At 37.1% G+C, this 72,089-nt stretch overlaps 1 protein-coding gene, 2 long non-coding RNA genes and 1 other non-coding gene across 12 annotated transcripts; 2 read left to right on the top strand and 2 right to left on the bottom strand.

The window, feature by feature from the left end:
• The first annotated feature begins 15,941 nt into the window (after positions 1–15,941).
• On the top strand, positions 15,942–21,442 carry LOC107613443 (pentatricopeptide repeat-containing protein At2g13600). 4 transcript variants are annotated; one of them, XM_016315441.3, is made up of 3 exons: positions 15,963–16,392; positions 17,358–17,695; positions 19,574–21,442. In XM_016315441.3, exon 3 carries the CDS (start codon positions 19,675–19,677, stop codon positions 21,376–21,378), a length of 1,704 nt encoding a protein of 567 aa, XP_016170927.1. In that variant the 5' UTR covers positions 15,963–16,392; positions 17,358–17,695; positions 19,574–19,674; the 3' UTR covers positions 21,379–21,442. The 4 variants fall into 4 exon arrangements, with proteins under 4 accessions (XP_016170926.1, XP_016170927.1, XP_016170928.1 ...); XM_088496906.1 differs by lacking the exon at positions 15,963–16,392 and having other exon boundaries at positions 17,559–17,695; positions 19,574–19,781; positions 19,875–21,442; XM_016315440.3 differs by lacking the exon at positions 17,358–17,695 and having other exon boundaries at positions 15,942–16,392; positions 19,514–21,442.
• Positions 21,443–22,466: 1,024 nt separating this feature from the next.
• LOC148548946 (uncharacterized) lies at positions 22,467–45,991 on the top strand. 6 transcript variants are annotated; one of them, XR_015896993.1, is made up of 5 exons: positions 22,467–22,715; positions 22,807–23,285; positions 23,561–23,656; positions 26,050–26,293; positions 36,146–36,735. It is a non-coding gene; the product is annotated as an uncharacterized LOC148548946 (long non-coding RNA). The 6 variants fall into 6 exon arrangements; XR_015896992.1 differs by having other exon boundaries at positions 23,561–25,513; XR_015896990.1 differs by lacking the exons at positions 22,807–23,285; positions 36,146–36,735 and adding an exon at positions 45,605–45,991.
• On the bottom strand, positions 32,886–35,532 carry LOC110265957 (uncharacterized). The gene is made up of 2 exons (XR_002352662.2): positions 34,787–35,532; positions 32,886–33,269 (listed from the first exon to the last, which is right to left on the bottom strand). It is a non-coding gene; the product is annotated as an uncharacterized LOC110265957 (long non-coding RNA).
• A 3,490-nt stretch (positions 45,992–49,481) lies between the features above and the next one.
• Positions 49,482–49,589, bottom strand: LOC148548945 (small nucleolar RNA R71). The gene has a single exon (XR_015897713.1). It is a non-coding gene; the product is annotated as a small nucleolar RNA R71 (small nucleolar RNA).
• Between the last annotated feature and the right edge of the window lie 22,500 nt (positions 49,590–72,089).

The raw sequence follows: 72,089 nt of genomic DNA, 5'->3' as shown, positions 1-72,089 counted from the left end.
GAATGGAGGGCTTTATATAGGGAAGGGAGGGGGGGTTAAGGTTCGGCCATATGGGTGGGTTTGGGTGGGAAATTGGTTTTGAATTTTGAAGGTAAGTGGAGTTTATGAGGTAGGTTTATGGGGAAGAGTGGGTGGATGTGAGTAGTGAAGGTGTAATGGGGAAGAGGGATGGAGGTGATAGGTGAAGGGTTTTGGGGAAGAGTGTTTATGGGATTGTGTGAAAGAGGGGTGAAAAGAAGTGAGTGGAGGTAGGTGGGGATCCTGTGGGGTCCACAGATCCTGAGATGATCCTGTGGGGTCCACAGATCCTGAGATGATCCTGTGGGGTCTACAGATCCTGAGGTATTCAAGGATTTACAACCTTGCCCCCAAATTAGGCATGTAAAATGCCCTTGCACACAACTCTGGGCGTTCAACGCCCATTTGTTGCCATTTCTGGCGTTGAACGCCAGAACCATGCTTGTTCTGGGCGTTCAGCGCCAGGATGCTGCCCATTTTGGGCGTTCAGCGCCAGACCATGCTCTGTTCTGGCGTTGAATGCCAGGCAGGTGCTTCCTCCAGTGTGTGATTTTTCTTCTGCTGTTTTTGATTCCGTTTTCAATTTTTATATTTATTTTGTGACTCCACATGATCATGAACCTATAAAGACATATAACTAAGAAAAATATTGTTAGATAAATAAAAATTGGGTTGCCTCCCAACAAGCGCTTCTTTAATGTCAATAGCTTGACAGTGGGCTCTCATGGAGCCTCACAGATGTGCAGAGCTTTGTTGAGACTCTCCAACACCAAACTTAGAGTTTGGATATGGGAGTTCAACACTAAACTTAGAGTTTGGTTGTGGCCTCCCAACACCAAACTTAGAGTTTGACTGTGGGGGCTTTGTTTAACTCTGATTTGAGAGAAGCTTTTTATGCTTCCTCTCCATGGGTGCAGAGAGAGATCCTTGAGTTGTAAACACAAGTTTGTCCTCATTCAATTGAAGGATTAATTCTCCTCTGTCCACATCAATCACAGCTCTTGCTGTGGCCAGGAAAGGTCTTCCTAGGATGATGGATTCATCCTCTTCCTTTCCAGTGTCCAGGACTATGAAATCAGCAGGGATGTAAAGGCCTTCAACCTTTACTAACACGTCCTCTACTTGTCCATAAGCCTATTTTCTTGAATTATCTGCCATCTCTAATGAGATTTTAGCAGCTTGCACCCCATAGATTCCCAGTTTCTCTATTACAGAGAGGGGCATGAGGTTTATTCCTGAACCAAGGTCACACAGAGCCTTAAAGATCATGGTGCCTATGGTACAGGGTATTATGAACTTTCCAGGATCCTGTCTCTTTTGAGGCAATGTCAGTTGATCCAGATCACTTAGTTCATTGATGAACAAGGGAGGTTCAACTTTCCAAGTATCAATGCCAAATAATTTGGCATTCAGCTTCATGATTGCACCAAGAAACTTGGCAGTTTTCTCTTCAGTAACATCCTCATTTTCTTCAGAAGAGGAGTACTCATCAGAGCTCATGAAGGGCATAAGGAGGTTCAATGGAATCTCTATGGTCTCTAGATGAGCCTCAGATTCCTTTGGTTCCTCAGAGGGAAGCTCCTTATTGACCACTGGACGTCCCAGGAGGTTTTCCTCCTTGGGATTCACGTCCTCTCCTTCCCTTACAGGTTTGGCCATGGTGCTTATGTCAATGGCCTTGCACTCTCCTTTTGGATTATCTTCTGTATTGCTTGGGAGAGTACTAGGAGGGATTTCAGTGATCCTTTTACTCAGCTGGCCCACTTGTGCTTCCAGATTTCTAATGGAAGACCTTATTTCATTCATGAAACTTACAGTGGCCTTGGATAGATCAGAGACTAAGTTTGCTAAATTAGAAGTATTTTGTTCAGAGTTCTCTGTCTGTTGCTGAGTGGATGATGGAAAAGGTTTATTATTGTTAAACCTGTTTCTTCCACCATTATTAAAGCCTTGTTGAGGCTTTTGATCCTTCCATGAGAAATTTAGATGATTTCTCCATGATGAGTTATAGGTGTTTCCATAAGGTTCACCTAAGTAATTCACCTCTGCTATTGCAGGGTTCTCAGGATCATAAGCTTCTTCTTCATAAGAAGCCTCTTGAGTACTGTTGGATGCATCTTGCATTCCATTCAGACTCTGAGAGATCATATTGACTTGCTGAGTCAATATTTTATTCTGAGCCAATATGGCATTCAGAGTATCAACTTCAAGAAATTCCTTCTTCATAGGCGTCCCATTGTTCACAGGATTCCTTTCAGAAGTGTACATGAACTGGTTATTTGCAACCATGTCAATGAGTTCTTGAGCTTCTACAGGCATTTTCTTTAGGTGAATGGATCCACCTGCAGAAGTGTCCAATGACATCTTTGATAGCTCAGATAAACCATCATAAAAGATATCCAGGATGGTCCATTCTGAAAGCATGTCAGAAGGACACTTTTTGGTCAGCTGCTTGTATCTTTTCCAAGCTTCATAGAGGGATTCACCTTCTTTCTGTCTGAAGGTTTGAACATCCACTCTAAGCTTGCTCAGCTTTTGAGGAGGAAAGAACTTGGCTAAGAAAGCCGTGACCAGCTTAACCCAAGAGTTCAGGCTATCTTTGGGTTGAGAGTCCAACCATATTCTAGCTCTGTCTCTTACAGCAAAAGGGAAAAGCATGAGCCTATAGACTTCAGGATCTACTCCATTAGTCTTAACAGTATCACAGATCTGCAAGAATTCAGTTAAGAACTGAAAAGGATCTTCAGATGGAAGTCCATGAAACTTGCAGTTTTGCTGCATCAGAGAAACTAATTGAGGTTTCAGCTCAAAATTGTTTGCTCTAATGGCAGGAATGGAGATGCTTCTTCCATGTAAATTGGAATTTGGTGCAGTAAAGTCACCAAACATCCTCCTTGCATTATTATTATTTTCGGCTGCCATCTCCTCTTCCTGTTCAAAAATTTCTGAAAGGTTCTCTCTGGATTGTTGTAATTTAGCTTCTCTTAATTTTCTCTTCAGAGTCCTTTCAGGTTCCGGATCTGCTTCAACAAGAATATTCTTGTCCTTGCTCCTGCTCATATGACAAAGAAGAGGGCACAGAGAAAAAAAAATAATAATAGAGATCCTTTATACCACAGTATAGGGATCCCTTTGTGAGTGGAAGAAAAGAGGGAGATAAAGAATGTAATGTAATGGAAGAAATACAACTGTGAGGAGGGTAGAGATGTGAGATGAGATGTTAGTAGATGAATAAATAAATAGAATAAGATGGGAGAGGGAGAATTTTCAAAAATAATTTTTGAAAAAGAGTTAGTGATTTTCGAAAATAGTTTTTGAAAAAGGTTAGTATTTTTTCGAAAAAATTTAAAATCAAAAATAAAAATAATTAGTTAATAAAAAAGAAATTTTTGAAAAAGAGGGAAGATATTTTCGAAAATTAGAGAGAGAGAGTTAGTTAGGTAGTTTTGAAAAAGTTAAGAAACAAACAAAAAGTTAGTTAGTTAGTTGAAACAAATTTTGAAAAGATAGGAAGTTAGGAAGTTGGAAAAGATATTTTGAAATTAGATTTTTGAAAAAGATAAGATGAGAAGATATTTTTGAAAAGATATGATAGAAATTAGTTTTTGAAAAAGATTTGATTTTTAAAATCACAATTAATGACTTGATTCATAAGAAATCACAAGATATGATTCTAGAACTCAAAGTTTGAATCTTTCTTAACAAGTAAGTAACAAACTTGAAATTTTTGAATCAAAACATTAATTGATGATGTTATTTTCGAAAATTATGAGACAAAATTAAGAAAAAATTTTTGAAAAATATTTTTGTAATTTTCAAAAAATAACTAAGAAAAATAAAAAAGATTTGATTTTTGAAAAAGATTTTGAAAAAGATAAGATTTTTAAAATGAAAATTTGATTTGACTCATAAAAATAACATGATTTTAAAAATTTTTTGAAAAAAGTCAAATCTAATTTTCGAATTTATGAGAGAGAAAGAGGGAAAGATTTATTTTTTTATTTTTGAATTTTTTATGAGGAGAGAGAAAAACAAGAAAAATGATGCAATGCATGAAATTTTTAGATCAAAACAATGAATGCATGCAAGAATGCTATGAATGTCAAGATGAATACCAAGAACACTATGAATGTCAAGATGAACATCAAGAACACATTTTTGAAAAATTTTTAATGCAAAGAAAACATGCAAGACACCAAACTTAGGATTCTTTAATGTTTAGACACTAAGAATTCAAGAATGCATATGAAAAACAAGAAAAGACACAAAACATGCAAATGCAAAGATCAAACAAGAAGACTTACCAAGAACAACTTGAAGATCATGAAGAACACTATGAATACATGAAAATTTTCGAAAAATGCAAGATGCATATGCAAGTGACACCAAACTTATGATATGACTCAAGACTCAAACAAGAAACACAAAAAATTTTTTTGATTTTTATGATTTTCTAATTTTTTTTGTATTTTTTTTTTCGAAAATTATTCTGCAAAAGAAAAATAAGGATTCCAAAATTTTTAATATGAATTCCAGGAATCTTGCATGCTTAGTCTAAAGCTTCAGTCCAGGAATTAGACATGGCTCACTAGCCAGCCAAGCTTTCAATGAAAGCTCCAGTCCAAAACACTGGACATGGCCAATGGCCAGCCAAGCTTCAGCAAACATAGATACCTCTCATGTATACAACAGCTGATATTTCATCCAACTTCATATACTTATAAGTGGAAGCCTCAGTCCAAAAGAATTAGACATGGCTTTACAGCCAGCCAGGCTTCATGAAACACTAGAATTCATTCTTAAAAATTCTGAAGAAAAAAATATTTTTGAAAACACATTTTTTTTCGAAAACAAAGGAGAAATTTTTTTGAAAGATTTTTGAAAAAAATTTTTTGAAAAGAAAACAAAAAGAAAATTACCTAATCTGAGCAACAGGATGAACCGTCAGTTGTCCAAACTCGAACAATCCCCGGCAACGGCGCCAAAAACTTGGTGTTGTTGCCGGATCAAACTTGGCACTGATGTTACCGGACCAAAAGCTTGCCGAAAACTCGAACAATCCCCGGCAACGGCGCCAAAAACATGGTGCGCAGAAATTGTGATTACACTTTAATTATGTAAAATTCATCGCTCTTTCTTTCCCTGGTAATGGCGCCAAAAACATGATGCCAATACCATGGTTCACAACTTCGTACAACTAACCAGCAAGTGCACTGGGTCGTCCAAGTAATACCTTACGTGAGTAAGGGTCGAATCCCACGGAGATTGTTGGTATGAAGCAAGCTATGGTCACCTTGCAAATCTCAGTCAGGTAGGGTTAAATGTGATTGGATTAGATAATTAAAAGATAAATAATAAAGGATAGAAATACTTATGTAATTCATTAGTGAGAATTTCAGATAAGCGAATAGAGATGCTTTCGTTCCTCTGAACCTCTGCTTTCCTGCTATCTTCATCCAATCAGTCTTACTCCTTTCCATTGCTGGCTTTATGTGATACATCACCATTGTCAATGGCTACTTTCGGTCTTCTCTCGGGAAAATGATCCAAATGCCCTGTCACGGCACGGCTAATCGTCTGGAGGCATCATCCTTGTCAATGGTTTCATCTTATCCTCTCAGTGAAAATGGTCAACGCACCCTGTCACGGCACGGCTATTCATCTGTCGGTTCTCGATCCTGCTGGAATAGGATTTACTATCCTTTTGCGTCTGTCACTACGCCCGGCAATCGCGAGTTTGGAGCTCGTCACAATCATTCAATCATTGAATCCTACTCGGAATACCACAGACAAGGTTTAGACCTTCCGGATTCTCTTGAATGCCGCCATCATTCTAGCTTACACCACGAAGATTCCGATTAAGAGATCTAAGAGATACTCATTCAGTCTAATGTAGAACGGAGGTGGTTGTCAGGCACGTGTTCATAGGGAATGATGATGATTGTCACGTTCATCACATTCAGGTTGAAGTGCGAATGAATATCTTAGAAGCAAAACAAGATGGATTGAATAGAAAACAGTAGTACTTTGCATTAATCTTTGAGGAACAGCAGAGCTCCACACCTTAATCTATGGAGTGTAGAAACTCTACCGTTGAAAATACATAAGTGAAGGTTCAGGCATGGCCGAGAGGCCAGCCCTCAAAACGTGATCACAGGATCAAAATACAATCCAAAGATCCAGGATGTCTAATACAATAGTAGAATGTCCTATTTATAATAAACTAGCTACTAGGGTTTACAGAAGTAAGTAATTGATGCATAAATCCACTTCCGGGGCCCACTTGGTGTGTGCTTGGGCTGAGCTTGAGTGTTGCACGTGTAGAGGTCCTTCTTGGAGTTGAACGCCAGCTTTTGTGCCAGTTTGGGCGTTCAACTCTGGTTTTGGATCCTTTTCTGGCGCTGGACGCCAGATTTGGGCAGAGAGCTGGCGTTGAACGCCAGCTTGCATCATCTAAACTTGGCTAAAGTATGGACTATTATACATTTCTGGAAAGCTCTGGATGTCTACTTTCCAACGCAATTGGAATCGCGCCAGTTTGAGTTCTGTAGCTCCAGAAAATCCACTTTGAGTGCAGGGAGGTCAGAATCCAACAGCATCAGCAGTCCTTCTTCAACCTCTGAATCTGATTTTTGCTCAAGTCCCTCAATTTCAGCCAGAAAATACCTGAAATCACAGAAAAATACACAAACTCATAGTAAAGTCTAGAAATGTGAATTTAACATAAAAACTAATGAAAACATCCCTAAAAGTAACTAGATTCTACTAAAAATAATGCCAAAAAGCGTATAAATTATCCGCTTATCACTTCACCATATTACCTGCACATGAATCAACTGAGTCAGTAGAAGAGGAGCTTGTTTCTTCCTCAAATGGCGCTTCAGATTCGCCCTCAGATGAGACTGGTGAATTGATAGTAATCACTTCACCACCCTCAGAGGCTGACCGACGCCGAGCTCGCCAAATACGTAAAATATTTCTTTCAATTTCAGGATCAAACGCGGCTAAGCTCGGATCAGGCAGTGAACGCGTCATTCAACGAAAGAAACATACAGCTCATGGTAATAAAAATAAAATAAAATATGCAAATAAATAAATTTAAAAATATTTACACCAACCAATAATTTAGCACACTATTGCAACTCTCCGACAACAGCGCCAAAAATTGACGTGGCAGAAAATTGCCGATTAAGAATTTATAGAGAAAACAGCATTGCAAGTATAGTTCTTAACCGACGAAAATTCTGCTTATCAATTTAGAAAGGGTTGTCACAAAATTAGAATAAAAATTCTGGGAGTAGAAATCCCAGGTCGTCTCCTAACGAGTTGACAAAAGAGTGCTATTTTATTGATCAGAAGTTTTCCGAGAAATTTTAAGAGTTTGGAGAACAGAAAAATAAATTATTGTAAATTAAAGCAATGAAAATTAGCAAGAGAATTTATATAATTAAAATAAAAGCCTTTATCGGGAGAAGATTAATTGGAATTTCTATCTGATAAACCCCAGTTGGAGGGTTTATCTTGTGTTGAATTTAGAGGATTTTATCGCCTTCTCCCACATTTATCCAATGAAATAGCATGATTTTTGTTATTCTCCTTTAATTGTGCTTAAGAGTGAAAACATGCTTTTTAGGTCTTAGAATAAATAAATTTAATTCACCTTGATTCCATTAGGTGCCTTGATATATTTTTTAAGTGATTTCAGATTTAGGAGGCAAAGATTGGATCAAGAGAATGAAGGAAAAGCATGTAGAAATGGAGAACTCATGAAGAAATGAAGGAATCGCAAAGCTGTCAAGCCTGACCTCTTCGCACTTAATCGACCATAACTTGAGCTACAGAGGTCCAAATGATATGGTTCTAGTTGCGTTGGAAAGCTAACATCCGGGGCTTCGAAATGATATAAGGTTTTCTATAGTTTCATCGGGTTTAAGGGCACGCACGCGTATAGTACGTGTACGTGCCGATGGTTGCACATGATTCACTTAATGCCACTTGTGGCCAGCGATTTTGAGGAGCATTTTGGGCCCAATCCAACTCATTTCTGATGCTATTTAACCCACGGATTGAAGAGGGATGACATACTTTTTACACTTTAGACACTGGTGTAGTTTTAGATTATTTTTGGAGGAAAAGTTAGTTTCTAGAGAGAGAAGCTCTCTATTCTCTCTAGAATTAAGAGTAGGTTAGATCTAGATTAGGAATTCTTAGATCTATGTTAATTTCATTCTTAGATTTGCTTTTCCTTTGCAATTTCTTCTTCTTCTACCTTTTCTCTTTCTAGTTTAGCATTTAGTTCTTGTAATTCTCTACTTTTATGTTGATGCACTTTTGTTTCTTCTATTTCTCTTTAATGCAATTTCTGATTTATGTTCATTTATTGTTCATTTGATTTGTTGTTGTTTAATTCCTTACAATTGAGTAGTGTAGATTTACATTCCTTGCAATTTTACTATGCTTTCCTTTTGTGCCTTCCAAGTGTTTGATAAAATGCATGGTTGGATTTTAGAGTAGAATTTCATGCTCTTGGCTTGGGAAGGTAACTTAAGAACTCTTGAGTTACTAATGTCCAAGTGATTGACGATTGGGAGCCATTAACTCTAGATCTCACTAATTTATTTGGTGGAGAACTAGGACTTATGTACTTGGATTGATATAGCTCACTTGACTTTCCTCTACTAATAGTTAGGGGATGACTTAGTGGGATTGATCCTTGCCAATTCTCATATTGTGGTTAGTGATAGGGATAGAGATCCTTGACCACCAACCTTTGCCAAGACCTTTTTAGTTGTTAGTTTATTTTCATTGCAATTTATATTTCACGTCTCTTATCCCAAAAATCCCAAAATACAACTCATAAGCAATTTAGGGAGAACGACCCGAGGTTCCAATACTTCGGTTTATAAATTTAGGGGTTTGTTTTAGTGACAAACAATCTTTTGTATGAAAGGATTATTTGTTGGTTTAGAAACTATACTTGCAACGAGAATTTTTTGTGAATTCTAAACCGTCAAAAATCCAATCATCACTATCCTTGTTGGATTTTCCCAAGTGTAATAGTAAAAGGTTGTTGTTCTACTTAGTCATCCCTTACTAAATAAAGAAAAGTCAAGTAAATAACTAACCAACTCTATCCTCAAGTCCTAATTCTCTCCTAAGGAAGGATTAGAGTTAGAGACTAGAGAGCCAGCCAACAACTTCCAATTAAAATTAACACTTGAGTATTTCAACTCAAGGGTCTCCTTTTTAATCAACTCCCAAGTCAAGTTAGAAGTCTACTCTATTGATATGAATACAACGTTCACAGGCATATAAAGGGAATGAAGAGAAGACATAATAAATTAAATAATTGTTGAAGATCAATTAAAGGTAAAAGTAGTTCTTTGCATTAATAAATCCCAAAATCATAAACATACGTATCTAAATAGGGTTAATGAGTAATTAAAAAGAGTAAAGGAATAAGAAAACAAACTAGAATAATCGAACTTCAACGGAGGTAGTAACTCTTCTCAATAGTCAAATCAAAAGCATAAACTCTAAAACTATGAATGTGAAGAAAACCTAGATGAAGTAATAATTTCTCCCTAAGATTCCAAACTAAAACTAAAACTATGTGAATGAGAATGTGTGTTGAGTCTCTGCTTGTCCCCTGGCTCTAGTCTGTGTTTCTGGGCCGAAAACTGGGTCCAAACTCAGCCCAAAATCGCCCCCAGCATTTTCTGTAATTTCTGCACGTGGCGCATGTCACGTGTACGCATCGATGGTCATCTTCGCGTGTCACGCGTACGCGTCAAGTACACGCACGCGTCGCTGTGTAAACTCGCTTTTTGCGCGCACGCATCGTTCCTCGCTGGTCAGCTCCTTAGTTTCTTGTGTTCCTTCCATTTTTGTAAGCTTCTTTTCCATCCTCTAAGTCATTCCTGCCCTGTAAAGCCTGAAAACACTGAACACACAGATCACGGCATTGAATGGTATATAGAGGGATAAAAATTACACAATTTAAAGGCTTAGGAAGCAGGTTTTTAATCATAGAACAAAATTAGGAAGGAATTGTAAAATCATACAAATTGTATGAATAAGTGTGCAAAGACTTGATAAAAATTACTCAATTGAGCACAAGATAAACCATAAAATAGTGGTCTATCAATATTATTCAAGCAGTTTTAATATTAATATAGTAATAATATTATACTATTATTTTTCATATCTCATGTATCTAGTCCGATTCGTCAAATTGAGACTAACTACGGAAACCAGAATGTAAAACTCCTAACCGATATGGCTCAAAAGCTATGTTCTTCGCGACTTTATCGTCAGGCTTAACTCATAAGAGGTCCTTACTTAATGATGACATAAGGAGGATGTAGGTTGAGGTGCTTGATGATATAGCATAGGTACTTCCTTTATTGAACTTCTAAAAAACTCCGTGTCTTCAGAAAAGGTCTCGTGTATCCGAAAACTAGGTTGTTACAGTCCCCAGGGCCCAATCAACAACCATCAATCTCTGAAAGCACTCTCTCAACTTACAGATTTTGTTTTTCTCAATACTCTGAGGCTAAGCCCACCTTTATTCAGTCTCATATTTCTTCTCTTTCCTAATAAATATTTTCCTTAATGTTCTTGATCTCTTTTTATTGCCTTAATGAATTATAATCTTGATCACTTTTAGTTTTGAACTGATTTTGTTTGTGTGTCGTTATCATTAAGAAATTTCAGTGCATTTTGGATTTGAACTGTTATACATATAAGAAGAAGACGACGATGATGACAATAACGATAACAATAACGATGATAGTAATGATGATAGAGGAGGAGAAAAAAGAAGGAGGAGATAGAATGCAACATCAGTGGGAGGAAGAGGAAAAATGCAAAGAAGAAGGAGGAGGAACGTGAAAGAGAAGAAGAAAGAGAATGAGAAGAAGCACGTGATGTGAAAAATGGTTATAACTTATTTGGACTTGGTTAAATATTTTTCTTGGTTGTAGATCTTTATTCTTAAAAACAAAGCTTTAATTGCAATTTTATAATATTGGTTCTTGATACTTAATTTTTTATTTCAACTCCTTTTTCTTTTTTCTTGCTATATTTTTATTTCTAAATATTAGTGTCATAATCTTGTCATAAAAATGAACTGCATATAAAAACTTTAAAAAATATAATAACAAAATTTTAGAATAAACAAAAAAATCAGCTTTGATTATAGATAAACTAAACAAAAAATACAAAGTAAAATAGAATTAAGATTGTAAACTAATATTTAAAATAAAACTTAAAAATGGTTAATTTATTTGTTATCAAACAGTAGAATCAAGAATTATATAAAACTAAATATGACCTAATAAAATGAAAGATGTCATGAATAAAGAATTAGTTCATTAATAATTAGTAATAAATGTTAACCAATTGATAGCGTATAAGATAAATTTAATTTATGGGTTAATAGTCAAAATCGTCCCTAAAAGATCATCCGTTCTCCCTGAATGATTTTTTTTAAATCACATTCATCCTTCTGTTAAGCTCTTCACGTTGCCGTTAACAATTTGCTAAGCTGGAAAGTGAAGTGGCAATACGAATTACACTAGGCATGCCGTGTGTGTTGCTGACGAGATATGTTTAGCAAAATGTATCAATTTAGTCCCTGAACCTCAATTAAATAAACCCTAATTCTCATCTTTCAATAAACATGAATGCATTGCTTGAGTGTTGTTACAGATCCAGCAGCTGTTGAGGGAGGAGAAAATCGATTTTGGCACCATGATGGGGAGTGAAAATGGAGGTCCCGGTGGTGGGTTGCCATCGTATTCAGCTATGTTTTGAGCTCGTCCATGCAAATTAAAAAAGAAGGAAAAATGATGAGGAAACTTGTTTCTACAGTTTAAAAACTTTGATTAAGAAATTCAGGATATCGCAAAATTCAGATAGGTTGTTTCATACTTGTCCAAGATACCGGGTGAGTTTAATTTTGTATGAATGATAGCATCATCTTGGCTTTCACTCTTTATGTGGGATTCACTTTTTTATTCAATATTTTCAAAAGGGGAGCCACTGCAATTTTTTTAAATGGGTTGAGGAAAATGAACATGTAGTTATTGCAGAAGGTCCAAAGGGAGTCCCGAAAACTTGTGTAGAACTAGAGATTGATTATGAAGATTGGAAGGTTAAATTAGCATGGAGAATAGGTAGTTTAGAAGCAGAAGTCAGAGTACTCAGAATGTTAATGTGTTTCATGTTCACTGGTCTGATAATACTCATCTTAGTAGGGACTTTACTTTGTATGTCATATATATACAAGTAGGAGAAAGTGAATGTGGTATGGTGGTGTGATTTAGGTTATTGGCTTTACTTTGCTAGATTTTTTGTTTCCAGTTATCATGGTTAAACTATTGTAAACTGAAAGTAGAGTTTATAAATGCTAACTTGGATTATGAGTACACCTGTTAATGAAATATATTTATGTATCACTTACACTATTATATACAAAGAAGTCTTAATATAAATAATAAAGGTAAATCAGAGACAAAAAGTAATAAAATTTCTAACATTGTGTTTGTCACCACAAAAGGTAATAAAGTTCCTAAAATTTCTTCTTCAGAGATATTGCATACTAAGTAAAGGGCTATATCCAAAATAAAGGCCTTACAAAACAGTGAATAGGATAGTGTTTATCACCATGATATCCTTCCTAATCTATAGCCTTATATATAAAAAAAAAAGGTTCCGATGATGGTCTTCAAATAGCATTATCTTTTTTTCTTGGACGTTTGGACCCTGGAGTCGGCACAAAGGTCATGAAACTTGCAAGCTTCTTGGTTGTCGTAGCACTAGATCCTTTGATTGTTCTAGCAAAAATTGGAATTGTTGCAGTTGTTGCAGTAGATTGGGGAGAGACAGCCCTTTTTTCCTTTTCCCTTGGAGACTTGAAGCTTGGGTGGTCTTCCTCTCACTTTAGCCTACATTACACATGGAGCAAATCTATTAATAGATAACCACAGATTCATGCATCTGAATTTGAAAATAAACTAATTAATCAAACCGCTACAGCTTTAGGAGTTGGTGAAGGTTGTGTCTCTTGGGTGGCTGGGATTCTTTCCGGTTGGTTCAGCACTATATGTGTTGCTGCATTCGGTTGTAATGGTGGTGGGAAAACGGACACTAGAACAAGGTTAACTAGGACAACATGAGCAACATCATTTGGGAGTTCATTTGGTGCATCTTTGTTAGGTTCAACAACTACAAGCTGCAGTTGCATTAACCTTGCTTCTTCTTCAGTATCAGCTTATTTCTTTAGTTTGCATGTTTAGGGTTTCATTCTTAGTAAACAAGATATTTCTATCCTATTGTATTGTGTAATCCCTAGTTGCATTCATAAAATAGTGCTTCGACTTAAAAATCATGCTTACCTCAAGCTTAAGGTTTCCAAACTTTGCCTTTTCATTGTATGGTAGATACACAATAGCTTCCTCTTCATCAGAGTCCAACACCTTATCCATATCTTCCAAGTGTCAGGAGTCACAATCAAATTCACCTTTAATTTTGGTATCTTCTTCTAAGTTTGCCAATACAAGTACAATAAAGTTCAGTATTCCAATCTACATTTGAAATATAACATCAGTAATATATGTTACATTAATCATGACTTACCAGAATCAGATGACTCATCCTCTTTAATATCTTCATAATTAGAGTCATAAGTGTTAATAACCTTTTCAGCCCCTCTAAATGAAGCTGGTCTGTGCTTCTCTCTAAAATTAGTTATTGTTGGCCCTCTACTATTGAAGTCATCACTGTTATTGTCATTGTCACCGATATCTCCCAAGACCTTAGTGAGTTTGTGCAGACTATGTTTAGCACTCTCATATGAGTAATGAGAGTCACTATTATCCTGTATTGGGGTTGGCTTAATAGCTCGACCAGACCTTGTGAATTGCAGAGGTTCTTTGTTCTTATTTTGAGCATGTGACTTCTTTGAAGGTTGATGGCCACTTCTTGGTTGAATAGCAGCTTTCAAGCGATCAGTACAAAGTTTTGTAGGTTGGGAGAAACTTCTTGGTTGGAATTTGGGCTGGGAGTTAGGCTTTTGTGTGGGCTGAGAACTGAACTTTTTTGTGGCCTGAGAATTGGGCTTATCAATGGACTTTTGTGTGGGTTAGGAGGACCTTGTATTGGGCTGCATATAGTGTTTTTTTTTTGGGATGAGGATTGAGTCCAGAAGAAGTGAGAGTGGTTTTGGCATTATTTTTTAAAGTGGAGTTAAGAGGGTTAGTCTTGGATGGCTATGAGTAGCTCTTTCTGGGCTGGGATGCAATTTTGGTAGCTTGCATTGCAGCTTGTATGGTGGGCTGCTTTAAGAAGGAGGCATTGTTTGGCAGAATCATTTCATCATCCTCACTCAACCACGTGTGATTCTGAAATTCCATTTCATCACATTGTGATTCCTTCTATAAGTCTTGCACATTTTTAGTAGATCTTTATCAGTCTCTAACTTTCTCAACCCAACCTCAAGCAAAAGCCAAGGAACTTTCTACCAACATATGTCCCCCCAGCATATCCCAGTTCTTTATAGTATCCTTTAACAAAAAACACATCAAAAGTATCCCATAAACTCCTATCAAAACTTATGTATTATTTGGCTGGTATGTTCTACTTCCTTTCTCATTATTTTTAAAATTTTTACCATAATAAAATATGAATGTCATCAGAAGACCCTGCATTTACATAATAGTAAACAACAATATTAAGAAAAAAGTTAATGTAGTAAGCCATCTAAGCCTATCAATGCCTCCAAACTTTATCAAAAATTAACACAGAACATGCATCACACTAACTCATCACCAACACAACAACTAAACCGATAACTATTACTTCATTCACTTAAAAAATAGGTATTGTTTTTTGAAACCACAAAAACAGAGTCTTAGCATTCTTACCCATATAACCGATCATAAACCAAACGCTGGGATGAAACCGTAAATCCTATTAAATTCACTAACAAATTCTTCACCACAACTCAATCATATAATGGAAAAACTAAGGGTTTACATAGTGTTATTAATTTTTTTACAACAAAAAAAGTTTACCTCTCACGTCAAACGCACAAACAACACTGTGTCGTTGTCTACAAGATTTCCACCAAATTCTAGAACTGACACACGAACAATGCTCTATGACTACTCTAATGGTTGCAGACGACAGCGCGGTCTTCTTCGTCTTCGTGATGGTAGGTTTTGGGTCAGAGAAACAGAGAGTCACAATGAGAGTGAAGAAGAACAGGACTTGTTCAGAAGATAAAGAATAATACTAAACTATATAAACTAAAATTAACTTTTTTTTTCCTAATCCTCATCCTTTCTAATTCGCACAAATGATAAAATTATTTATTTTTTAAAAAATAAAACACTAAACATATTTTTTTTTTAAAAAATCACTTTATTCTTTCTTATCTATATAAACCATATAATTGCAAAAAAATACATATTCTATCCTCTTCTCTTGATCTTCTTTGACTGAAACTTAATTCGCATAAATAAATATCTTTTCTATTAACTGACATCACTTACAAATTATTAAAACGTCATAACTATTTTTCTCATAATTTCTATGAAAATAAAATTTTTTTATAATAATTTGTAATTCCTTTAATATATCAATCATAAGTCGTTTCATTTCCTGTATTTTTTTGAGATAAAAAATAAATAAAAATGTTGTATGTAAATCTAAATTTTGGCATACAGGACAACAAAAACAAAAAATTATTAAAAAAGTGGACCAAAATTTACAACAACCAAATTAAAAACTGATTTTTTTTTTTTTTTATAAAAAAAACCAATTTGATTCAGTTCTCGATTTATTCATAAAAATCAAATTTAACTAAACCAAACCGAACCGAACCGAATATTACCATATAGCGACAGGACCTTTTAACCTAGAAACAAAACTCTGGCCCTAACCTTAAGTAAGTCCCGCAGCGCCTACCTCCGTCATTTTTTTGTTCTAAATTCCCATCCTCCTCCTCGATGTATGCTCTGAGAGAGTGAGCACTGAGCAGTCCATCCTCTATTCGACCATTCCTTCTCCTCCATCCTTCTCACGCAGGAGCAGGGGAGCCTTCGTCTTCGCTCTTATCGTGCCGTCGCAAGTCCCAACCGCAGCGCTCTTCTCCGCGCAGTCGTAGCAGAGAGCGCCAGCCGTCGCGGTAAACCGAGCAGCCCTCTCTGTCGCCAAGAAGCCCTCGCTGTCACAAAGCAACCGCATCTTTTTGGGCTGTCGCAGCAGTTCGCGTCGTCGCAGTAGGCCGTCACCGAGCAGTCCTCTCCTCGCTGGGCAATAGCAGAAGTTCAAGCCCTCTCCTGCAACTCAACAATGTTTTATTCGGAGGTCAGTATATTCACCAATTTTTAGAGTAAAAATTTGTTGTTGTCTCTGGCCCTAATTTGATGTTGCTGGTCCTAATTTTTTATTTGATAATAATTCCTAATTTTTTGTTTTTTGTTGTTGAAAATTTTTTAGTATAATTTGTTGTTGTTTGTTGATTTGTTGTTGCTGCTCCTAATATGTTGTTGATGGTCCTAATTTTTTGTTTTGAGTAAAATTTGTTGGCGTTACTGGCCCTAATTTATTGTTATTGTGATTTCCCATCTTGTTATTTTATGCGCCAATAAGGACAAAATGTAGTCCATTGTTTTCTTTGAGTCTCTGTTGCGCTCATGTTGTTTTGTTCGAATTCAGTTCTGTTATATGAAGAAAAAGCTTCTAGAATTATTGGGGTATCAATATCATCCAAGTGCTATTGTGTTTTGAGCCTTCTTTGATCTATCAATGAAAGCTACTTGGATAAGTTTTTGTCTAGCGATGTTTTAAAACCGAACAAAATGGAACAACTGAAAAAACAAATCAATAACTTAACAAATCGAAAACCGAACAAACCAAAAAAAGAATGAAATTTTGCAGTTTTTTGTTTGGTTTGGTTCAGGTCTTACCGAACCAGTGAATGAAAACATGTATATCAGTTTTACAAGGCAACTACTCTGATGAAGATGTCAAAAACATCTTCTCATGATGATCTTGGTTTAAAAAGTGACTTATTTGTTTTGCCACACTTTAAATAAAGGTAATATTTTTATAGCATATGAAAATCAAGCCCTAGAATCTATTATCCAATGGTCAAAATAAAATTTCTTTATATGATGACAATTATGAAATCTTCATTGGAGTATCCACCTTACAAAAATACCCCAACTTTAATCTAACTCTAACACACTTAGTGACTCACTCCCTCCCTCTCTCTCACTCATTCATCCCGCAGCCCTAACTCACACTGCACTCACCGATCTTTTTGACAGAATCACCACCTCTACTCTCTGGTCTCTGCCGTTGCCGTCCAGCCCAGCAGCCGCCATCGTTCTCACTCTCTTTCCCAGCATTGTTCTTAGTCTCTCTGCATCATTCGTTCTCAGAGGACCGTCGTTCTCTTTGTCATCACCGTGGTGCACCCGCATCATTGTCACTGCTCAGCACCGCCCTTCTCATTACACAGCAGCATCGTCCTCAGCAGGCAGCAGCAGCGGCATGGTTCTCAGCGAGTCAGTGTCGTCGTCATTGTCAGCGACATGCCACCGTGGTGCTCCGTCTCTCCCCTTCATTGCTGCACTTCCAGAGTTCCATGAAGCCTCGCCCTCAGGTATTGATTTCATTCAAATTTTTTTTGTTCTGTTTATGTTTTTGCTTGGTTTTTTTGGTATAAATTTGCTTCATTGATTTCATCAATTGTTTTTGTTCTGCTGATGTGTTCTTCGGTTTTTTTGGTGGTGTTTTTGAATTCAAACTTCAAATGCTAATACTGTAATAGTATAGTTAAATTAATAAGGTCATCTTCAATCCTATTATTTATTTATTTATTTGAGAAAAGTTAAGTTTTGATGTTTGTAGTAGGGATGTCAACGGGGCAGGGCGGGGGCGGGGGATGCCTCCCTGCTCCCCATCCCCGCCCTCAGATTTGCTCCCCATCCCCGCCCATTCCCCGCCGTGGGGGAATATTGCTCCCCATCCCCATTCCCCACGGAGTCCCATTCCCTGCGGGGACCCCATTTCCCATCTACATAATAGTTCTAACTAATTATTAATTTTCATATGAATAGAGCTACAAGTATCTATCTTATACAAAAACTGCAAGATTTTATACAAAAAGTCTAAATGACACGATGGTGACTTCTTTCAAAATAACGCAATGGGGGGACGCAACGACGAGCCAAAGGAAAAAGCAGTGGACGAGGTGGGAGACGCGGCAACAGAAAGGAGAATGGACACGACGGCAGAGTTACGAAAAGGAACGCCGCAAATAGAAATTACGATGCGGTAAGGGTGATGGCACGATGAGGTGTGACAATGCGGTGAGAAGGGTGACGAGGGGGTGGCTGCAGAGAGGTTGGATGGAGTATGGACAGCCTTAGGGATCTCTGAATTGAAGAGGGGTTATGCAAATAAAGTTTAGAAGTTTTGGGTTTCTATATATATGTGTGTGAGAAATGACTAAAAAACATATATGAGAAATAAACTATTAAGGATAATTCAAGGAATTCATAAATTTCGGGGAATAGCAGGGACGGAGCGGGGAAAATTCCCCACAATCGGATCCCCATTCGGGGCAGTCCCCGCAGGGATCCCCGCGTCTCGGGGAATTTTGCCATCCCTAGTTTGTAGTACCTTATTCGTTTATTTGTTGAGTTTAATTAATGCAATTACTATTTAAAACTCAACCAATTAAAATTAAGACTTAATAATTTGTATATCTATAAAAGTAGTGAAAAAGGAACATAGTGATTAGTGATTATTTAATATTTATCAGTTTAATTTTTTTTTCTCTTTGTAAGTTTCAAATTCTGTATTTTTTCTGTTTTTCAAATTTCTGCTTTTGTTCTGTGATTCTGTTTGCAAATTCAGTGGTCAGTGGCACTACTAATCTGTTGGTTAGTTTTGATTATTTGATTATAAATTCTAATTAACTGGTGCTAATTTTTCTTAAAGATGTTTATTTGCTTAAAGATGTTTTGCTATTTTGCTGGAGAACATCAAAAGGTGGCTGGCTGCCAGCCTTTTGTTGGAAAAATTAAGGGAAACTAGTTTTTATCTTTTGTTGTGTTGATCGTTGAACCTTTCATGACTTTAATTGTTGTATTGTAATTTCTTTTGTCGTCGAACTTCTTGTATCAAGACTTTTGTTAGTTATTGTGTTGAATAATTTTATGTTATGACGTTGTGAAATTAAACATGTTATTTTTGTTGCATATTTTTTTGTTGAAAATATCATAGGACAAGTTATTAGGATACCAGATATAAGTAGGACAAGTTACTTTTTCGAATTAATTGAAAAACCGAAAAACTGAACCAAACCAATTGAAGAATTCATATAAAGTTGGATCGGATGACTTTTCTCTTAAAAAACGGAACCAAACCACACCATGAACACCCTTAGTCTCTGAATCATTCTTGGGCTCAGCAGGTTCACCATCCTCTGTAACAGCACTCTCTAAATCAACTCTTTCCACTGTTTCTTCTGCAGGTTTGTGAGACTGCTCCTCCTGATGCGCATTTGCATTTGCACTAGCTGTTAAAAAAACACAAACATGTTCTTCGCCACTTCAGTTTTGGGCATGTTTTGTAATGAGAAACTGCCACACCATGGAGACAGGGGAGAACACCTACTCGAATCTGTTGCGTGGATATGCGAAAGATTGGAACTTGCACGGTGGAAGAGCAATTCACGCCAGGTTCATCAAAGGATGTCTTCCTATAACACTTTTTCTTCAAAACCATTTGCTTAACATGTATGTTAAAATTGGAGACCTTCCTTCTGGACGCAGAGTGTTCGACGAAATGCCTCACAGGAATGTGGTTTCCTGGTCTGCTGTTATGGCAGGTTTAGTCCGAGACAGCTATGCTTCGGAAGCTCTTTCTTTGTTTAGCCGTATGCACCATGAGGGACTCACAAAGCCAAATGAGTTCACGTTTGTTAGCACCCTGCAGGCATGCTCGTTAACCGAGAATATAACCTGTGCTTACCAGATTCACTCGTTGATCGTTCGGTCAGGACTTGAGTCTAATGTCTTCTTGTTGAATGCCTTTTTGGCAGCCTTGGTGAGGCATGGCAAATTGGCAGAAGCATTGCAAGCTTTTGATGCAAGGACAGACAAGGATATCGTGTCATGGAATACATTGATGGCAGGTTACTTGCAATATTCTTGGGAGGAGATTCCTAGATTTTGGTGTCGTATGAACCATAACAATATAAAGCCTGATAACTTCACATTTTCTTGCATCCTTGCCGGATTGGCTTCTCTAGCTCATCTTGAAATGGGAGTGCAAGTTCATGGCCTACTTGTGAAAAGTGGTTATGGTGATGACATTTGTGTTGGGAACTCTTTAGCTGATATGTATATAAAATGTGAAAAGTTGGTGGAAGGTTTTAGACTTCTGGATGAGATGCCGAAGAAAGATGTTTGCTCTTGGTCCCAGATTGCGATCGGATGTTTACAGTGTGGCGAACCAAGAAAGGCACTTTCAGTTATTACACAGATGATGAGAGTGGGTGTAATGCCAAATGAATTCACCTTGGCAACTGCCCTCAATGCTTGTGCAAGTTTGGCTTCACTGAAGGGAGGGAAACAAATCCATGGCTTGAGGATTAAACTTGGAATCGACATTGATGTCTGCGTGGATAATGCACTTCTTGATATGTATGCAAAAAGCGGATGCATGGATAGTTCATGGGATACTTTCCAGTTGATGAATTCTCGTTCTGTGATCTCATGGACAACAATGATAATGGCATGTGCACAGAATGGCCAAGCTAGAGAAGCACTTCAAGTTTTTGAGGAAATGAAGAAGACACAGAATATAGAGCCAAACTATATCACCTTCATTTGTGTTCTCTATGCTTGTTGTCAAGGTGGGTTTGTTGATGAAGGGTGGAAGTACTTGTTCTCAATGACCAAAGACCATGGAATCCTCCCTGGAGAAGACCATTATGCTTGTATGGTGAATATCTTAGGAAGAGCTGGACTCACTAAAGAAGCTAAAGAGTTGATCCAAAGAATGCCATTTGAACCAGGTGTGCTAGTTTGGCAAACACTCCTTAGTGCATGTCAAATTCATGGGGATTTAGAAACTGGAAAACTTGCAGCAGAGCATGCCATGTTGAAAGAATACAAGTATCCATCAACCTATTTATTGTTGTCTAACATGTTTGCAGAGTTAAGAAATTGGGATGGTGTAATGACTTTGAGACAACTAATGGAGCAAAAAGGTGTAAAGAAAGTACCTGGATCTAGTTGGATTGAACTTGACAAAATTAAGGACATTTGTTGAGATCTTTTTAAATTTCTAATTTCGTTTTCTTGTTTTCAATTTTACACAAATTTTGGTTATTTAAGTAGTTTTGACCGATCATTTTGTACTCTTACGAATTTATTATATCCAGTTCTACTATGGTAACATCGCTTCAACTTTGATCCCTCACCTCCAAATAACCTCGTTAGAAATACTGCTTTTTCGGCGAATAAATGAAATGTTACACCTGAAACTCGGAACAGATTGCTAATATCAAAAATCAAAGGGTTTTTTTTTTATATTTTTGGATTTTGTTTTTTAGTTGAAGTTTGCCCAACAGCCCAAGTCTTAGGGAAATTTCAACAAATTTAATGAATTTCCCCCAAATTTTAGGCGAATAGCGTGAAATTAGTTATAGTGTTCGTATTAGCTTTAGGCAAACTTTATGCAATCCACCACATTCACACAAAAAAATTGGTTATAAGCTTCAAAGTCTAATATAATCATACAATAATAGGCATAATAACCTAGTCATTCAAATAACCATATATAATAATAAACCAACTGGGCTTAAGAACTTGTTTGGATAAACTTCTAAGAAAAGATTTTTTTTTAGTTATCTTTTTTTAAAAGATCTTATAGAAAAGTAAAAGTAATTTTATATTTGGGTATCTCATGCAAAAAAATCTTTTTATCTATTAATTAAGTTTGGGTATAACAATATAAAAGTATTTTTTTGTTTATTTATTACATGAAAAACATCTTTGTTTTAAGAGAAAAAGATCTTTTAAAAAAAGATGTAAATTACAACTTCTTAAAAAAAGATGTTTTTTTTATTTTTCTAGTATTTTTACTTTTACTATTAGAAATTTGTTAAAAAAATAAAAAAAAATCTTTTTTTAATAAAAAAATTTTTTTTTATCAAAATAATAGCCCCAAACAAATACTAAATTTTAAAATAGTTTTTAAATTTATACTTGAGCCTTAAAATAATTTTTAAAATTAATAATTCCTCAAAATTATCCTCCTAAATTCATAGTAGCTCCTAAATAATTTTCGTCCATCCTTAAGATGGAAGAGAACTAAAAACCAAATCGTTTTGTATTTATTAAAAAAAAAAAAAAAAAAGGGAAAAACACACTTCCCTTTTCCAAGGTGACAAGGCAGGTCTTCGAAGCTTCCCAAGGAAGGCTAAAGGTTGTCGGCAGAGCAGGTGTCAGGCATTGACAATGTCGATCTTCAAGCTGCAACAGAGTACGGCTGCCTTGTAGTCAACGCCCCCACTGCCAACATCATTGCGGCTGCTGAGCATGGCATTGCTCTCCTTGCTGCCATGGCAAGGAATGTTGCCCAAGCTGACGCCTCCATCAAAGCAGGTATCCATCTATCCATTCTGTTGCTTTACCTTCCATTGTTGTTCATAATCATGCAAATATGTATAGGTATGTGTATGTGCTGCATGTGTAGGGAAATGGCAAAGAAACGAGTATGTGAGAGTATCGATGGTTTGGGAAGACGTTAGCAGTGATGGGGTTTGGAAAAGTTGGGTCTGAGGTGGGAGGCGTGCGAAAGGGTTGGGAATGAATGTAATTACACATGATCCTTATGTCCCGGCGAATAGGGCCCGTGCTGTTGGGGTGGAATTGGTGTCATTTGATATGGTCATCGCCGCCGCAGACTTACATCTCTCTGCACATGTCGTTTACCGCAACTACTAAGAAGATCTTCAACGACGCCACTTTTGCAAAGATGAAGAAAGAAGTCCGCATCATCAATGTTGCTAGAGGTGGTGTAATCGATGAAGATGCCTTGCTAAGAGAAAAAAAAGAAAAGGATAAGAGAAAAAAACAGTAGCAATACACTCTCCTTCCTCTCTTCTCAACATCTCTTCTCCTCCACTAGACCCTCTGTCTCTGCCCTCATTCCCTATCAAAACTCTTAATTAGGTCTCATATTTTCTACTTACTAAGTCTTGCATCATCATTTGATAATAATATGAACTCGTATCAATTTCAAAAAGTATTTAAATTTTGAAGTATGCATTTAAGTTTGTATATCCACTATCATGCTAAAATTTTGGTTTCATGTTAACCGTACAACTAAGCAATATATAATTCAATTGAAGAGCACCATTGATATGTTTGTTGCTTTTATGCAGTGAACAGAAGAGTCAAAATTGTCGAAAATATACTTCTGAAGTTGCTTGTGATATGTTTTGCAGATTCAAGTGGATGAGATTCCAGCTTGTGAAACTGAAGTTGCTTCATGGCTAATGAACACATTCCAAAAAAAGGACCAATTACTCTCTGATTTCAAGGTCAGTTACTTAACCTAATAAATGAAAAGCAACTTTCAACATTCAAGTGCATTGTTACTTATACTTTGGTAGTAGCTTTCACTTCCCAATTCACATATTTTACCTTTTTTCTGTCACATTTGGTTCAAGTTATACGTAGGTCTACCTTGCATATCTTGCTATCTCACATTTTCTATGTTAATGCATTCTCTAACGAAAGAAAGAAGATTGAACAATGTTGTTAATTGTAAGTGGCCAATGTACAATTTTGGAATTGATATTTGCATTGTAAATCATTTGTTGTTTATTGGAAATTCAGGAAATTAGGAGTACAATTGTACAATTTTTGAAATTCAGTTTAGATTCCAAATGTGAGTTTGCCTGTAGGTTTGCTTTGCTTAAAGATTTTGTACAATAAAGAGATTTTGCTTCTTGATTTAAAAAAAAAAAAGATGAAGAATATTTTAGAATTTTAAAATTAGTTCATGAAAGTGAAATTTTTTGAAAGGAACATTTAGATTCTTTCTTTATAATAATTGCATTTGTGTAAGCAAATTGGAAATAACTACGCACTGAACTTCAATACTGAAGTACCCGAGGCTATACTGTTATAGGAGCCTTTTATATTTATAAACTATAATAATAATCACAAGTAGGATTACCTATTGTAAGACCCTGATAAATGCTTATACTGGATGGGAGCATCATGAATTTGGATTTGTGGGACACTGCTGGTGAGTTACTTCACTATTTATCAAGTTTTGTTTTGGGAAGATCTTGGTTTTTCTCAATTTTTTTTGAAATAGGTCAAGAAGATTATAATAGATTAAGACCTTTAAGCTATTGGGGAGCTATTGAAAATAAATGTGATTATTATACTCAATTATGCCTTTTAAATATTTTCTTTAATTTAGAGAATGTATCCAATTATTTTAAATTTGGATGAATAAAGAAAACAATAAAATTAGTTAACTAAAAGCTAAACCCTGAAAGCTATGAAGTACAATTTCATGAAGCAATTTAGTTATAAATGATCTTAATTAGTTTATTGTTTGCTCCTATTAGTTATCTATCACTATGTTATTGTGCGATAACTTTATTGCAATTTACTTCTTCTATGAATTACATGGTGTTGACTGGACAAAAGTGGAGTTTGAGGATAATCAAGTTTGTTTGGATCTCTTTGAGATGATATTTTCTATTTATACGTTTAACCTATTTAATATGTGGGTTTTCCTTCTTGGAAAATAGGATTACATTCTATTCCAAACTTATTTCTCTTATAAAAAAATGTGTTTAGGTCTTAATATTAGGTGTTCTTCAGAATAATACTATTATATGAGTAGTGAAGCTAAATTAAAATACTTCAAATAATGAGGCTCTTTGAATAAAAAATTTTCTCATGTTTGGGATATTGAGTTAAAATCGTGACAAGCTCTGAGTTTTGGAAAAAAATAATTGAATACGATTTTTATTTAGAGACATGTAATTTAAGAATTTGGTAGAGGTATATAAATCATCACATTTATTTCATCTTTTTGTACAAGTATTACTTGATTTAGATCTTTTTTCCCTTCACAAAATTGAAAAAGTATAAATAAATTTTAGTCAAAGAGAGTAGGTAAGTTAATGAGAGTAGGTGAGCCAATGGTGGTGGGTGATATACATTTTTAAAATAATCATCTCTTGACTATATTATTGTTCAATCCTAATATTCAAGCAAATAACTATTCTTACCAAAAATAGCAGTTACTTGATTATAGCCATTGCTATAAACTTGGTTTCTTTGTTTTTCAATTTATTGTCCAACTTTCTCTTTCTATTCCCTTTAATGGGTGAGAGATTTGAGGAAGAAGCAGTGCTGTAATAGTATAGCAGGTAGAAGTGTTTGATTGAGATAAGAGTTAAACCATTGTAAATATAATCATATCTCTTAATAAATTTTTTTATTATTACCGAATTGTTCTTCCTCTTATTTTTGAATAAACTATGTATAGAATTAGTATTGGTTGAATTTTTCATTCTTGGTATGATCTATAGTTAAATTATATTTTAATATAACATCTGTTTTTGTTTCAATTAATTTTATTACTTAGCATTGCTTCTGTTCTTCACTAATCTATACAAATTAATTTGCTTCTATTAATTGTCAATGTCATCACGTTGCATACAAAAGAAACAGGTTCAATAAAGTTTAAATTTGTGCAATGTAAATTACATTGTTTAAACACTTATATTCTTATAATCCTCCATCACTGCTTCTGTCTTAATTCTTGTTTACTAAATAAATTTAGTAACAGATCAGATTCAAATTTAATATTAAACCTAAATGTTTATATATTATTTTAGCTTGAATTAGCTTTGAAGCTCTAACCTAAAACACTGATCTGATTCCATTGTGATTACAATTGAAGGGTGAAAAAGAGAAGAAAAAAAATAATGGCCAAATTTCTCAAAATTTTGGTGAGGCTTATGCTCTTGACATGTTGGGTGTTAGTAGTGATAGAGGCAGAGATTTAGAAATATAAAGATTCAAATTTGCCATTAAATGTTCAAATTAAGTATCTTATGAAAAGGATGACTTTGGAAGAGAAAATTGGCCCAATGATGGAGATTGAACGCATTGTTGCTTCTGCTGTATCCAGAACTATTTCATTGGTAAGATTTAACATTTAATTTATTCTTTTGGACTTGATTTGATTAGAAAATGTACTTTTTTTTTTAACTTTTTTTTAAAAAAAATTTTATCAAAAGATAATTTTTTATTCAAATAAGACAACATATTTTATAATTTTTTTTTTTTTTAGAATTTCGCACTACCTAGCTTTGTGTTGCTAGCGATCTGTTACTATAATTTGTTTGCTGATGAGAGATTTAGCTACTATGCATAGGCATGAGATTTGAAGTTTAAACTTTTTACAAGTACGTATTGCTAATTGTTTCTTTAAACTAAGAATAATGTACTTTAAAAGTTACATCCAAATGTATATATATATAAAACTAATAAAATTGGAATTTAAGTCTATTGATTTGAAGGAAATTGAGGCTTGTAATTTTACAGGGAGTGTACTAGGTGGAAATGAAAGTATTCCAAAGTTAAATGCTTCTGATAAGGATTAGGTTAACAAGGTGAATGAACTTTAAATGGGTGCTTTATTCACTATGCTGGGAATTCCATTAATTTATGGAATTGATGTTCATGGGCATAACAATGTTTATGAAACAACCATTTTTCTCAAAAACGTTGGGTTAGGAGCCACCATGTACATATCTCAGGATTTTTTTAAATAAATAAAATAAATATTTTAATTATTAAAATAAGTAATTTGGAACATTTTTATCAAAATGTATCGCTTCTCTTATCTCGTTTACAGTGTAAACGAAATAAGATAACACGTATCTCGTTGATACTGTAAACGAGATAAGGCCAAATAGAAATTAAGCGTATATACCATTTACAATGCTGTAAACGAAATAAGATAACACGTATCTTATTGACACTGTAAACGAGATAAAACCAAATAGAAATGAACCGTATATACCATTTACAGTGTAAGCGAGATACGTGTTATCTTATTTTGTTTACACTATAAACGAGATAAGAGAATAATTATGACGTTTACACTGTAAAAGATATGTTAAGAAAAATTTCTAGCAGCTATAAAAGAATGTGTAACCCTTTGTATTCTCCATAAATATTTTACTACTTCTTTTCTACTTATTCCTTCCGAAAATAAGCAAAAATATCTAATAGTAGTGGATACTTGGTTGTAAGTATGTATCCGAATTGCCGTATGAGAAATAGTGATAATGGAGTGACATTTAAGTGTGAGAATTCCATTCTATTGCGAACCCAGCTAGTCAGTTCATTGTCAAAATTGAAGAGTCTGATATTGGGTAGCGTCAGTGGTAGCCGGAGAAAAGAGATCGGAAGGGTGGAGTATAGGTTGCTAGCACCGATGAAAAATAGAGTTTTTTGGTTTCGTTTGCTTTGACTCCATGGCGATCAACATGTGCACCTGATTTTTGACATCGATAGTAGAATCATGGCGGAGCAAGTGATAGAGCTTTCTGCGGAGGTTGGAGATGTCAGTGGCGGTGGATCTGAGCTGTCAGACTTCGTCCAAGATGACCCACCTCTCGCACCATCACCGATTTATGTTGCTAGTCCAGTGGAAGACATGGACGTCGATGGTGAGGACTTCGACAAGGAGTATACTGCGGATAGCAACGAGAGCAGTTCCTCTGAGGATGATGATAAGGAGGATTTTGTACCAGAGACCCCGGTTAAGGCATCATGTATGTATCTTCTGCCTGCCCCGTACCCAATTTCGGGCTTGTCATCTGTACCCAGTCACTACGGTATGTTGGATCTAGACGCGATGCAAGAGAAGAACCCATTTTTCAATATGGGTGAAGAAGATTACAACTTGGACGATGCTTTGGAGTTTAGGGTTGGCCACAGATTTAAAAGTAGAGATGCAGTAATGCAGGGTGTGAATAATTACAACATTCGCATAAGTGCTAAATACCGAGTAGTATAGTTGGATCAATTAAAGTACCATATACGTTGCCGACAACATGCAGCAGACTGCCCTTGGAGTCTCTATGTTGCTCTCCGACAGAATCTCAGATACTGGTAAGTTAAAGTTTCATTGTGTTCTATATTCTCAATTGTCATTGTTATGCTTGTTGAACCTGTTTATCACTGTTGTTATATTTCCTAAGGAGGTGCATAGGGTGGGAGGAGCGCACACGTGTTTAGCACCCACTATGTCATAGAACCACCGACAGTCAGAAAGTAGTCTCATCTACCGTGTTATCCTCCCGTTGATACAATCCATCCCATCCGTTAGCATCTCTGTCCTACAAGGTGCAGTTAGGCAGAGCTATCACTTCAATCCCTCGTATAGGAAGGTCTAGATAGCGAAGAAAAATGTGATTGCATAGATATACGGTGATTAGTAGGAGTTGTATAATAAGGTGTCGAGGTTGCTGCAAGCGTGCAGAGTTGTTGTCCTGGAACAATGTGTGAGATCAGTGTTGTACCGTACTATGATGGGCACCTCATGGTGCGTGATTGCTGCATGTTTGACAAGGTATTTTGGGTCTTTTCTCCCTGCGTTGAGACTTTCAAGCATTGCAAGCCGTTCGTCTCCGTTGATGGTACGCATCTGTATGAAAAATATGGTGGTATTTTACTTATTGCTGTGCCACAAGACGGTAACAGCAATATCTTTCCTATAGCCTTTGCAATTGTTGAGTATGAGCCGACGGAATCATGGTCTTTCTTTCTTACTAATTTCAGGCGACACATCACCACACAGGAAGGCCTGTTAATTATTTCTGATAGATTTCAAGTGATTAAGGCTGCATTGAGAGCTAAGGATAGTGGTTGGCATCCTCCGAGAGCATTTCATGCTTACTGTGTCCGGCACATGGTAGAGAACTTCATGTCTCGTTTCAAGTCTGCTGAGGGAAAGAGGTATCTCATAAATGCTGCTTATAGTCCAAGCAAGGCTGGGTATAAGTGGTACATGGATGCGTTGACGTTGTTATCACAGGAGATGGCGGATTAGGCTGGTAGATTCAACAAAGAGATCTGGCTACAACACTGCAATGGTGGTCGCCGGTTCAGATACATGACGACGAACATCTCCGAGTGCATGAATGTCATTCTTAAGGGTACACGCTATCCTCCGATATCAATGATCATGCGATGCACCTACAAGAGGCTACAGCAGTTGTTCGTGAGGAAGGGATGGGAGGCACACGCACAGCCAGTGGCGGGTAATCAGTTTTAACAATGGCTCATAACTGCTATTGAGAAAAACAAAGAGGGAATCTCGAAGATGTGCGTCACTTACTACGACAAACGGGCTTCTGTGTTTGTGGTTGATAAGTTGGAGCCATTCGAGTGTTGCTCGCAGGGGTCGTTCTGTGTTCGCCTGGCGGTGGGCACGTGTGACAGTGGCCTTTTTCAGTCACTCCATTTTTCAGGGCGTCATGCGTTGGCTGCCTGTGCCACTGTCAGTATCGAATGGGGTCCATACCTCCATCCGGTGTACACGCTGCAGGCTGTGCTCAAGGTGTACTAGTTAGAATTTCCGGTGATACCAGATGAGAAACTAGGGCTGGAATGGTACGGGTGATGTGAGTGTTATTACCGGTCTATAATTTTCTCAATAAAAGAGTCTCTTCGTTACCAGCATAGTCTAGACTGACGACTAAGCCTCCATCAAAGTTTAAATAAAGATTGTCACAATGCAAACCAATATCAAAACCGAGAGTATTAAACCTCGGGTCATAATAGAGTGCTTAATTATTGGCTGTGGAGAAAATTGGGGATTCGGATTAAAATAAACAAGAAATGTAAATATCAAGAAATTAAATGAGCATGCAAGGAATTAAACTCAAAGCAATTAATTAAAGGAAAGAAAATTCAAATGCTAAAAGACCTCTTGGTAATGGTTGAGATGCAATGTTTTCTATCCTAGTCATTGACCATAATCATGGTAACTGTGAAGAATTAATCCTATTTCTTCATCCCTAATATCGAGGATAAGTCAAATAGACATAATTGATCTCAATCCACAAATCCTAGCCAACTCACTAATTAATTTAGTGAAAGACTAGTATTAGTGAAAACCAAACCAACTAACAACCCTAAGTCACAATCAATATTGCACATCAATGACTCAAGGTCACCTAAGTCCTCAAGCCAAAGCCAAGAGTGTGAAAAACTACTCTAAAACTAAGTCAAGTATTTTATCAAACACTTGGTATGCTCAAAAGGAAAAGCATGGTAAATTGCATGAATAATAAAATCTATTACTACCAATTGCAAGAAAACAATAATAATAACTCAAACAAGCATCAAAGGAACATAAAACATCAAATTTCATTAAAAAGGAATCAAAATTAACAAGAGTTCATGAACATAAAAGCAACAAAAATAGATGAAATTAACAACTAAGAGATTTAATATACTAGAACAAGAAAATATAAAAAAACTAAACTAAAATGAGATCAAAACCTAAAACTAGAGAGAAAACTAAGCTAGAACCTTAGAATTCTAGAGAGAAGTTGGAGCTTCTCTCTCTAGAATTGTCTTAAAACATAATAAAAACCTAAACTATGACTACTTGGTTCATTCTCCTTCAATCCTTGGTTCAATAGCATCAGAAATGAGTTGGATTGGGTCCAAAATGGGCTAAAAATTATTGATCACGTGCTGCATTAAATGAGGCACACGCTCAAACATGTGCGTACGCACATATTGTGTACTTACGCACACTTAACTCCATATCCACTATAGATATATGCATATCATTTTGAAGTCCCAGATGTCAACTTTCTAATGTCACTGAAATCGCCTCATTTGGACCTCTAAAGCTCAAGTTATAATCAATTGAGTACGAAGAGGTTAGGATTGACAGCTTTATAAATCTTTCATTTCTTGAATTCTTCCACTTTGTATGTTTTTCTTCCACTTCTTCAAGCCATTCTTGCCTTCAAAATCTTAAACCACTTAAACAAACATATTAAGGCATCGAATGGGAGAAAAGTAAATTAAAATTGGCAATTTAGAGCACAAAAGCATGTTTTTAACAATTAATTACAATTAGGAAAGACTTCACAAAAGCATGCTATTTCAATGAATAAGTGCAAGTTTATGTGATAAAATCCACTCATTTCAAGTCAAAAATTATCATCAAATATAGATTTATCAATTCTGCCGCACTTAAAAAATAGCATGTCCTCATGCTATATATCAAGAAGGATAAGACTAAGGGATGCAACATTTATTACAAGTAAGCTATCTATATCTATTCTACCTATTTCTATCTAGTTCCACCTACTTCTATCTACTTGGTAAAAACAAATCAATCTCCAAAAAAATATGTAAACAAAAGCGTTAAAATAATATGGCAATCAATGCAATTTCTATGAATTAATTTGAGTTCTAGAAATATAACAAACTTGCAAGATAATGGTTCATGATAGGTGAAAACATAGAATCAAGCAATCGAACCCCTCACTAAATGTGTTTACACTCTAATCGCTCAGTGTTTAAGGTTAATCACTTAATTCTCTTCTAACCTAGCTTTCTAAGACTTATTTTTCTTCTAACAATCAACAAATATTTAATGCATGCATGATTATGAAGATTTTCAAGGGTTGTAATGGAATTAGGGTCAAGGTAAGGATGTATATGGTCAAGTGGACTTGAAATTTGAACCTTTGATTAGCTTAAACATCCACCTAACCTACAACAATATATTCAACTATAATGCAACATAACTACCCATTATTTACTTTTTTTTATCACATACTCATGCATTTTTTCAATTCACATCACATATATATTTATTTTTCATATTTTTTTCTATTAGAGTAACATTTGTCCCTTTATTTTTATTGTTTTCTGATTTTTTTCTTTTTTTTTCTTTTGAAGCATAATATATAATTTTTTTTTCAAAAGATAAATACATATGATTTAAACATTTAATGCAATAGTATGCACCCAATTCCCAAAAATTTTTAATAAACCCAAAACACATTTATCCACCAATGCTTTTCTTATTTCTCCCACACTTAAATGATGTAACATCCACTAATCTAAGCTAATCAAAGATCAAATTAGGGATATGCATAGTTTTCCGCTTAGAGGTAGTGTTGTGCTAAAATTAAGAACAAAAGGAATTAAATAAGCTCAAAATTTGGTTAACAATGGTAGATAAAAGGGTAAGGCTATATGGGTAAGTGAGCTAATATGAAATAAATGTCTCAATCATATAAATGCATTCGCACATTAAATAATAGACATAAAAAATCAAACAAGTCAAAAATTGCAATTAAAGAAGAGAATAACACACACAAGAATAAAAGAATAGTTAAAATGATGCAACCACACATTAAGGCTCAAATCTCACTTGGTTGTGTGTTCTAGATCTAATCTATGTTCCACAATATTTTTCAAGTAAGTTCAATAAAATTTTTTAGCTCAAATCAATGGGATGCCCTATAAAAAATTTTTTTGGAAATTGATTATTTTGACTAAGTTTATTATATATATGTATATGTATATATGTATGATGTGGTTGGTTGAAAAACAAAAATTCTTAAGTCCTTTTCCTATTCTCTATCAAATCAAATCATCATATGTATAAAAGAAAATGAACTAGGTCCTATTATCCATATTATCCGATCACAACAAAAAGATAAAGAGATATATATACAAAGCATATTAAGGGAAGAAAATATACTAAAGCTAGAATAGATATTTAAGTTATGTACAAACCAAAATAAAATGCAATTAACTAAAAGTAAAACTAGAAAAGATAACCAAGTTATACACAAACCAAAATAAAATACAACTACCAAAAGAGAATTAAAAGTAACCAAATAGCTAACTGAAAATCTAAAAGACATAGTAATTCTTTTACAACTAAAATGTCGCTCTAAGTCTCCTCCCCCACATACACTTGAATGTCGCACAGTCCTCTGTGTGCTAACTAGGACCAAAGGGGGCCGGTGCTTCACTAATCATGATTTTTGTTACGGGTATCCTCCGCATCCATATCCATCGCTTCGCTTCTTCTACTTTTCTTGTTGCTTACGATGACTCATTCTGAAAAATATAAAAGAGAATATGTTAAAACACCAACGCAAGTGAAGCAAGCAAGATAAATAAAGCAAAGCAAAGCAACACTTAAATCAAGAAAGTGAGGTTGAATACACTAAAATGAGGTGAATTGAGGAATTTGTGATATGAAGAAAAGCAATGTGTGAATTCTAAGTTTGTCAGCGGCTTAGAATATACACATTGTAAGATTTAAAGTATTATACCACATTAGTTCAATCAAGGTTCAAATTCAACTCAATTAGTGTGCCTAAAGTGATTTCAAAACAGTTGCAAGCTACAAATAAGTAAACAAGAAACAAGAAGCTCAATTAACACTTAGACAATCTAAAAATTGATGTAATAGTGAAAGATTGTGCAAAAGAAGAGTCTTAGTATATGATATGTAGTGATTGAAATTCAAATTTTAAAGAGACCAACATGATATTTACACACAATAGATATACTTAAAACTCAACCAATGAGAAATGTTTACCACTTTACACAATCCTTTATCATAAATATTCATCTCAACAATGAATCATATAAAAGAAAATTAAACATTCTAAATCACATGGTAGCTACAACATACAATTCAAAATCCAAAATAGTCATAGAACCATATTCACAAACAACGGTGTATGAACTAAACAAGAACAATGTTCAAGCAAAGTAAGAGGAACAAGTTCAACACCAATTTACTTCCTATAATCAATAGCACAAGATTAATTTCACGAATTGAAAATTGTTCCTAATATAACCCAAAACTAAACAAGATATGCAAGGTTGACACAATTAGATTAAATAGGACCAAGTTCATTAATCTTGTACTATTGGTCAAAGGACCTCAATCATTTAAAGTTCAAACTTTTGGTCAATTGAAAATAAATCAAATTTCATTAATGCAAATATTCAAAACAAGATGAGAACAAGCAATGATTTCAAGAAATTGACCAAAATTTTCAATAACAAGCTCGTTGAGGCATATTTGCAAACATTTGATATGCAAAGTCGTAATAACATAAAATAGCATCAATAAGTACCTTGCACCACCAAAAAATCAAGGAAAATAGTAGTCCAACAATCCAAATAAATTGAAAATTAACTCAAGGACACATAATGACATGATGAAAATAATGCAAAACAACAATTGTTACGCACAATCCAATTGATTCGGTAAGCATATGGCAGCAAAATCAAATCAGATACGACATAGTGGATTAATAGGATTAAACAATCTCAATAGCTCCAGTAACAATTTCAGCAATTTTGCAATAAAGTAGTAAATTTCCAAGCAACTAAAAAATGTTCACACCATCTCAGCCCAGTTTCTCATGAAAACAGCTATTCCATCATAAGCAGCAAACTAGTTTCAAATACTTTCAACAACAATCAAAACCTAAAAATCTAAATAGAATCATTCTGACCTAACCACCTATAATCAACTAACAGCAACTAATCTATCTAAGCTAATTAACCAAAATTAATCAAACTTAATAAAAATTAAAAGAAAAATAGACAAAAACCTGGAAGCAGAGAATTAGAATACGATAGAAGGAAAGGGGACAGGGTTGTTGTCGTAGTAGCTGGTGGATGGAAGATGTACGGTCGCCAATGGCAGGAAGCTCGCTGCAAGGAATGGAGAACAGGGGTGGTGTCGCAACAGCTGGAACTCACCTAAGATGAAGAGAACAAGAGCTTGAACTTGCTCTGTTCTTCAACCTAGAAAGAACGAGAGACAGGGGCTGTGTAGGAGTGGTTCGCAAAGAAGAGGACTCTGTGGTCTCTGGACCTGACGGCGACGGAAAGGGTAGAGGGAGGGGGCTGGACAAGGTGGTTGAGACTGGAGGTTGAGACAGGCTCGGCGAGGAAGGGAAGGTTGCGATGTGATGTTGAAGCCGAAGGGGAAGGGGATGCGAGAATGATCGGTGCAGTGCTCATTGCGGAAGAACAGGGAAGAGTGGTGCGGCGAGGCTGAAAGAGAAGAAAAAAAGAAGAAGAAGGAGGAGAAGAAAAGACATCCGCGACAGCTCTAAGGTAGCGCAAAGAGGAGGAAGAGCGGGGTGGGCTCGACGGAGTTGAGGCTATAGCGATGGTGGTTTGAAGAAGAGGAGAGAGAGCTTTACGGTGGTTGAGGAGGATAGAGAGCTTGCGAAGGGAAGGGTTGCGTGATTGGAGGCTGAGACACAGGGGAAACGCTTCGGTGGGTGAGGGTGGTCGGTGACGGAGGGAAATTGTCATCTAAAAATTTTCACAAAATAATTCCATTGAAATATAGATCCAAACCAACAAATAATCCTCAATCAAAGTTTAATTTTATTTATCATTTAAGCAAACCAATAAAAATCAAGAATATTTAAACCTCGTGTCGTCCCTTAAAAAAATTGCAGAGAAGTGTACATATTATTGGTTATGAAATGTTTGGGGGGTTTTTAAGATTGATGAGCAAGAAAAGTAAATAACTAGAAAGTAAGATAACAACTAAGAAAGGTCTTAGCAAGGGGTGAGAATTGAAATTTCTATCCTCATTATCATCATCAATTATGATGGTGATTGTCTTTTACTCTCACTTAGTTATCTTCTAACAATTGAAGGAAAGTCAAGTGAGCAAAATTGATTCTAGTCCACAAGTCCTAATCAAAGATTAGCTTTATTAGATTTCAAGCCAACTAGCAATTTTCAATCACCAGTCAACATTAGATTGTGATAATTCAAGAGTCTCCAAGTTACCAACTGATGAGCGGATATTTTATATGCTTTTTGGCATCATTTTCATATAGTTTTTAGCATGTTTGTTTAGTTTTTATTAAGTTTTTATATGTTTTAGTGTTAAATTCACATTTTTGGATTCTACTATGAGTTTGTGTGTTTTTGTGCAATTTCAGGTATTTTCTGGCTGAAATTGAGGAGTTGGAGCAAAAGTCTTATTCAGAGATAGAGAAAGCACTGCAGATGCTGTCTGGATCTAACACCCTTGCATTTAGAAGAGCTTTTCTGGAGCTACATAAGTCCAAATGGAGCGTTCTCAATGGCTATGGAAAGTTGACTTCCAGATCTTTCCATCAATGTATAATAGCCCATACTTTGCTTCAGATTAGAAGGCCCAAAACTGGCGTCCAACGCCAGCCTCCTGCCCCCTTTCAGGCGTCCAGCGCCCAAGGGAAAGAGACCAGCGTCCAAACACCCAAAGAGGACCCCCTAGCCAGCGTTAAACACCCTAGAGGCCTCATAGCACGTGGAATCATCAAAGCTCAGCCCAAACACTCACCAAGTGGGCTCCAAGAGTGGATTTCAACACTAAAAAGACCGTTTTACCCTTACTAGTCATTAGTTTAGTATTTAAGGAAGAAGATCACACTTTGTTTAGGATTTTCGCCCATCATTCTCCATCTTGGAGATGCACACCATATTTCATTCATCGTTGTATTTTCTATCAGTATAAGTTTCTAAACCTCCTAGGTTGAGGGGAGGAGCCCTGCTGAGTCCTATGAATTAATAAAAATATTACTGTTTTCCTTCAATCCGTGTTTGATTTAATTCTAAGATGTATACTTGTTCTTCAACATGGTGAATAGGATGATCAGTGACAATCAACTCTATTCATCATACTAAGACCGCGTGTCTGACAACCACCTGTGTCTACTTGGGTTCGTGTGAATACGTGACTGGAAAGTACGAACCACCAGCTTGATTATACATCTCTTAGACGGCTAATCCACGACTTCGTTGGGGACTTCTCGAGACACCAGTTCAGCTGATTTATAAGGAGATTATGGTCTCTTTGGTAGAGGCTAGAACCCAAAGGAGCAGCATTCTCTGATCCGGAAGATTCGACATTGTCTGTGGCATTTTGAGTAGGATCACCAAAGATAATGAACTGCTAGAATTTCACCCTCGTTCAGATTGGATGACCGCGGCCATACGGCGTTTGATCCAAAACAGAGGAGATTAATGACCGCGGCAGTACGGCGTTGATCACATACAGCCTGCCATAGAAGAAATCATTCACAAGCAAAGGAGACAGTAATACCAGAGTTAATTCAGAAAGACAAAGCAACTCCAATCCTTAACCATCTTCTTATCACTGGTTCCATTTAAATTTACAAAGTATTTTATACACTTTTTATTCCTTTTATGGTCTTAACCAAATTCAAACCAACAACATCTTGATTTTGCCTAACTAAAACCTACAAGATAACCATAGCTTGCTTCAAACCACAATCCTCGTGGGATCGACCTTGACTCGCTCAGGTATTACTTGGACGACCTAGTGCACTTGCTGGTACAATTTTACAGAGTGTGGGGATTTGTGCACCAAGTTTTTGGCGCTGTTGCCAGGGATTATTCGAGTTTGGACAACTGACGGATTATCTTGTTCCCTAGATCAGGTAATTTTTTTTATTTATTTGAGTCTTTTATTTTTATTTTTCTCTTCTTTATTTTCGAAAAAATCAAAACCTTTTTCAAAAATATTTTTCTTTTCTTTGTTTAATATTTGTTCCTGGTTTGAGTCTTTTGTTTTTGTTCTTGTGGAGTTTTTTTGAAAATTTTGAGTCCTTCTTTTAAAAAAATTTTCAAAAATAGTTTCTTTGCTTAAATCTTGTGTCAAATCTTTAAGTTTGGTGTCTTGTTGTGTGTTTTCTTTTAATTTTCGAAAATTTGTGTTTGCTTTTTCAAAAATTTTTAGTTTGGTGTCTTTTGCATGTTCTTGTGTTCTTTGAATTTTTTGAGTTTTGTTCTTGGTGTTCTTCTTAATCTTCAATGTGTTCTTGCTTTTTCTTTTTGTTTTGATCTTAAATTTTTAAGTTTGTTGTCTCTCTGTATTTTTCCCTCCAATTTTCGCACACAAGGAGTCATTAGATCTAAAAATTTTAAGTTTGGTGTAATTTACTTGTCTTTCTCTTTCCTCATTAAATTCAAAAAAAAAATATCTTTTCTATCTTATTTAAAATTAATTTTTGAAAATTTTAAATAAAAATTTAGATTTTAATTTCAATTTTTTTTATCTTATCTTATCTTAGTTTTTAAATTTCAAAATTTAAATATTTTTAAAATAAAAAATCTTATCTTTTTTCAAAACCTTGTCTTATCTTATTTCAAAATTCAAATTTTAAAACTCAATTTCAAACTTCAAAATTTAAAATTCAAATTTTAAATTTTAAATTCAAATCTTTTTCAAAATCAAATTTCAAATCTTATCTTTGTTTTAAATCTTTTTCAAATCTTTTCTAATCTCAAATTTTAAAATCAAATCTTTTTCAAATCTTTTTAATTTCTCATCTTATCTTTTCTAATTTCAAATTTTAATTTCAAATATTTTCTAATATTTTATCTTATCTTTTTGTCAAATCTTTTCTTAATTAGTTAGTTGTTTTCTCTCTCTTCTTTTTCAAAACTTTCTAACTAATTATTTTCTCTCCTAATTTTCGAAAATTCTTTCTTCTTCTCTCTCTTATTTTTTCAAAAATTCATCAACTAATTTTCAATTCTTTTTAATTTATTAACCTTATTTTTGAAATTAATTATTAAATAAAATAAAAACAAAAATATTTTAATTCTTATTTATCTTTTCTATTTTTAATTCTTCTCCTCTTTACTTCTATTTATTCGAATTCCTCTTCTCTCTTATCTTCCATCTTCACTTTTCTATCTTCTTCTTCTTTCTTCACATCTCATTGGGAGTCCTCTATACTCAAATCAGACATAGAAGCTTCCTTTCTTTCTTTTCTTCTTTTTTTGTTTATGACCAGGAATAAGAATAAAGAACCCTCTTTAATCTTGACCCTGAACCTGAAAGGAATTTAAAGAGAAGCTTAGAACAGGCTAAAGCACAATACTCCGGAAGAAACCTTTCAGAAAATTTTGAACAAGAAATAGGAGACATGGCCGAACCTGAAGGTGATGCCAGAAAGTTTCTTGGTGACTTCACCATGCATACCTCTTCCTTTTATGGCAGAAGCATCTCTGTACCTGCCATTGGAGCTAACAATTTTGAGTTGAAGCCTCAGTTAGTCTCTCTTCTGCAACAGAATTGCAAGTTCTATGGACTTCCAATGGAAGATCTACATCAGTTCTTAGCTGAATTCTTGCAAATCTGTAATACTGTTAAGACCAATGGAGTAAATCCTGAAGTCTACAAGCTTATGCTCTTTTCCTTTGCTGTAAGAGACAGAGCTAAGATTGATGCTAGAAATCTTGTATCTTTACAAAATTCTCCTCGGCAAGTATACCTTATTGTCGTCAAGTAAAAACTCACAGTAGAGTGAGGTCGAATCCCACAGGGATTGATTGGTTGAGCAACTTTAATTGGAGGAGTGTTTTAGTTGAATTGAATCAAATTTGAATTGAGAGTTGCAGAAAAGTAAACGGTGAAAAACTTAAATGGCAAGAAATGTAAAGAACAGAATGTAAATAACAGAATTAAATTGTAGGAAATTTAAGTGCAGAAGCTTAAATTGCAAGAAATAAATGACAGAAACTTAAATGGGATTGGGAATGATTCAGCATAAATGTAAACAACAGGAAATTAAAGAGAATGGGAAGATCAGAAGTGGGGAATTCATTGGGCTTAGAAGATGTTACATTCTCCGGATCAAATTTATCCTCATCTCTTCCTCAATCAATGCATTCATTGATCTCCTTGGCAATCTTAGGTGATTGAATCCCAATTCCTTGGCAATCCAATCTCTCTAAGCATAAACAATTGCCCAATTCCTTGATTTAAGTGCTCATGGGAAGAGATGAAGTTTGGTCACTGATTATACCACACACATTCATAGATCAAGGTATTGGTAAGATTACATGTCACTATATCCATCCAACTCCTAACCTAATCCAATGTGAGAAAGATTTCAAGCATGATTCTGTGATTTCTCTTCCAAGCCTATCACAGAACCCAAGTACATTCCATTTCTTTCCCAAGACAATTGAATGCTTGAATGAAGAACGAAATCATTCTAACAGATCAAGAGAAAAGACAGAAGAAGAAGGATGAAAACTATTATTGATCCATTGAATTGCAACAGAGCTCCCTAACCCAATGAAGAGAGCTTTAGTTGTTCATAGCTCTGGGAATGGAAATTGAAATTGAAAAGTACATGGCAAAAGTAAATTGAAATTACAGAGAAAGTAAATTGTACAGAGAGTTACAATCCTCCCAGTGTACTTTCTAACTTAAACTCTAAGCTATTTATACACTTTCCTCAATTGGTCTTCAAGTCTTTGGATTGGGCTTTTGGCCCTTGTTGAAGCAGATTGAAGTGGCTTTCAATGATGTTGAGAAGAGAGATGCTCAATTTGCATAGTTCTGATATCAACGTTGGGATCAACATTTTTGAGTAAACATTCTCTTGAAGAAAATGGATTCTGGGTGTTGCTAGCAACGTTTGACTCAACGTTGGGACACCAACGTTCGCCTGGTCATGCGTACGCATCGCCTATGCGTGCGCGAGGTTGGGAAGAAAATGCACGTCCATCGACGCGTACGTGTCACTACAAATTTTCCAACTCCAGTTTTTGAAAACTTATCGCAGACGTTGGGCTCATCGTTGGTTTGGCAATGTTTTCTCCAATGTTGGCTTACTCACGCGTGCGCGTCACCCACGCGTGCGTGTCGCAGCCAATTTTTCTAATTCCAGAAAGCAAACTGTATCAAAAACATTGGAGGTAACGTTGGCTTACCAACGTTCCCTCTAATGTTGGCACCAAAACTTGCAGAATGTTGCATTGTCCTTCCTCCAACGTTTGAGGCAACGTTGGTGAGCCAACTTTGGCCAGCAACGTTGCTTCCTTTCTTCTTTCCATGGTCATTCTTCAACTTCTTTCCATGCTTCTTCCTTACTTCTCTTCACCTATCATCAACCAATACATGCATCAAAGCTTTGCTAGATTCACAAGAGTTTGCATCATTCTTAACACACAAGTAATTATAGCATAAATCTCATGAAGATGCATCAAATTAACCATGTTTGAATGAATCAAGGTATGCATGAACTTTTCATCCAAACACTTACTTATTGCTCAAGAAAGTGCATAAAACCTAATAAAAACAAAAGAAAAGGCTAGTGAAACTAGCCTAAGATGCCTTGGCATCACAACACTTAACGTAAATCTTAGTTGTCCCCAAGCAAGCAGTAAAATATGAGAAGAATGAATGAAAATAGAAGGCAATATATGTCCTTATCAGAAAGTAATTGAATTTGATTTATGGGGTTTCATGCAGGATATGTTGCAGCTCAACTTTTATTCGTTTTCAGGTGTGGAATGTCCCTTTAAGTACTAACTGAGATGCTGCTGTGAAACCTTATTATTTGCTGATCCTTGGTGTTTGATATTTGCTTTTCTTTTACTTAGAAACTTATTCTTCAATTGCAACTTAGTGTTATGTGTTGCAGTAGCTTTTTAGCTTATTTTTTAGTTAACACATACACACCACAGACACTTGGCTCACAATTCATCTTAAGAACATTGGTACCCAGCACCTCTTTAGGTCACTAAATGCCTTGTAACTAGATTGCTCTTGATAGTGGACTTTTGGTTGGGAATCCCGGGTTAGTTAACCCAAGTTATCAAGTGTTGAAACACTCCTTAGAATTTAATCATTCAAGCAGATCCTAGTACAAAAACACCACAGGCATGTGTCTTAAGGTTCAAGCTATTGGTGTCTAGCTTATTCTTGTTTCTTTCATTTTTTTGTTGCCAACTTTTGGCTTTTCTTCCTTTCCTTCTTATTTGTTTTCTTTCTTCCCAGGATGTTTATTCACTAAAGTTTCACATACAGCAGCCAAAATCATACTAAAAAAAGACATTCTACCCTTCATACTTATTAGTGAACTTGCTAAACAATCAAGCATATACCACCACTTAATCTTATTACCTTGCCAAATACCTTAAGTTTTTTTTTTTGTATAAATTAGAACTTTCTCATCTAGAATTTAGGGTTTAACAACCATGATCATGATCGTAACAATAATCATATACTTGTTGGAAGGCTTTTGATTAATGCTGCTGGCTTAATAACTGTCTTGATTATTTCGTTATAGGTTGAGATCTGAAGGCATTCCTTAACTCTTCTTTTCTATGGCGAACCTTTTTTATCTTTTTCTTTTCGAAATAATATTGATTGATTTGTCATTTACATTTTCAAAGTTGTTTCTTTTTTGCTGTAGTAGATTATTGGATTTGGATGAGAAATTATGTATCCTGCCCAAAGATGAAACATATTTTCTAACAAGTAGTTGCACTGCTTTATTCATAAATGAATGTGCACCACCATCTTCATCATCCCCATCACCATCTTTCTCGGCCTCATCACTACCTTCAACATACTCTGTCTCTCTCTGTCTGTGTGTGTGGTGCACGAAGATGAATTTTATGTAGTTATGAGATCTGTGGGCGTCATTTGGTTCAAAATATTTTCCTTCAAATATCGTTTGTAGACTAAATTTTTCATGTATGTTGTGTGGAGTGCTTGAGAAACAATGGTGTAAACAAGTTTGGATTACTATTCAGTACTTCAATTGTATCTTCTATAGTTTCAGTTTGCTATTTCTTTTTTGTGCCGGTTAGTGTATCTATATAAATGTCTAAGAAATATTTTTGTTTTATAGTTGTGTAATTCTGTCACCTTTTGTATAAAGTCATCTTTATATGTTAAATTTATTAGCTTTCTAACTAATGACTACTTTGCTTCTTATTTTGTCATAGATCGCAAGGTAGTAACATATTTTTCATCTAAATGTTTAATTGCTTTTAATTTATTTTATTTTGTATATTTTTATACATTATAATTCAATCTAATTATGGACAGATTCTTGGGGTAGAGTTTTTGAGGTTCAGCGTTGATTTTTTAGAAGTGCTCTTTACAGTATGAATTGTGAATTTTTATTTGTATTGGTTCATTTGCAGTTTTCTTATCCTTTGTGGTTTTAACAATTCAAAATCAAGGACTGCCAATTCCTTAATCTGCATGAATTCAAAGAATTTTTAATTGTCACAGTCACTATGTGATGCATGGAAACTTGTCTCTCAACAAATTTCTCTCGGCAAGTATACCGAATTGTCGTCAAGTAAAAACTCACAATAGAGTGAGGTCGAATCCCACAGGGATTGATTGGTCAACCAACTTTAATCAGAGGAATGTTCTAGTTGAGCTAAGCAAAAATTGAGTTGATATTTGCAGAAACGTAAATGGCGAGAAAGTAAATAGTAGAAAGTGTAAATGCTGGAAATAAAGAGCAAACTGTAAATGGCGGAAAATAAATTGCAGAATCTTAAATGGGGATTTGGGGAAATGAACATAAAAGTAAATGGCAGAAAGTAAAGAGAATGGGTAAGATCAGAAATGAGGGATTCATTGGGCTCAGGAGATGTTGTATTCTCCGGATCAAGTTCATTCTCATCTCTTCCTCAATCAATGCATTCATTGATCTCCTTGGCAATCTTAAGTGATTGGATTCCAATTCCTTGGCAACCCAATCTCTCAAATCTTGATCAATAGCCAATTCCTTGGTCTAATTACTCATGAGAAGAGATGAAGTATGGTCACTGATTATACCACATGTATTCCCAAATCAAAGTGTTGGTAGGATTATATGTCACTATATCCATTCAAACTCCAATTTGGTCCAACATGAGAAAGCATTTCTAGCATGATCTCTTCATTCCTCTTCCAAGGTTCCGAAGAGATCCAAGTATGAATAGCTTCTTTTCCAAGACAACTACCCAATAGAATGAAGATTGAAAGCTTTCTAGTAAAATTAAGAGAAAAGAAAGAAGAATAATAATGAAAACTATTATTGATCCATCAAATTACAACAGAGCTCCCTAACCCAATGAAAGGGGTTTAGTTGTTCATAGCTCTGGAAATGGAAAGTGTAAATGAAAAGTACATTTTCAAAATAAAACTAGAAGTTACAGAGAAAGTAAAATATACAGAGTGTAGTTCTCCAAAATGCAAAAAGCTCCCTACTAGTTCAAAACTACTCCTATATATACTACTCTTCTAGTCTTCTAGTTGGCTCTTCAAGTCTTGGATATGGGCCTTTGGATCTTTAATTGAAGCAGTTACAGTCTTCAGTGGGCTCAGCTTTGCTTGCAAAAAAAGTGTGAGTTAGGCATGGACGTTAGTTAACGTTAAGTGAAAATGTGGGTTCGAGAACGTTAGTGACGATCACCTTTTTCACTAACGTTCCAAGCCAAAAATGATCCACGTTAACTTCAATGTTAGTGGCACTAACGTGACTACTAACGTTGCCTCTTGGTTCTTCAGAAACGTTATTGGCATTCACCTTTTCCAATAACGTTGCTTATTGCCCCTTTTCCCTACGTTAGAGTTCACGTTAGTATAATTAACGTGACCCTTAACGTGGGCATGCCTAAGCTTTGAGAGTGTTAGTGACACTTACCTTTGTCACTAACGCTCCAAACGTCCCTTCTTCCTACGTTAGTGCCTGACGTTAATTGCATTAACGTGACCACTAACGTGGTGGTGATTGCCATCTCCAACGTTAGTGACAAAGGTGAGTGTCACTAACGTTGGCCCATCATTTCTTTCCTCCAAGTTAGCTTCCACGTTAATGTAATTAATGTGACAACTAACGTGGGCAATATTGGCTTAGTCCAACATTAGTGACAAAGGTGAGTGTCACTAACGTTGGCGATTCCTTGCTCCTCCCACGTTAGAGTTCACGTTAATGTAATTAACGTGACTCTTAACATGGCCAATTGTGCTCTTTTGGAACGTTAGTGATATTCACTTTTACCACTAACGTTGGAGCTTCCGTTTTCCTCCACGTTAGCTTCCACGTTAATGTAATTAACGTGGCCACTAACGTGGGCTATGATGGCTTTCGAAGGCGTTATTGGTGACCACTTTTTCCATTAAGGTTGCAAGCTAGCTCCCATTCCACGTTAGTTAGACTAACGTGGCTCTTCCTTGCTTTCTTTGTCCTGAAATCAAGCAAATAAAGTGCATCAAAGCTTGGTTCTAAATCATGAGATCATGCATCATCCATTTTATCATTCAATTCATGCATAATTCTCATAAAATCATGTAAAGTTCACAATATTTGCTTGAATCAAGATGTAAGTGAATATCTATCCAAAACTTGCTTATTAACTAAGAAAATGCATGAAACTACCCTAAAACAGTAAAGAAAAGGTTAGCGAAACTGGCCAAAATACCCTGGCATCATGATGAGCGGATAATTTATACGCTTTTTGGCACTGTTTTTAGTATGTTTTTAGTAGAATCTAGTTACTTTTAGGGATGTTTTCATTAGTTTTTATGCTAAATCACATTTCTGGACTTTACTATGAGTTTGTGTATTTTTCTGTGATTTCAGGTATTTTCTGGCTGAAATTGAGGGACTTGAGCAAAAATCAGATTCAGAGGTTGAAGAAGGACTGCTGATGCTGTTAGATTCTGACCTCCCTGCACTCAAAGTGGATTTTCTGGAGCTACAGAACTCAAAATGGCGCGCTTCCAATTGCGTTGGAAAGTAGACATCCAGGGCTTTCCAGCGATATATAATAGTCCATACTTTGCCCAAGTTTAGATGACGCAAACTGACGTTCAACACCAGCTCTCTGCCCAATTCTGGCGTCCAGCGCCAGAAACAAGTTGCAAAGTGGAGTTCAACGCCCAAAATGGCACAAAAGCTGGCGTTCAACTCCAAGAATGACCTCTCCACGTGTAGACTTCAAGCTCAGCCTAAGCACACACAAAGTGGGCCCCGGAAGTGGATTTATGCATCAATTACTTACTTCTGTAAACCCTAGTAACTAGTTTAGTATAAATAGGACTTTTTACTATTGTATTAGACATCCTGGATTGTATTTTGATCCTGTGATCACGTTTAGGGGGCTGGCCATTCGGCCATGCCTGGACCTTTCACTTATGTATTTTCATACGGTAGAGTTTCTGCACTCCATAGATTAAGGTGTGGAGCTCTGCTGTTCCTCAAAGATTAATGCAAAGTACTACTGTTTTCTATTCAATTCAACTTATTCCGCTTCTAAGATATTCATTCGTACTTCAACCTGAATGTGATGAACGTGACAATCATCATCATTCCCTATGAACGCGTGCCTGACAACCACTTCCGTTCTACCTTAGATTGAATGAGTATCTCTTAGATCTCTTAAACAGAATCTTCGTGGTGTAAGCTAGATTGATGGTGGCATTCATGAGAATCCGGAAAGTCTAAACCTTGTCTGTGGTATTCCGAGTAGGATTCTGGGATTGAATGACTGTGACGAGCTTTAAACTCGCGATTGCTGGGCGTAGTGACAGACGCAAAAGGAGGGTGAATCCTATTCCAGCATGATCGGGAACCTCAGATGATTAGCCGTGCTGTGACAGAGCATTTGGACCATTTTCACAAGAGGAGGGGATGTAACTATTGACAACGGTGATGCCCTTGCATAAAGCCAGCCATGGAAAGGAGTAAGACTGATTGGATGAAGACAGCGGGAAAGCAGAGATTCAGAGGAACGAAAGCATCTCTACACGCTTATCTGAAATTCTCTCCAATGAATTACATAAGTGTTTCTAGCCCTATTTTCTGTTTAATTAGTATTATTTTCGAAAACTCCATAATTATTTTATATCCGCCTGACTGAGATTTACAAGGTGACCATAGCTTGCTTCAAGCCGACAATCTCCGTGGGATCGACCCTTACTCACGTAAGGTTTATTACTTGGACGACCCAGTGCACTTGCTGGTTAGTTGTATCGAAGTTGTGACAAATTATGAATTGAGATTAGAGCACCAAGTTTTTGGAGCCATTACCAGAGATCACAATTTCGTGCACCAAGTTTTTGGCGCCGTTGCCGGGAATTGTTTGAGTTTGGACAACTGACGGTTCATCTTGTTGCTCAGATTAGGTAATTTTCTTTTTGTTTTATTTTCAAAAATTTTTCAAAAATCTTTCAAAAATTCCTCCTTTGTTTTCGAAAAAAAAAATTTTAAAATAAAAATGTTTTCAAAAATGTATTTTCTTCAGAATTTTTAAGAATGAATTCTAGAGTTTCATGAAGCATGTTGAAGCATGCTGGCTATAAAACCATGTCTAAATTCTTTTGGACAGAGGTTTTGGCTTAAAATTGAATGAATTACACTCATATTTTTACTAAAGCTTGGCTGGCTATTAAGCCATGCCTGACCTTTTGATTGGAGCTTTAGACTAAAGAGCATAAGATTCCTGGAATTCATATTAAAAATTTTGGAATTCTTATTTTTCTTTTTCACATTAATTTTCGAAAAATCCAAAAAAATTTAATAAAATCATAAAAATAAAAAATATTTCATGTTTCTTGTTTGAGTCTTGAGTCATGTTATAAGTTTGGTGTCAATTGTATATTCATCTTGCATTTTTCGAAAATTTCATGCATTCATGGTGTTCTTCATGATCTTCAAGTTGTTCTTGGTAAGTCTTCTTATTTGATCTTTGCATTTGCATGTTTTGTGTCTTTTCTTGTTTTTCATATGCATTCTTGAATTCTTAGTGTCTAAGCATTAAAGAATTCTAAGTTTGGTGTCTTGCATGTTTTCTCTGCATATAAAATTTTCAAAAATATGTTCTTGGTGTTCATCTTGACATTCATAGTGTTCTTGGTGTTCATCTTGACATTCATAGCATTCTTGCATGCATTCATTGTTTTGATCTAAAAATTTCATGCATTGCATAATTTTCATGTTTTTCTCTCTCATCATTAACAATTCAAAAATCAAAAAAATATCTTTCCCTTTTTCTCTCTTAAAATTTCGAAAATTAGATTTGACTTTTTAAAAAATTTTTAAAATCTGGTTGTTTTTATGAGTCAAATCAAATTTTCAATTTAAAAATCTTATCTTTTTCAAAATCTTTTTCAAAAATCAAATCTTTTTCATTTTTCTTAGTTATTTTCGAAAATTATAAAAATATTTTTCAAAAATCTTTTTCTTAATTTTATATCATAATTTTCGAAAATAACATCATCAATTAATGTTTTGATTCAAAAATTTCAAGTTTGTTACTTACTTGTTAAGAAAGATTCAAACTTTGAGTTCTAGAATCATATCTTGTGATTTCTTATGAATCAAGTCATTAATTATGATTTTTAAAATCAAATCTTTTTCAAAACTAATTTCAATCATATCTTTTCAAAAATATCTTCTTATCTTACTTTTTTTTCAAAAATTTGATTTTCAAATATCTTTTCTAACTTCTTATCTTCTTATCTTTTCAAAATTGATTTTCAAATTTGTTCCAACTAACTAACTAACTTTTTGTTTGTTTCTTATCTTTTTCAAAACTACCTAACTAACTCTCTCTCTCTCTAATTTTCGAAAATATCTTCCCTCTTTTTCAAAAATTCTTTTTAATTAACTAATTATTTTAATTTTTGATTTTTTTATTTTCGAAAATTACTAACCTTTTTCAAAAACTATTTTCGAAAATCACTAACTCTTTTTCAAAAATTATTTTCGAAATTTTCCCTCTCTTATCTTATTCTATTTATTTATTCATCTACTAACATCTTCTCACCTCACATCTCTGCTCTCCTCACCCTTGTGTTTCTTTCCTTACATTATATTCTTTGTCCCCTTCCTTTCTTCCACTCACACAGGGACTTCTATACTGTGGTATAAAGGATCCCTATTATTATTATTATTTTTTTTTCTGTGCCCTCTTCTTTGTCATATGAGCAGGAGCAAGGACAAGAATATTCTTGTTGAAGCAGATCCAGAACCTGAAAGGACTCTGAATAGGAAACTAAGAGAAGCTAAATTACAACAATCCAGAGAGAACCTTTCAGAAATTTTCGAACAGGAAGAGGAGATGGCAGCCGAAAATAATAATAATGCAAGGAGAATGCTTGATGACTTTACTGCACCTAATTCCAATTTACATGGAAGAAGCATCTCCATTCCTGCCATTGGAGCAAACAATTTTGAGCTGAAACCTCAGCTAGTTTCTCTGATGCAGCAGAACTGCAAGTTTTATGGACTTCCATCTAAAGATCTTTTTCAGTTCTTAACTGAATTCTTGCAGATATGTGATACTGTTAAGACTAATGGAGTAGATCCTGAAGTCTACAGGCTCATACTTTTCCCTTTTGCTGTAAAAGACAAAGCTAGAGTGTGGTTGGATTCTCAACCCAGAGATAGCCTGAACTCTTGGGACAAGCTGGTCACGGCTTTCTTAGCCAAGTTCTTTCCTCCTCAAAAGCTGAGCAAGCTTAGAGTGGATGTTCAAACCTTCAGACAGAAAGAAGGTGAATTCTTCTATGAAGCTTGGGAAAGATACAAGCAGCTGACCAAAAAGTGTCCTTCTGACATGCTTTCAGAATGGACTATCCTGGATATATTCTATGATGGTTTATCTGAGCTATCAAAGATGTCATTGGATACTTCTGCAGGTGGATCCATTCACCTAAAGAAAACGCCTGCAGAAGCTCAAGAACTCATTGACATGGTTGCTAATAACCAGTTCATGTACACTTCTGAGAGGAATCCTGTGAATAATGGGACGCCTATGAAGAAGGGAGTTCTTGAAATTGATACTCTGAATGCCATATTGGCTCAGAACAAAATATTGACTCAGCAAGTCAATATGATTTCTCAAAGTTTGAATAGAATGCAAGCTGCATCCAACAGTACTCAAGAGGCATCTTCTGAAGAAGAAGCTTATGATCCTGAGAACCCTGCAATAGCAGAGGTGAATTACTTAGGTGAACCTTATGGAAACACCTATAATCCATCATGGAGAAATCATCCAAATCTCTCATGGAAGGATCAACAAAAGCCTCAACAAGGCTTTAATAATGGTGGAAGATACAAGTTTAGCAATAGCAAGCCTTTTCCATCATCCACTCAGCAACTGACAGAGAACTCTGAACAAAATACTTCTAATCTAGCAAATCTAGTCTCTGATCTATCTAAGGCCACTGTGAGTTTTATGAATGAAACAAGATCCTCCATTAGAAATTTGGAAGCACAAGTGGGTCAGCTGAGTAAAAGGATCACTGAAATTCCTCCTAGTACTCTCCCAAGCAATACAGAAGAAAATCCAAAAGGAGAGTGCAAGGCCATTGAATTGATCACCATGGCCGAACCTGAAAAGGAAGGAGAGGACGTGAATCCCAGTGAGGAAGACCTCCTGGGACATCCAGTGATCAATAAGGAGTTTCCCTCTGAGGAACCAAGAGAATCTGAGGCTCAACTAGAGACCATAGAGATTCCATTAAACCTCCTTATGCCATTCATGAGCTCTGATGAGTATTCCTCTTCTGAAAAGAATGAGGATGTCACTGAGGAGCAAGTCACCAAGTACCTTGGTGCAATCATGAAGCTGAATGCGAAATTATTTGGCATTGAAACTTGGGAAGATGAACCTCCCTTGTTCACCAATGAACTAAGTGATCTGGATCAGCTGACATTGCCTCAGAAGAAATAGGATCCTGGAAAGTTCTTAATACCTTGTACCATAGAGACCATGATCTTTAAGGCTTTGTGTGACCTTGGTTCAGGAATAAACCTCATGCCCCTCTCTGTAATAGAGAAACTGGGAATCTTTGGGGTGCAAGCCACTAAAATCTCATTAGAGATGACAGACAATTCCAGAAAACAGGCTTATGGACAAGTAGAGGACGTGTTAGTAAAGGTTGAAGGCCTTTACATCCTTGCTGATTTCATAGTCCTAGATACTGGGAAGGATGAGGATGAATTCATCATCCTTGGAAGACCCTTCCTAGCCACAACAAGAGCTGTGATTGATGTGGACAGAGGAGAATTGATCCTTCAAATAAATGAGGACAACCTTGTGTTTACAACTCAAGGATCTCTCTCTGCATCCATGGAGAGGAAGCATAAAGAGCTTCTCTCAAAGCAGAGTCAAACAAAGCCCCCACAATCAAACTCTAAGTTTGGTGTCAAACCCCCATATCCAAACTCTAAGTTTGGTGTTGGGAGGTCTCAACAAAGCTCTGCACATCTGTGAGGCTCCATGAGAGGCCACTGTCAAGCTATTGACATTAAAGAAGCGCTTGTTGGGAGGCAACCCAATGTTTATTTATCTAATTTTCATTGTTTTTCATGTTTTATTAGGTTCATGATCATGTGGAGTCACAAAATAAATATAAAAATTGAAAACAGAATCAAATACAGCAGAAGAAAAATCACACCCTGGAGGAAGACCTTACTGGCATTTAAACGCCAGTAAGAAGCATGTTTTGGGCGTTCAACGCCAGAACAGAGCATGGTTCTGGCACTGAACGCCAGAAATGGGCAGCATCTGGGCGTTTGAATGCCAGAAATGCACCCTGGAGAAGAGCTGGCGCTGAACGCCCAGAACAAGCATGGTTCTGGCGTTCAACGCCAGAAATGGGCAACAAATGGGCGTTCAACGCCCAGAACAAGCACCAATCTAGCGCTGAACGCCCAGAGTTGTGTGCAAGGGCACTTTGCATGCCTAATTAGGTGCAAGGTTGTAAATCCTTGAACACCTCAGGATCTGTGGACCCCACAGGATCACCTCAAGATCTGTGAACCCTATAGGATCCCCACCTACCTCCACTTACTTCTTCTCACCCCTCTTTCACACAATCCCATAAACACTCTTCCCCAAAACCCTTCACCAATCACCTCAAACACTCTTCCCCATCACCTCTTCACCACTCACATCCATCCACTCTTCCCCATAAACCTACCTCATAAACTCCACCTACCTTCAAAATTCAAAATCAATTCCCCACCCAAACCCATCCTAAATGGCCAAACTTACCCCCCTCCCTTCCCTATATATACCCCTCCATTCTTCCTCATTTTCTCACAACACAACCCTCCTTTCTCTTCTTGGCCGAGACACACCTCCCCCCTCTTCTCCATATTTTCTTCTTCTTCTTCATCTATTCTTTCTTCTCTTGCTCAAGGGCGAGCAAAATTCTAAGTTTGGTGTGGTAAAAGCATAAGCTTTTTGTTTTTCCATTACCATTGATGGCACCTAAGACCGGAAAATCCTCTAGAAAAGGGAAAGGGAAGACAAAAGCTTCCACCTCTGAGTCATGGGAGATGGAAAGATTCATCTCCAAAGCCCATCAAGACCACTTCTATGATGTTGTGGCCAAGAAGAAGGTGATCCCCGAGGTCCCTTTCAAACTCAAGAGAAATGAGTATCCGGAGATCCGACATGAAATCCAAAGAAGAGGTTGGGAAGTTTTGACAAACCCCATCCAACAAGTCGGCATCCTAATGGTTCAAGAGTTCTATGCCAATGCATGGATCACTAGGAACCATGATCAAAGTAAGAACCCGAACCCAAAGAACTATCTCACAATGGTTCGGGGGAAATACTTAGATTTTTGTCCGGAAAATGTGAGGTTGGCGTTTAACTTGCCTATGATGCAAGGAGATGTACGCCCCTACACTAGAAGGGTCAACTTTAATCAAAGGTTGGACCAAGTCCTCATGGACATATGTGTGGAAGGAACTCAATGGAAGATTGACTCCAAAGGCAAGCCAGTTCAACTAAGAAGACTGGACCTCAAGCCTGTGGCTAGAGGATGGCTGGAGTTCATCCAACGCTCCATCATCCCCACTAGCAACCGATCTAAAGTTACTGTGGATCGGGCCATCATGATCCATAGCATCATGATTGGAGAGGAAGTAGAAGTTCATGAAGTCATCTCCCTTGAACTCTACAAAATAGCCGAAAAGCCCTCCCCTGGGGCAAGGCTAGCTTTTCCCCATCTTATTTGCCATCTATGTTACTCAGCTGGAGCTTTCATAGAAGGAGACATTCACATTGAGGAAGAGAAGCCCATCACTAAGAAAAAGATGGAGCAAGCAAGAGAGCCCATTCATGGAGCTCAAGAGGCGCAGGAAGCTCATCACCATGATATCCCGGAGATGCCTCAAATGCATTTTCCTCCACAAAACTATTGGGAGCTAATCAACACCTCCCTAGGAGAATTAAGTTCCAACATGGGACAACTAAGGGTGGAACATCAAGAGCACTCCATTATCCTTCATGAAATCAGAGAAGATCAAAAAGCAATGAGGGAGGAGCAACAAAGACAAGGAAGAGACATAGAAGAGCTCAAGGACATCATTGGTTCCTCAAGAAGAAAACGCCACCATCACTAAGGTGGACTCATTCCTTGTTCTCACTTTCTGTTTTTCGTTTTCTCTATGTTAAGTGCTTATCTATGTTTGTGTCTTCATTACATGATCATTAGTAGTTAGTAACTTTGTCTTAAAGTTATGAATGTCCTATGAATCCATCACCTCTCTTAAATGAAAAATGTTTTAATTCAAAAGAACAAGAAGTACATGAGTTTCGAATTTATCCTTGAACTTAGTTTAATTATGTTGATGTGGTGACAATGCTTCTTGTTTTCTGAATGAATGCTTGAACAGTGCATATGTCTTTTGAAGTTGTTGTTTAAGAATGTTAAATATGTTGGCTCTTGAAAGAATGATGACAAGGAGACATGTTATTTGATAATCTGAAAAATCAAAAAAATGATTCTTGAAGCAAGAAAAAGCAGCAAAGAACAAAGCTTGCAGAAAAAAAATAGGCAAAAAAAAAAAAGAGAAAAAAAAAGAAAAAGCAAGCAGAAAAAGCCAAAAGCTCTTAAAACCAAGAGGCAAGAGCAAAAATCCAATAAACCTTAAAACTAAAAGGCAAGGGCAAATAAAAAGGATCCCAAGGCTTTGAGCATCAGTGGATAGGAGGGCCTAAAGAAATAAAATCCTGGTCTAAGCGGCTAAACCAAGCTGTCCCTAACCATGTGCTTGTGGCGTGAAGGTGTCAAGTGAAAACTTGAGACTGAGCGGTTAAAGTCAAGGTCCAAAGCAAAAAAAAGAGTGTGCTTAAGAACCCTGAACACCTCTAATTGGGGACTTTAGCAAAGCTGAGTCACAATCTGAAAAGGTTCACCCAATTATGTGTCTGTGGCATTTATGTATCCGGTGGTAATACTGGAAAACAAAGTGCTTAGGGCCACAGCCAAGACTCATAAAATAGCTGTGTTCAAGAATCATCATACTGAACTAGGAGAATCGATAACACTATCTGAACTCTGAGTTCCTATAGAAGCCAATCATTCTGAACTTCAATGGATAAAGTGAGATGCCAAAACTATTCAAGAGGCAAAAAGCTACAAGTCCCGCTCATCTGATTGGAGCTATGTTTCATTGATAGTTTGGAATTTATAGTATATTCTCTTCTTTTTATCCTATTTGATTTTCGGTTGCTTGGGGACAAGCAACAATTTAAGTTTGGTGTTGTGATGAGCGGATAATTTATATGCTTTTTGGCACTGTTTTTAGTAGAATCTAGTTACTTTTAGGGATGTTTTCATTAGTTTTTATGCTAAATTCACATTTCTGGACTTTACTATGAGTTTGTGTGTTTTTCTATGATTTCAGGTATTTTCTGGCTGAAATTGAGGGACTTGAGCAAAAATCAGATTCAGAGGTTGAAGAAGGACTGCTGATGCTGTTGGATTCTGACCTCCCTGCACTCAAAGTGTATTTTCTCAAGCTACAAAACTCAAACTGGCGCGATTCCAATTGCATTGGAAAGTAGACATCCAGGGCTTTCCAGCAATATATAATAGTCCATACTTTGCCCAAGTTTAGATGACGCAAACTGGCGTTCAACGCCAGCTCTCTGCCCAATTCTGGTGTCCAGTGCCAGAAACAAGTTGCAAAGTGGAGTTCAACGCCCAAAATGGCACAAAAGCTGGCGTTCAACTCCAAGAATGACCTATCCACGTGTAGACTTCAAGCTCAACCCAAGCACACACCAAGTGAGCCCCGGAAGTGGATTTATGCATCAATTACTTACTTTTGTAAACCCTAGTAACTAGTTTAGTATAAATAGGACTTTTTACTATTGTATTAGACATCCTGGATTGTATTTTGATCCTGTGATCATGTTTAGGGGGCTGGCCATTCGGCCATGCCTGGACCTTTCACTTATGTATTTTCATACGGTAGAGTTTCTGCACTCCATAGATTAAGGTGTGGAACTCTGCTGTTCCTCAAAGATTAATGCAAAGTACTACTGTTTTCTATTCAATTCAACTTATTCTGCTTCTAAGATATTCATTCGCACTTCAACCTAAATGTGATGAACGTGACAATCATCATCATTCCCTATGAACGCGTGCCTGACAACCACTTCCGTTCTACTTTAGATTGAATGAGTATCTCTTAGATCTCTTAAACAGAATCTTCGTGGTGTAAGCTAGATTGATGGCGGCATTCATGAGAATCCGGAAAGTCTAAACCTTGTCTGTGGTATTCCGAGTAGGATTCTGGGATTGAATGACTGTGACGAGCTTCAAACTCGCGATTGCTGGGCGTAGTGACAGACGCAAAAGGAGGGTGAATCCTATTCCAGCATAATCGGGAACCTCAGATGATTAGCCGTGCTGTGACAGAGCATTTGGACCATTTTCACAAGAGGAGGGGATGTAACTATTGACAACGGTGATGCCCTTGCATAAAGCCAGCCATGGAAAGGAGTAAGACTGATTGGATGAAGACAGCGGGAAAGCAGAGATTCAGAGGAACGAAAGCATCTCTACACGCTTATCTGAAATTCTCTCCAATGAATTACATAAGTGTTTCTAGCCCTATTTTCTGTTTAATTAGTATTATTTTCGAAAACTCTATAATTATTTTATATCCGCCTGACTGAGATTTACAAGGTGACCATAGCTTGCTTCAAGCCGACAATCTCCGTGGGATCGACCCTTACTCACGTAAGGTTTATTACTTGGACGACCCAGTGCACTTGCTGGTTAGTTGTATCGAAGTTGTGACAAATTATGAATTGAGATTAGAGCACCAAGTTTTTGGAGCCATTACCAGAGATCACAATTTCGTGCACCACATCACAACACCAAACTTAAAGCTTGATTGTCCCTAAGCAAGTACTGAAACATAAGAATGATGAATGAAAGAGCAAGAGAAATAAGTTCTTATTATAGAAGTAAAGCTCTTCGTTTATGGGGTTTCATGCATAGCAACTTAGGTTCATTCCTTTACTGGTTTCTAGGTCCTTATCATGCTCTTGAATACTTGCTTGATTGCATCCTATGAGATCCTTATTTTTTTGATCCTCCCTTTTTTTCTCAGGGTTTATTGCATCCCTAGGCTAAGTGCTCTGTGAGGGGGCAACTCTTTAAAATAAGCTTTTAGCCAACGATAAACCCATAATTTATGATATATTTTGTGCTTAGTTTGAGTGATTTATTCAATCCTTCACCCACTTATTCATATTAATTGCATAGTTTTACTTTCCCTTCCTCATTATGTGATGTATGTGAAAAACATGTTTCCTATGCTTTGAAACTAATTATTTTAATTTTAATTCCATTCGATGCCGTGACTAGTGTGTTGAGTAGTTTCAGATCTTTGATAAACCACTATTTTATGGTTTATATTGTATTTAATTGTGTGGTTTTATCATGATCTTTGCGCACTTATTCATTAAATAAGCATGCATTTATATTTCCTTCCTAAAGTTATTGCATGATTGAAAACTTGCTTCCTAGAGACTTTTAATTATGTATTTTATTTTCCCTTTATTCCATTCGATGCCGTGATCTGTGTGTTAAGTGTTTCAGGCTTTATAGGGCATGAATGAGTTGGAGATTGGGAAGGAAGCTTTTAAAAATGAAAGGAACACAAAAAATTGAGAAGATGACCAGCGAGAAGCGACGCGGCCGCATGGACGACGCGACCGCGCGGAGAAGAGCAAATCGCAGTGACGCGACCGCATGGATGACGCGACCGCGCGGCATGGAATAGCACGAGTGACGCGGCCGCATGGATGACGCGATCGCGTGACATGCGCGATCTGCATAATCTGCAGAATCGCTGGGGGCAATTTCGGGCCCCATTTTGACCCAGTTTTCGGCCCAGAAAAGCAGACTAGAGCCAGAGAACATGCAGAAAACAGAGAGAACATTCATTCCGCATAGTTTTAGTTTTTAGATCTAGTTCTACTCCTCCTCTAGGTTTTCTCTCTACGCATTCATAGTTTTTAGGATTAGTTATTTTTCGTTATCTTTGCATTGGGATGTTGAGAAGAGTTATTGCCTCATCAAGACTTCGACATTCTAGTTCGTTCTCTTCACTTGTCTTTTACTCTTCTATGTTCCTTAATTTACTTAATTTTACTATTGAATTATTTTAGCATTTATTAATACAAGAATCACTTTTATTTTAAATTAATCTTTTGAGCATTATTTATCATGTCTCTCTTTAATTCCCTTTCTTACGTTATGAATTTTACATTTACAATGAGCGAGTAGTCCCCTAACTTGATGGGGAGTCGATGAAAGGAATCCTTGAGTTGGAATGCTCAAGAGAAAGATTGTAATTGGGTTTATTGTTGGATTGCTCTCTAGTCACTAACACCAATCCTCCCAAGAGTGGATTGGAACCTGTGGATAGAACATTATTCCAACTTGTTTGACTTTCCCTTACTTAGTAAGGGACAACTAAACACAATAAATCTCAATTGTCAATTAATCTTGAGAGTACTGCAACAAGAATAGGGCTTCCATCTAATCAACTCCCAGTCAAGGCTTTTATTTATATTTATATACATTCTCTAATTTAATTTTCTGTAGTTCAACTCAAACCTTTTTGAAAACCTTCTGATTAATAAAATAGCACACTTTCCTGCAACTCGTTAGGAGACGACCTAGGATTCATACTCCCAGTATTTTAATTTTAATTTCTGTGACACCCCTTTTTAAATTGATAAGCGGATTTCTGGTTGGTTGAGAACTATACTGGCAACGTATAATTTATAATCATTCTTAACTCGCCAATTTTCGCTCGCATCAATTTTTGGCGCCGTTGCCAGGGAGTTGCAATAGAGTGCTAAAGTTATTAAATGGAATTTATTTATTTGCATTTTATTTTATTTTGCTACTATGAGCTGCTTGTTTCTTTCGTTAGATGACGCGATCACTTCCTGATCCAAGCTTGCCAATATTCGATCCTGATATTGAAAGAACTATTTCACGAATAAGGCAAGCTCGGCGTCGGTTAGCCCTCTTTGAGAGCGGATTTGAAACGCCATTTAAGGAAGAAACTAGCTCCCGTTCTACTGATTCGGTTGATTTACATACAGGTAACATGGCGGCAGCCAGAAGAGTTACTATCCAGGAGGCTGGAGCCCCTGATTTTTCAATGCAACCGTTCCAAGCGCATCATCCAGCGGTGGCTACAGATTTTGAAATAAAGACCGCACTGCTCAATTTGATGCCCAAGTTTTATGGCTTACCTGCTCAAGAGCCTATCAAGCACCTGAGAGATTTTCAGGCAGCCTGTTCTACTGTCAGGCGTGATGGTGCAGATGAAACTTCAATTTTGCTGAAGGCTTTCCCGTTTTCTCTTGAGGGAAAGGCAAGAGAGTGGTACTACACTCAACCAACAACAACTGTATCCAACTGGGATACACTCAGAAGAGAATTTTTGGAAAAGTTCTTTCCAGCTGAAGTTACTGATAAACTGAGGAAAGATATTTCCATGATTGTTCAAGATGAATCCGAGACGCTTTATGAATACTGGGAGCGCTTCAATAATCTTCTGGAAGCATGCCCCCACCATATGATTGACAAGATAGTGTTACTCAGTTATGTCACACAGGGTATGAGGCCCCAAGATAAGACCACATTGGAAAGTGCTAGCAATGGGTCTATGAAAAAGTACAAGACCACTGATGAGGCGTGGCAATTGATTAGTGACTTAGCTGAATCTACCAGGAATCACAGGCAGAAACAAGGCCATTAAAAAGCCGTTGCAGAAGTATCCTCTAGCAGAGAGACTACTGCTCTAACTCAGAGTATCTGTGAAATGACCAACTTGCTGAAGCAAATGCAATTGAATCAACAACAAGTTCAGCAAGCTCAACCTTCTCCAGCACAGCAAAACCAACAGTTAGTCCCACAGAGTGTTTACGGAATCTGTGCTGATTACAATCATTATACTGATGAATGTCCGCAGCTCCAGCAGAAAGACAACACCGTGACAGCCACTCATAACTTCTATGACCGCCCCAACCAAGGGTACAATCAAGGTGGCAATTACAACCATGGATGGCAGGACAATTCTAACCAGAATTGGAGGGACAATAACAACAGAGGAGGCAGAGATAATCAGAGATATCAGAGGTGGAATAATAACAACAACAGGCAGCAGAATCAGAATCAGCCTTACAGAGCACCTCACCTGAGGCAATCCCAAGGACCATAGAATACCCAACAGCAGACCTCTCAAATTACCTATCCTTCTTCATCTGCCAATGATGACTTACTATAATCTATTGATCGGAGACAACAGACCATGGAAAATAACATTAATGCCACTCTAAATGGTCTGAACGCTACTTTGCAAGCTCTTGTCTCACAGATTGGATCAATGAACAACTCCAATAACCAACCTTTGAGCTCCAGTGGAATTCCCTCTTAACCATTACCCAATCCCAAGGGTGGTATTAATGCCATCACCCTGAGGTCCGGAACTACACTACAGGAGAGGAATCAAGAGGAGCCAAACCCACCAGAGCACACCTCAGCTGAAGAGGTAGTGGAAATAGAAGATGTTGAAGAAGAAGAGGACATACAGGACATAGCTGAAGAAGAAGAAGTGAAACTACAAGAGGAAGCACCAAAAGGCGCAGACACTGCAGAAGATACCACTCCCATTCCATTTCCACAACTTGCAAGGAAGCCCAGGAAGCAGCTGGAACCTGATCCCAAAATGGTAGAAATATTCAAAAAGGTTGAGGTAACTGTTCCCCTTTTTGATGTTATTCAACAGGTACCTAAATATGCAAAGTTTCTAAAAGATTTATGTATACATAAAGACAAAATTAATGAATTAGAAACTATTCCCTTAGGAAGTTCCATATTTGCTTTAATGGGAGGTTTACCTGAGAAGTGTAGTGACCTAGGTCCTTGTATGGTTAATTGTACTATAGGTGGTGTAGGATTTTCTGATTGCATGTGTGATTTAGGAGCATATGTAAGTATAATGCCTTTGTCTATATATGATATTTTGAGGCTCCCTCCCTTAAAAAGGTCGGCAGCTCGTTTTGTGTTAGCAGATAAAAGCATTATCACAGTGGCTGGAGTTGCTGAAGATGTATTAGTGGGCATTAAAGGGCTCACATTTCCCATTGATTTTTATATCCTGGAGATGCCCCAGAATGCCTTAGATAAGCCATCATCAATCCTACTCGGAAGACCATTCCTGAAGACCTCAAAGTTCAAATTAGATGCTTTTTCAGGAACATACTCTTTTGAAATAGATGGCCGAGTAGTGATCTTCAATCTGAATGGAGTTATGAAGCATCCTCCGGAGGATCATTCCATCCTCCAGTGTGACATTATAGATGAAACCGTAGCTGAAGTTCACCAAGAGGAATTTGAAGAGAAGCACACAGGACAAGGTCCAAGTGTGGGGACATTCTCAGAGGACAATGACAGTGCTTTGCCATTGTTACCAGCTCCAAACAACCCAGAGCCAGAACATGATCAGAAGTTAGAATTAAAACCCCTTCCTCCACACCTCAAATATGCTTACCTTGAAGACGGGCAGAAGTTTCCGGTTATCATTGCAAGGGAACTCACTTTTCAACAGGAAGAGCAGCTACTTGGTGTGCTGAGGAGGCACAAGAAGGCAATTGGGTGGAGTTTGGCAGACATAGTAGGCATCAACCCTCAAGTATGTGAGCATAGAACATTTTTAGAAGAGGGAGCAAGACCTGTCTGTCAACCCCAGAGAAGACTGAACCCCACTATCCTAGAGGTTGTCAAAAAGGAAGTGACCAGACTACTAGAGGCAGATATCATCTATCCCATCTCAGACAGTGAATGGGTAAGTCCAGTACAAGTGGTGCCAAAGAAGTCTGGAGTCACTGCAGTGAAAAATGAGCATGGAGAGCTCCTGACAACCAGAGTTCAGAACGCCTAGAGGGTCTGCATTGACTACAGACGCCTCAACCAAGCAACCCGTAAGGATCACTATCCTCTTCCATTCATTGATCAAATGCTGGATCGCCTGTCAGGTAAATCGCATTATTATTTTTTAGATGGTTACACAGGTTATTTTCAGATTCATATAGCCCCTGAGGATCAAGAAAGGACCACTTTTACATGTCCTTTTGGGACTTATGCTTACAAGAGAATGCCCTTTGGCTTGTGCAATGCACCAGCTACTTTCCAAAGGTGCATGATGAGTCTTTTCTCTGATCTTATTGAGGATTGTATGGAGGTTTTTATGGATGATTTTAGTGTATACGGCGATTCCTTTAGCCTTTGCTTAGATGGATTATCTAGAGTATTAGATAGATGTGTCAGTACAAACCTTGTATTAAATTTTGAAAAATGTCACTTTATGGTTAAACAAGGGATTGTACTAGGACATGTTGTGTCTAATACTGGCATTTCTGTAGATCCAGCAAAGGTGGATGTTATTTCTACTTTACCTTACCCCTCTTCTGTGAGGGAGGTCCGTTCTTTCCTTGGCCATGCAGGTTTTTACAGGAGATTCATTAAGGACTTCAGTAAGGTAGCACTTCCCTTATCAAGATTACTGCAGAAAGACATTGAGTTCGAGTTCAGTGACAATTGCAAACAAGCGTTTGATAAGCTGAAGACCGCACTGACTCAAGCCCCAATTGTAAGAGGACCAGACTGGAGCCAACCATTTGAAATTATGTGTGATGCTTCCAACCATGCAGTAGGAGCAGCACTGGCTCAGCGTGACGGTAAGGACCCCTTTGTTATTGCTTATGCGTCTAAAACTTTAGATGCCGCTCAGTCTAATTATACTACTACTGAGAAAGAGCTTCTTGCTATTGTTTTTGCTCTGGATAAATTCCGAGCCTATTTACTTGGTACGAAGGTAGTAGTGTATTCAGACCACGCAGCTCTAAAGTATCTATTATCTAAAAAGGAGTCCAAACCAAGGCTTATACGTTGGATACTGCTATTACAAGAATTTGATTTAGAAATTAAGGACTGGAGTGGTAACCAAAATTTAGTGGCAGACCACTTGAGTCGCCTTGAGCACATTACAGATGACTCCACTCCTATAGCTGATAATTTCCCATTTGATAACCTGCAAGCAGTATCTGAGATAGTCCCTTGGTATGCACCTGTAGCTAATTATCTAGTTAGCCGCACCTTTCCTCCATACTTTTCTAAGCATCAAAGAGACAAGCTGAAAAGCGAGTCTAAATATTATATATGAAATGACCCATATTTATGGAGATGTGGCGCTGACCAGGTAATTACACGGTGTGTGCCTCAATCAGAATTCCAGTCCATCTTAGAGGCCTGTCACTTATCTGAGAGTGGAAGACATTTTGGCCCTCAAAGAACTGCTAGAAAAATCTTAGACTGTGGATTCTGGTGGCCTACTCTTTTTAGGGACGCTGCTGAATTTTGTAAATCCTGTTTCCCATGCCAGAAATTTGGTAATATATCCAGGAGGGATGAGATGCCTCAACAGATTATGCTTTTCTGTGAAATTTTTGATGTTTGGAGCATTGACTTCATGGGTCCATTTCCAAATTCCAATGGTTATTTTTATATATTGTTAGCTGTGGATTACGTTTCCAAATGGGTGGAAGCAATTTCTACCCGCACTGATGATGCTAACACTGTTGTTTCCTTTGTGAGAAACCATATTATTTGTCGCTTTGGATCACCACGAGCAATCGTGAGCGATCAAGGCACCCATTTTTGTAACAGGAGACTAACAGGATTGATGAAGAAACATGGGATAATCCATAAAGTTGCAACAGCTTACCATCCTCAGACTAATGGGCAAGTCGAGGTGTCAAATAGAGAGATAAAGCGTATCTTGCAGAAGATAGTCAAACCTCATAGAAGAGACTGGAGCACCAGGCTACAAGATGCACTCTGGGCATACAGAACAGCATACAAAACACCCATTGGGATGAGTCCTTTCCGCTTAGTTTATGGAAAAGCTTGTCATCTCCCTGTTGAAGTAGAGCACAAAGCCTTTTGGGCAGTAAAGGAATGCAACATGGGAATTGGGGGAGCTGGAGCTGAAAGGAAGTTGCAACTGCAAGAACTGGAAAGCCTTCGCCTAGAAGCTTATGAGAACTCAAGACTATACAAGGAGAAGATGAAGGCTGTACATGATCAGCACATCAAGAGGAAAGAGTTCCAACCTGGGGACTTAGTCCTCCTTTACAAGTCTCGACTGAGGCTCATGCCAGGCAAGTTGAGATCTAGATGGGAAGGTCCATACAGAGTAGAGAAGGCCGAACCATACGGAGTTTATCACCTTAGCCATCCTTCAAGCTTTGAACTTATCAAAGTTAATGGACATCGTTTAAAGCTGTACCATGGCGAGAAGTGGAAGAAAGACAAGGAGCTTGAGATCTTCTGCTTGGAAGATCCCCACATAGCCGAAGACTGAGCTAGTGGAGCGTCCAACTTACAGACGTTAAAGCAAAGTGCTAGGTGGGAGACAACCCACCATGGTATGATCGTTCTTTTCTTTATTTTTTAGTTTTCTTATTCAATAACTTTTCTCTTCATTAGTACATTTCGTGCATCTGTATTTACATACTTTTATTTTAATAAAAAAATGTTACGCGACGCGACCGCATCATTGACGCGTCCGCGTCGCAGGTGTTGGGAGAGACAATTAAAAATGAACAGAGAGTCACGCGAGAGCGTGGCTGGAGGTGTGCCAATGGCACAATTCGGCCCACAATATCGCGTCGCTGACGCGACCGCGTCATATGGGATCAGTGGCCTCCCACGCGGCCGCGTGACCAAGGATTTCGACGTAATAATGGTGCACAGCTGAAAGTTGTGCTAGAGTGGTGCTGGACTCGCGCTGGACGCGCAGTCCACTCACGCGACCGCGTGTCCCACGCGGCCGCGTCACATCCCAATAATTGCCCACTCACGCAATCGCATGCCCCATGCGATCGCGTCACCCGAAATTTGGCATTTAATGGTTTTGAACAGAGAGTTGTGCGAGTGCGAGGCTACCCTCGCGCCAATGGCATAAAACGGGTCACGCGATCGCGTGACCAATGCGACCGCGTCATTCACTTTAAGCGCAAGTCGCGCGACCGCGTGCCCCACGCGATCGCGTCGCTTACGTCGCACAGCCTCCCTAATTCTGCTAACTATCTTATCTTTTTCTCCCCAAATCCTATTTTCTCTTTTCCTCCTTATTTCTTCTACCTTTCTTCCTCCCTACCTTCTTCCTTCTTTCTCACTTTTTACTTTCTCTCACCCCCATTAACAAGATTTTTCTTTTCTTCTTCCCTCTTCACTTTTCTATTATTTTTCTTATTTTTATATGTTATCTTCTTTTCTTTTCTTTTTACCTTCATTGTTCTTATTTCCTTTTTCTTTCCTTTTCCTTTTTACTTGGTGTTATAAATTTAATTGAGTCATTATTTATAATTATATGCTTGTGGATTGTTGTAAATTTGTTTGACAATTATATATTACTTTTTAAGGGATTACTTGCATGTTCAAATTTTTATTTCCAAGAGCTTATTCTACATGCATACTATGTGTTTGTGAAAAAGCCCATATGGCATTATGAACTTCTCTACATTTTTCTACTCTAATATTCAATGCTTGCTTTTCACAAAATCCCTTTACTACTTTATTAATTGAATTTAATTGTCAATACAAACGTGATAGTTAGTTACGAGTGATAACATATTTAAATTGGACATTGAATGCTTGATGTACGCTACTCATGCCTTTGCCTGCATGCCAATAAACCCATTGCATTTACTTGTCCCTATATGCCCTTGCTATGTTTCCATTGATGACTTTTTCCATGTCGTCCGGACCATGTGTTAACGTCATTCTTCTTTATTGTGCATAGCTTATCACTTACACCACCCTCTTCCTTGCTCTATTCCTTTCAATTTATTTTACTTTCTCTTCCCTTTTTCAGGATGGCCACCAAGAAAGGAAAGGAGAAAGCTACTCCGAAACAACCAGCAAGAAGAGGTACAAAAAGAGCATTAGTGGCAGAACCCTCTTCAACTGCAGTAAAGCCCTCAACAAAGAGATTTAAGAGGATTATAAAGGTTGATGAAAAAGAGAAAGCTTTCCCAGCAAAGGACACTGTGCGATTTCCCAATCGCTACTGCGAGCAGATGTTCTCCATCCTGGCAGAAAGGAATTACAACAATGAATACCTTCTTCTCCTCCCGCCCAATATTGCTACCTTCGTTGAGCCGCAAATTGCCCGAAGACAATGGGGTTTCCTACAGAGACAGCCAAGGCAGGTCAATCTTTCTTGGGTAGTCGAGTTCTACTCCAACTTCCACTCGCCAACCCTACAGTCTGTCTATGTCCATCAGAAGCAAGTCCCCATTATAGAAGAGGCCATTCAAAAAGTTCTAAGTCTTCCCACTATTCCAGAAGGATTGGACGCCTTTCAAGAAGCCGCACTCAAGCGCCAGATGTACCAATTTGACTGGGACGCTGTTCTCAGAGTTATCGCATTACCTGGCAACAGATGGATCTACGGATACCATCGTACCCGCCTTAAGGGAATGTCGGCTTCAGCACTTACCTTGGAGGCTCGCGTATGCGCACAGATCATGTCCTATTATGTCTTTCCGATCACTCACGAATCCTCCTTCACTGCGGACATGGCCGTTCTACTATGGTGCATCCTTACAGACCAACCTCTGAATCTACCAAGACATATCCGGAATGCCATGGGACACGTACAAATCGCTGGCAACCTACCTTTTCCAGCCCTGGTCTCAGATCTTGTCTCAGCAGCTGGAGTCTCCTACAGAGCTGGAGACACCAAAGCCATGCTTCCACGGGATGATCAGTATGTCCCCAACGGGAAGTACCTTAGACTTCCAGCAGCCACTATTAGCCAGCCTACTGAACCAGTTGAGGATATTCCTTCTTCAACACCACAAGCACCCACAATAGCCCAACTGCTCCAGCAGATACTTGAAAAGTTGGATCGGCATGAACAGAAAGCTAAGCTGAGAGAGCGCCGTAACAAGCGCCGATTCACATACCTCAAGGAGCTGATCATGGGAAAATTCAAGGACTCAGACACCCTAGAATCCACTTCTTTTACCAGCACAGGGAGCCATGATGGTCCCGACTGTGGAGATACTGCTACCAGCCCACCTTTGTTCTTGACAGATGGCACCGAGGACGGTGCAAAGCCTTAAGTGTGGGGAGGTCATTCAGTACCTGACTTCCGGAGGTAATTTCTCTTCCCTATACACCAATAAATTAGGATATTTAGTTAGTTTTTCTTTTGTAGAATAGGATAAATTGCATAGTAATAGATTAGTTGCATGCATGTTCTGCTTGATTGAAAAGACAATAAGTTTCTTCTAAGACTCTATCTTTGGAACAAAATTTCACTAATTTTAATTAAAACTTTTATGTTAAATTTTCTTGAAGTTGTATTTGGAACATGATTTTTGAGCTAAAGAACACACAACCTGTGAGATTTGAGCCTTTATGAATGGTTACATTATTTAACCATAATTATTTTATTCTTGTGTGTTTACTTCTCTATGATTGTAATCTATATTTTGTTTCATCTTATATGTCCAATGTTTATTATATTTACATGCTTGCATATGATTGAGGCCATTATTTGTTCAGCTTACTTATCCAAAATAAGCCTACCCTTTCAATTACCTTTGTTAGCCACTTTGAGCCTTTAAATCCCATTTATTCTATATTTTACCACATTACTAGCCTTAAGCGGAAAAACAATTATACATCCCAAATTGAATCTTTGGTTAGCTTAAAATAGAATTGTGTGTGTTATTTAAGTATGGGAAATTGTGGGAACAAAGGATAATAAGGGAATGAGGATAATATAATGGAATTTGGATGCCTACTCATGTGAAACTATAAAAATAAAAAATCTATACGCACTGATAAGCTATGTTTATGTTTATGTTATGTTAATATATATATATATATATATATATCAATAAATAAATAAGGGGACAAAATTACCCCAATGTTAGATTAAGAATTCAAAAAAATCAATGCATGTATGATAAAATAAAAATAAAAAGTTGAAACATGAGTATGGAATGTAAAAGGGAATTTCTGGGTAGCTAGGTATGAATTTTAGAAGTTATATAGAATATATATAGGTTATGTTAAAGCTTGGGTTAATTAAAGATTCAATTTATAAGCTTACTTAGCCATATATGTATCCTTACCCTTACCTTGGCCCCATTACAACATTGAAAAGAGCTCATGATGTTTGCATTGGTATATTAAATGTTGTTGATTGGTTAGGAGAAGAACAAAAATTAGAGAGCATGATTAGAGAAGGATAGAGTGATTACTCTATATACTAGAGACTAGAGTGTACATACTTCATCAGTGAGGGTTCCATGCTTGAATTTCTATGTTCCCTGCTTTCATGAGCTATCTTCTTGCACTTTTATCTGTTCTTACTGTATAAGAATTGAGTTAGTGGAATTTGATTTGTAATTGTTTTGAAGAGCTTACTTACTTTTGATCAAGTGGACAAAAATCATATAGCTGCATTTATATATATAGGTTGCATTGCATTGCATAGGTTTTACATGTTCTTACTCATTTATTTTATCTCCTTCAACTAAGCATGAGGACATGCTAATGTTTAAGTGTGGTGAGATTGATAAACCACTATTTTATGGTTTATATTGTGTTTAATTGTGTGGTTTTATCATGATCTTTTCCCACTTATTCATTAAATAAGCATGCATTTATATTTCCTTCCTAAAGTTATTGCATGATTGAAAACTTGCTTCCTAGAGACTTTTAATTATGTATTTTATTTTTCCTTTATTCCATTCGATGCCGTGATCTGTGTGTTAAGTGTTTCAGGCTTTATAGGGCATGAATGAGTTGGAGATTGGGAAGGAAGCTTGCAAAAATGGAAGGAACACAAGAAATTGAGGAGATGACCAGCGAAAAGCGACGCGGCCGCATGGACGACGCGACCACGCGGAGAAGAGCAAATCGCAGTGACGCGGCCGCATGGATGACGCGACCGTGCGGCATGGAATAGCACGAGTAACGCGACCGCATGGATGACGCGACCGCGTGGCAAAGCAGAACGCCGAATGACACGTCCGCATGAGCGACGCGATCGCGTGACATGCGCGATCTGCATAATATGCAGAATCGCTGGGGGCAATTTCGGGCCCCATTTTGACCCAGTTTTCGGTCCAGAAAAGCATACTAGAGCCAGAGAACATGCAGAAACCAGAGAGAACATTCATTCCACCTAGTTTTAGTTTTTAGATCTAGTTCTACTCCTCCTCTAGGTTTTCTCTCTACGCATTCATAGTTTTTAGGATTAGTTATTTTTCGTTATCTTTGCATTAGGATATTGAGAAGAGTTATTGCCTCATCAAGACTTCGACATTCAAGTTTGTTCTCTTCACTTGTCTTTTACTCTTCTATGTTCCTTAATTTACTTAATTTTACTATTGAATTATTTTAGCATTTATTAATACAAGAATCACTTTTATTTTAAATTAATCTTTTGAGCATTATTTATCATGTCTCTCTTTAATTCCCTTTCTTACGTTATGAATTTTACATTTACAATGAGTGAGTAATTCCCTAACTTGATGGGGAGTCGATGAAAGGAATCCTTGAGTTGGAATGCTCAAGAGAAAGATTGTAATTGGGTTTATTGTTGGATTGCTCTCTAGTCACTAACACCAATCCTCCCAAGAGTGGATTGGAACCTGTGGATAGAACAGCATTCCGACTTGTTTGACTTTCCCTTTCTTAGTAAGGGACAACTAAACACAATAAATCTCAATTGTCAATTAATCTTGAGAGTACTGCAACAAGAATAGGGCTTCCATCTAATCAACTCCCAGTCAAGGCTTTTATTTATATTTATATACATTCTCTAATTTAATTTTCTATCGTTCAACTCAAACCTTTTTGAAAACCTTCTGATTAATAAAATAGCACACTTTCCTGCAACTCGTTGGGAGACGACCTGGGATTCATACTCCCAGTATTTTTATTTTAATTTCTGTGACACCCCTTTCTAAATTGATAAGCGGATTTCTGGTTGGTTGAGAACTATACTGGCAACGAATAATTTATAATCATTCTTAACTCGCCAATTTCCACTCGCATCAATCTTCTAAGGCAGGAATGACTTAAAGGATGGAAAGGAAACATACAAAAATGGAAGGAAAGTACAAAACGGAGTTTCTAAAGAAACTGGCATCCACGCGATCGCATGGGCGACGCGGACGCATGCCAAGCGCGAATCAACAGCAACGCGGCCGCATGACTGACGCGACCGCGCGCCTTAAGCAAAACACATATGATGGGCCGCATTACTGACGCGACCGCGTGACAAGAAAAGCTCCGAATGACGCGACCGCGTGACCCACGCGGACGCGTGACAGAGGCCACGCACCAGAAATTGCAGAAAATGCTCCCAACAATTTCTGAAGCCCTTTTTGGCCCAAATCCAAGTTCAGAAGGCATAGACCAGAGGTTATGAAGTGAGGGAATGCATCCATTCATAGAGACGACTTTAGTTTTAGTTTTCATGATTTAGATTTAGTTTAGAGAGAGATTCTCTCTCTTTTAGGATTAGGATTTAGGATTTCTCTTAGTTTGGGAGTGACTCTCGATCCCAGGTTTAATGTTCCTTTACTTTAAGCTTCTCTTTTACTTTTATTCATTACTTTAGTTGATTATTTACTTTTGCAATTTAATTTATGAATTCTTCCATGTTACAGATTATTATTTTGGATTAATGTTATTTGAGGTATTTTAGTTAATATTGCTTTCCTTTATTTATTAGTTACAATTATTTCTAATTTGAAGACATTCTTATTCTAGTAGATTTACTTTTCTCCTTTTGGTTTTGGTTAAGAAATCAGTAACTCAGGAGTTATCAAACTCAAACATGCTTGATAATTGTTATCTTTGTTGATTGAATTGAGCTTCAAGAATCCCAATCTTTTCTTAGAAAATAAAATAGGATCCGAAGATCAATCCAATTAATCCCTTGACCTTCCTTTATCTTAGTAAAGGCTAACAAAGTGGAATTAAGATTCAATTATTATCATCATTGATAAGGATAGCCAGGATAGGACCTCTAATTTCTCATACCTTGCCAAAAGTTTATTTACAGTCATTTATTTATTTCACTTGCTATTTAAATTACTTGTTCTTCATTTACTTTAATTGCCACTTAAATTACTTGCTCCTCATTCTCAAAACCCCAATTTACAATCTCCATAGCCAATAATAAGAACATACTTCCCTGCAGTTCCTTGAGAAGACGACCCGAGGTTTGAATACTTCAGTTATCAATTTATTTAGGGGTTTGTTACTTGTGACAACCAAAACGTTTGTATGAAAGGACTTTTGAAGGTTTAGAAACTATACCTGCAACGGGGATTTATCCGCAAATTTCTAGACCACGCAAAAGTTGCTCTCATCAAAATGGCGCCGTTGCTGGGGAGTTGCAATTGTGTGCCTTATTATTGGTTATTGTAAATATTCTTCTTTTACTTGTTTATTTGTTTTTATTTTCCCCTTTTATTTTCATCAGCTACTATGAATTCTCACCCCTTTCGCTTTGAGTTTGGTTCTAATGTTATTGAAAGGAATGAAAGTTATAACAGGAATATACATCAAGGTCAGAGCAATCAAAGATGGATGAAGCCAAGTGGATCTGATCAACCCTTTAGGCAACAACACCCTCCAAGATATCATGGACAAAGACCATTCTACAATGCATACCAAGCAAATAGACATGGTGGACAACCTTGTAACTACCAACAAGCCCCACCACGTGCTTATAGGCCATCCTCTCAATATAACTTCGAACCACCATGCTCACAAGCTTCTTTTAACCATTCACCACCACATGATCCTCATTTACCCCAGTTCCAATCCAATCACTCCCAAACACCACCACTTCCCCCTGTGCCATATCCAAATCTATCACCCCGAGAATCAGAGCTTTGCCTCAAGGAAACAGTAAATCGACTTCAAACAACCCTTCATCAACTAGAGCAAGCAATAAGTCAATTATCTTCTAGACGTTCGAACATTCAAGGACCTTCCACAGCCCCATGTGGACAGTCTAATGAAGAGCGTAGCATGAAGAAAATACTAGAAACTCCAGTGAACAAGACAGAGCATGGCTTCGTACTGGAACAAGTAGAAAAAGCTGTCATTATTGAAGAAGAAGAGTTGGTTGAAGACTTAGGAGATGCTGAACTTCCATGGGAAGCCAGAGTTGTGGAAAATTCTGTCAAGGATGTTACAATTGATGCTAAGGAGGATTGTGCGCAATCCCCAAGGCAGGTATTTCCTAAAGAACTAGATAGAATAATCCAAGAAGCAAGTTTCCTTGATGATGATAATGAACTTGCATCCGCAAGTGAATTCTCTGAGATCGAAGAATCTTCCCCAAGCGAATACGAAGATGATACGGAGGTAGATTTCTCTCAACCTCCAGTCTATGACACAAGTGATGAGGAGGACATAGATGGCTTTGATCAGGACATGGAAACATTTGAAGAATCTTGCAAAGAAGTAGAGAATTTCACAGAAGAGCACAAGGGAGTAGAACTCACAGAACCACTGGAACCACCTACCCCAAGGCCATTACCACCCAATACAAGCTTCAAGTGGGTACAATCCTTAACTTTTAACTGTATTTTTCCACTTGAATATGGTTTGCTTGAAACAGATGGCCAGCTTAGAGCTCTCTGTGGCTTTAAGAGTAAAAGGAAAAT

The sequence above is a fragment of the Arachis ipaensis genome, chromosome B8 (genome assembly GCF_059453495.1).
Source record: "Arachis ipaensis isolate K30076 ecotype BB chromosome B8, ASM5945349v1, whole genome shotgun sequence".
NCBI classification, from domain to species: Eukaryota; Viridiplantae; Streptophyta; class Magnoliopsida; order Fabales; family Fabaceae; genus Arachis; species Arachis ipaensis.
This window is presented reverse-complemented; position numbering and strand designations above follow the sequence as displayed.

Coding starts and splice junctions, on each gene's coding strand:
- LOC107613443 (XM_016315440.3), top strand. CDS start 19,675: ATGAGAAACTGCCACACCATGGAGACAGGGGAGAACACCTACTCGAAT.